At 39.0% G+C, this 72,089-nt stretch overlaps 1 protein-coding gene and 3 non-coding genes across 8 annotated transcripts; all 4 read right to left on the reverse strand.

The window, feature by feature from the left end:
* Positions 1-14,597: 14,597 nt before the first annotated feature.
* Positions 14,598-45,995, reverse strand: TMPO (thymopoietin). 5 transcript variants are annotated; one of them, XM_040234935.1, is made up of 9 exons: positions 43,088-45,995; positions 35,835-35,961; positions 33,579-33,737; positions 28,238-28,335; positions 22,038-22,157; positions 21,843-21,938; positions 21,306-21,416; positions 20,249-20,337; positions 14,598-19,487 (listed from the first exon to the last, which is right to left on the reverse strand). In XM_040234935.1, exons 1-9 carry the CDS (start codon positions 43,364-43,366, stop codon positions 19,202-19,204), a joined length of 1,365 nt encoding a protein of 454 aa, XP_040090869.1. In that variant the 5' UTR covers positions 43,367-45,995; the 3' UTR covers positions 14,598-19,201. The 5 variants fall into 5 exon arrangements, with proteins under 5 accessions (XP_040090869.1, XP_040090870.1, XP_040090871.1 ...); XM_040234936.1 differs by lacking the exon at positions 22,038-22,157; XM_040234937.1 differs by lacking the exons at positions 21,843-21,938; positions 22,038-22,157.
* On the reverse strand, positions 39,084-39,155 carry TRNAY-AUA. Its single transcript has one exon. It is a non-coding gene; the product is annotated as a tRNA-Tyr (tRNA).
* A 6,935-nt stretch (positions 45,996-52,930) lies between the features above and the next one.
* On the reverse strand, positions 52,931-53,002 carry TRNAW-CCA. Its single transcript has one exon. It is a non-coding gene; the product is annotated as a tRNA-Trp (tRNA).
* A 621-nt stretch (positions 53,003-53,623) lies between these two features.
* Positions 53,624-53,695, reverse strand: TRNAD-GUC. Its single transcript has one exon. It is a non-coding gene; the product is annotated as a tRNA-Asp (tRNA).
* Positions 53,696-72,089: the final 18,394 nt, after the last annotated feature.

A 72,089-nucleotide genomic window follows, 5' to 3' on the forward strand; every position in this document is an offset into this window, starting at 1 on the left:
ACCATTATCTTCATTACCTCCACTGTAGTTTAGTGAAGGTGAAAGGATCTTCCTCACCCAGGGAGCGAACCCAGGTCTCCCACATTGCAAGTAGACGCTTTAACCTCTGCACCATCAGGGAAGCCCTTAAATACAAGAATCCAAGTACTGACATCAAAGATTTCAAGGGAGGAAAGGAAGCCAGGTTGAAAGAAGAAGGGAGAGGAGGCGGGTGGGGGTGGGGGGCAGGCGAAAGGAGTGGCCTTACAGACGTCTCCTGCCACCTAGAGATACCCAGGCATTATGGGACTTTTCCCTGGGCCTCCGGAGAAGGGAGGACTGGAACTTGGCCCTACCAGAAATCAGACCAGACCAGAACCAGAATTCGAGTTCTCTGCCAAGAGGAGGTGATCAGTCTCCAATCTTCAGTTCAGGCTGAGGGCCCTTTGACCAGATTCCGGCTTCCAGGACCGGGGGACTAGAAAAACAGGGAAGGATAGGAAGAGTTAAGGAAAGGAGAGAGAGGGGAGGGGAGAGAGGTTAATAAAGTCTTTTGTTCCTTACTGGTCGGGGCACTCTGGCCAGTTGTCCGTGTCAGGAGGAGACCAGGGACAAAAGGGTCCCAGTTGTGGCCGCTGGGTCTGGTTCATTGGCAGGCAAGTTGGCCCCTGAGTATCCCGAGTGGTCAGGATGTCAGTCTCAGAGAATAGTCCCACCAGAGTTGCCATTTGTTGCAGGAAGAGGGACCCCTTCCAGGGCCCAAAACTGGGCTCTTGTCTAACACTCGGAAATGAATTGTCTGAGGAGACACATGTGCTGACAAAGCAAGAGATTTTATTGGGAAAGGGCACCGGAGTGGAGAGCAGTAGGGTAAGGGTTTGGCCCCAGGTAAATAGCAGGGAGGGAACACAGCTCCACCCATCAACAGAAAATTGGATTAAAAAACTGTAGTTGGGACTTCCCTGGTGGTCCAGTGGCTAAGACTCCAGGCTCCCAATTCAGGGGCCCCAAGTTCAATCCCTGGTCAGGGAACTAGATCCCACATGCTGCAACTAAGACCTGGTGCAGTCAAATGAAGGAGAAAAAAAAAAAAAAACTGTAGTAAAGGTGCAGCCTTGTGCTTCCTTCTTTAATTGTAACTATTTTTAAATTTTGAAATAATTTCAAATTTACAGCAAAGATGAAAGAATAGTAAAAGGGTGTACTTCATCTAGAGTTACCAGTTTTTAACATTTTGCCACAATTGATTTAATAGATTCTTTTCTGTCCATCCATCCATCTATCTTTATAATTGGAACCATTTGGGAGTAAGCTGCAGACTTATACTTTTACCTAAATACTTGAGTGCATTTCTCAAGAAGCATTATTTTCTTACACAATTCCAGTAAGATGATCAAAGTCAGGAAATTTAACTGTGATAATATAATCTACAATCCCCATTCAAAATCTGCCAATTATCCCAATTATGTCCTTTAGTAATGGCTTTTTTTTGGGTCCACATCCAATCCAGGATGACACATTGCATTTAGGGGTCATGTCTCTTTAGTTCCCTTTACTTTGTAAGTTTCTGGGTCTTTCTTCATCTTTCATGACATGGACAATTTTAAAGAGTACAGTTCAGATATTTTGTAAGATTTCCCTCTTTGATGTTTCCTCATGATTAAAGTTGTGCATTTAGGGAAGGAAGTATAGCTGATTGTAATGTTGTGATAGTTACAGGTGAACAGCAAAGGACTCAGCCATATATATGCATGTATCCATTCTCCCTCAACTCCCCGCACTCCCATCCAGGCTCCCACGTAACACTGAGCTGAGCTCCATGTGCTATACAGTAGGTCCTTGTTGGTTATCCACTTTGAACGTAGCAGTGTGTGCATGTTGATCCCTAACTATCCCTTCTCATTCCCCACCCCCCCCACCCCCCGGCAACCATAAATTCATTCTCTAAGTCTATGAGTCTTTCTGTTTTGTAAATAACGTTCATTTGTATAATTTCTTTAGATTCTGCATATGAGATGTCATATGATATTTCTCCTTCTCTGTCTGACTTACTTCACTCATATGACAATCTCTAGGTCCACCCATGTTGCTGCAAATGACATTATTTCATTCTTTTTAATGGCTGGGTAATATTCCATTGTATATATACACCACCTCTTCTTTATCCATTTCTCTGTCGATGGACATTTAGGTTGCTTTCATGTCTTGGCTATTGTAAACACTGCTGAGTGAACATTGGGATGCATGTATCCTTTTAGACCAAATTTTTCCTCTGAGTACATGCCCAGGAGTGGGACTGAAGGGTCACACAGTAGCTCTGGAACTTTCCAGGTGGCACTAGTGGTAAAGGACACACCTACCAATGTGTTCTAGGAGATGTAAGAGATGCAGGTTCAATCCCTGGGTGAGGAAGATCCCCTTGAGAAGTAAATGGCAACCCACTTCAGTATTCTTGCTGGAGGATCTCATGGACAGATAAGCCTGGCAGGCTACAGTCCATGGGGTCTCAAAGAGTCGAATGTGCCTGAAGTGACTTAGTACGCACACACAGTAGCTCTTTTAGTTATTTAAGGAACTCCATAGTGGCTGTGCCAATTTGCATCCCCACCAACAGTGCAGGAAGGTTCCCTTCTCTTGAGAGGAGTTACTTGTGAGACTGTGTCAATACCCTGTTTCTGAAATATCTCATACCGACTCATTTTCACATCCATTGATGATTCCTGCCTGAGTCAAAGACTACTACAATAGTTAAAAATGGTAATTTTTAAAGTTCTTTTCCCTTCTACACTTTTTAGTTGACTATTCTACTCTAAGAATGAGCTTCCCCTTTTAAAAAAATTTATTTCCTATTGATATAGACTCTGGATTCTGGGTTATAATACATTATGGTTATTTTGATGTGCAAATTATCCTAGTGAGAGCCCCTTTAGGCTGACTGCTTGTTCTTTTAAAATGTCCCATCACTTTATCGCACACATCCTTACTTTCCAAGATAAGATATTCTGGCTCTTTTTTTTTTTTCCCACATTTTTCAATCTTTGAATCAGTAATTTCTCCATGAATCCCTGGTTCCTTTTACTGAGTAATAGTATTTAGGAACCTAGTCCTTTCTTAAGGAAGGGCTTACATTATTGAACCTAAAATGATTTGGACACTCTTAATTGCAGAAGTGAATTAGGTCCCATTTGCTCTGGCTGAGAAAGCATTTACCTCCTTTACATTCCTGTAAGATCCTAAATTCTACAAGGATCTGTTTTGATTATCAGTGGGTTCTCAGCACATACAGTGCCAGAGATGCTTAAGAAAGTATTCCATAAACATTTGCTGACCGGTTTACATGCTGCCAAGAGGAATCTATTTGAGATATAGTTCCAGGTTTAAGTTCAAGGATCACTAATGTGCTTACATTTTTTGCATTCATTTGTTATGGCCACTTATGCTACAGATTGGTAGCTTAAAATAGACTTACGTGTCCTTCTGTTTACCTTGATGTTTTGTATTATATTAGAAACCTTTAGGAGTCAACAGTTGAGCCAAAATTTTTCAGTGTCCCTTTTTCAAGACTGTCCTGTCTTCATGATTTTCTAAATAAGTAGGCCATGGTTTTCCATAAATGTCAATTCTTTTTATGAAGACTGAGACGGTACTATAAAGTCTGAGGTGTTAATTCATAATGAATAGTTGAGTATTTTATGCTTGTTTCCTCTGATAAAACTGAGGTCATAGTCATTCAGGAAAAAGGAACACCACTAGTTATTTTAACAAAGCATCTGTTTACTATCAGATTTGGGTAAACAGGCACAAAGAAAACGTTGAAGTCACACAAATAACTACAGAAAGCAGTTACTGCCATTAATGCTGGAGGAACTGATTTCAGACGCAACAGCGGTGAGCAGTAGCTGGAAGTGAGACCTTAGTTCCCTGACCAGAAGTCTAATTGCTAGACCAGAGGCCAGCAGCTAGGGCTTAAAGCCCCAGTCCTTGCCTACCTTGACAAGAAAGAATTCTGACAAGGAGGCAGAAGGTAAAGAGAAAAGTAAAATGTTTATTGGAAAAGCAGTGTAGGAATTCCCTGGTGGTTCAGTGGCTAAGACTCTGTGCTCCCACTGCAGGGGGCCTGGGTTTGATCCCTGGTCAGGGAACTAGATCCTGCATGCTGCAGCTAAGAGTTCACACACCACAACTAAAGATCCTGTGTGCTGTAATGAAGACCAGGCGCAGCCAAACAAAGATTTTAAAATGATATGTTTTTAAGAGAAAGTAAAGCAGAGTACATACAGGAAAACACATGGGCAAACTCAGTGAGAGTCTTGAGAATTGTGCCTTTGGGAAGTTAAAATATTTTATAAAGCAGTAGTATTCCTGTCTTTGTCTTCCCTCTGGCCAGTCGTCTTGTTTTTCACCCCCCTCAACCCACCTCAGCTAATTTATCTCAGGACCTTCCCCTAGGTGCACAAGTACCCCCTCAGCCAAGATGGATTTCAATGCAAAGGCATCTGAAAAAAGCAAGACTTATTATGGCTTGTCATCCCCTGACCTTTAACCCCCAAGGAGCCTTTCTGCGCCTGTGTAGTGTCTCCCTTGCCCCAAGGAGGGAGAATGTGAGATCTCTTGATCCGTTTACTTAGATAAAGTTTAGCCCCTCTCTGTTCCTGCCATAACTTTTATCTTCAAGTGTCCTCAGGAGACAGAGCCTGGCTATTAACCCTGTTTCTGTTACTTTTATTTCAGAGAGCAAACAGGAGGCTGATTGTACCTGGAGACCACCTATCGCCTGTCTTAGGAAATGCAAACAGGAGGCTAGCTGTACATGTCTGACCTGAAGCCCATCTTTTTTCTCGTCCCAAGAAATGTAAACAGGAGGCCAGTAGTAAATGTCTAGCCTAGAGCCCATCTACCTCCTGCCTCAGAACAAATTAAAGAGGTTGGGATTATTAGGATTTAAGAGTTGCGAGAAGGGGCTCTGTGGAACCAGAACCCAAACCTGTGAGAAGGTGCTTGTCTGGCTGCTGCTGGTATCTCCCACGGGGTCTCAGGGAGGCTAATTCTAGAAATGCTAGAAAAAGCTGTTGACAGGAGTTAACTGGTGCTGCTGCTGGAGTAGGACACGGCAGCCCACTCCGGTATGCTTGCCTGAAAAATTCTATGGACCTATAGAAACCTGGTGGGTCACAGTCCCCGGCTACAGGTGCAGAGTCGGACAAAACTGAGCAGGCATGCGCGCTGTTGGAGTGACGGGAGTCAAGATGTGAAGGATTCCAACAGGAGCAACGGTGAAGTCCCTCCCCTTGATTCTAGCATCCCCTATTAGTGGAACTTAAAATAATTTTTTGCTTGTCTCAATCCGAGGCATAGAGTCATAGAGGAGTGGGTTTGGAGCCAAGAGACAGTCAATTCTATTCAGTTCAGTTGCTCAGTCGTGTCTGACTCTTTGCGACCCTGTGAACCGCAGCAGGCCAGGCCTCCCTGTCCATAACCAACTCCTGGAGTCTATCCAAACCCATGTCCATCGAGTCGGTGATGCCATCCAACCATCTCATCCTCTGTCGTCCCCTTCTCCTCCTGCCCTCAATCTTCCCCAGCATCAGGGTCTTTTCAAATGAGTCAGCTCTTCGCACCAGCTGGCCAAGGATTGGAGTTTCAGCTTCAACATCAGTCCTTCCAATGAACACCCGGGACTGATCTCCTTTAGGATGGACTGATTGGATCTCCTTTCAGTCCAAGGGGCTCTTGAGAGTCTCCTTCAACACCACAGTTCAAAAGCATCAATTCTTTCGCGTTCAACTTTCTTCACAGTCCAACTCTCATATCCATACATGACCACTGGAAAAACCATAGCCTTGACTAGATGGACCTTTGTTGGCAAAGTATTGTCTCTACTTTTTAATATGCTGTCTAGGTTGGTCATAACTTTCCTTTCAAGGAGTAAGCATCTTTTAATTTCATGGCTGCAGTCACCATCTGCAGTGATTTTGGAGCCACCAAAAATAAAGTCTGACACTGTTTCCCCATCTATTTCCCATGAAGTGATGGGACCGGATGCCATGATCTTCGTTTTCTGAATGTTGAGCTTTAAGACAACTTTTTCACTCTCCTCTTTCACTTTCATCAAGAGGCTCTTTGTTCTTCTTCACTTTCTGCCATAAGGGTGGTGTCATCTGCATATCTGAGGTGATTGATATTTCTCCCGGCAATCTTGATTCCAGCTTGTGCTTCCTCCAGTCCAGCGTTTCTCATGATGTACTCTGCATATAAGTTAAATAAGCAGGGTGACAATATACAGCCTTGACGTACTCCTTTCCTATTTGGAACCAGTCTGTTGTTCCATGTCCAGTTCTAACTGTTGCTTCCTGACCTGCATACAAGTTTCTCAAGAGGCAGGTCAGATGGTCTGGTATTCCCATCTCTTTCAGAATTCTCCACAGTTTATTGTGATACACACAGTCAAAGGCTTTGGCATAGTCAATAAAGCAGAAATAGCTGTTTTTCTGGAACTCTCTTGCTTTTTCCATCATCTAGCGGATGTTGGCAATTTGATGTCTGGTTCCTCTGCCTTTTCTAAAACCAGCTTGAACATCAGGGAGTTCACGGTTCACGTATTGCTGAAGTCTGGCTTGGAGAATTTTGAGCATTACTTTACTAGCATGTGAGATGAGTGCAATTCTGTGGTAGTTTGAGCATTCTTTTGCATTGCCTTTCTTTGGAATTGGAATGGAAACTGACATTTTCCAGTCCCGTGGCCACTGCTGAGTTTTCCAAATTTTCTAGCATATTGAGTGCAGCACTTTTACAGTGTCATCTTTCAGGATTTGAAATAGCTCAACCAGAATTCCATCACCTCCACTAGCTTTGTTTGTAGTGATGCCCACTTGACTTCACATTCCAGGATGTCTGGCTCTAGGTGAGTGATCACACCACTGTGATTATCTGGGTCATGAAGATCTTTTCTGTACAGTTCTTCTGTGTATTCTTGCCACCTCTTCTTAATATCTTCTGCTTCTGTTAGGTCCAGACAATTTCTGTCCTTTATTGAGCCCATCTTTGCATGAAAGTTTCCCTTGGTATCTCTAATTTTCTTGAAGAGATCTCTATTGTTTTCCTCTATTTCTTTGCATTGATCGCTGAGGAAGGCTTTCTTATCTCTCCTTGCTATTCTTTGGAACTCTGCATTAAAATGGGATATCTTTCCTTTTCTCCTTTGCTTTTCGCTTACTTTCTTTTCACAGCTATTTGTAAGGCCTCCCCAGACAGCCATTTTGCTTTTTTACATTTCTTTTACTTGGGGATAGTCTTGATTCCTGTCTCCTGTACAATGTCACGAACCTCCATCCATAGTTCATCAGGCACTATGTCAGATCTAGTCCCTTAAATATACTTCTCACTTCCACTGTATAGTCATAAGGGATTTGATTTAGGTCATACCTGAATGGTCTAGTGGTCTTCTCCACTTTCTTCAAGTCTGAATTTGGCAATAAGGAGTTCATGATCCGAGCCACAGTCAGCTCCTGGTCTTGTTTTCGCTGACTGTATAGAGCTTCTCCATCTTTGGCTGCAAAGAATATAATCAACCTGATTTCAGTGTCAACCATCTGGTGATGTCCATGTGTGGAGTCTTTTCTTGTGTTGCTGGAAGAGGGTGTTTGCTATGACTGGTGTGTTCTCTTGGCAGAACTCTATTAGCCTTTGCCCTGCTTCATTCTGTACTGCAAGGCCAAATTTGCCTGTTACTTTGCTAAACAGCAATTATAGAAGCTCTGTTTGAAAGCACTGTAATATAGGGACTTCCCTGGTGGTCCATTGGTTAAGATTTTGCTTCCAATGCAGGGGGTGTGGGTTCGATCCCTGGTCAGGGAGCTAAGATCAATCCCACATGCCTCGTAGCCAAAAAACCAAAACACAGAACAGAAGAAATGTAACAAATTCAATAAAGACTTTACAAATGTTCCACATCAAAAAAGAAAAATCTTAAAAAAAAAAGAAAGCAGTCTAATATACTGATAAGTACAAACTCTAAAATACTATAGTCAGAACATTTAAAGGCCCATGTGATTGATTTGTTGCATATATAAATTCAGTTCTTTATGTTCAGCTTTTGTTAAGTATGCAGTTATTTCAAAAAATAATGTTAAAATATAGAGCTGTCTTATTGTGGAGATACATATAAATAAGCTGAATAACTCAGATTACAAATTTGAAGCAGAATTCTAATTCAGTCTCTGTTTTGAGAAATCATACAGTTAGTAAATGCAGTTTGATTTTTTTCTTGACAGAAACCTAGTAAATGTGTCAATCTGCTTTTTAAGGCACTGAAAGGTCAGAATATCAGAATACCTACCCCTGAAAATCAAGGGGTAGCCAGGAAACGGTTATATACAAATCAATTGACAGCCAAAAGGAGGGACAAATAGTAGATAATAAGGGGGAAAAAAAGAATAAAACCACCCAAAACTAAAAATATACAGCTGGCTCCAGCCCTGTGTAAAATTAAAGAACTTTACATGGTACCTGGTTACATATATCTTTGTTTATTAGACACACACACACACACACACACACACACACACACACACACAGGACAAAAGGGGGTGTAGAGAAGAGAAAGAGAGTGAGACTCCCTTAGCTATCAAGACATATTGTCCTGACAATGTCCATCTATTAAAAATCACAAATCCATGTAGCCTTTGTTTCAGTCACTTCACTTCTAGGAATTTTTCTCTCATTTGTAACACACGCAAAATAACACACATACAAAATGATTCATTGGGGCGTTATTTACAAGACAATGGTGTGGAAACAATGCACTAAATATACCAGTATGATTAAAAAAGAAATTATGGTGCAGACACACATGGAATACTTGGTAACTGTGGAAGGATAGATAGGTAGATAGACAAAACTGGAACCTTTTCATTGATGTATGAAGATTTGCAAAATACTGTTAAATGAAAAAGTATATAAAGAACATAGTACCCTCTGTGTAAAAGGGGGTAATGTCTTTTTGTGTCTATGTAACATCTCTGAAAAGATATACACACAAAACTTAACATTGGTTGCCTGTGACGTGGAGAACTGAAGAGCTGGAGTTTAAAAGTTTAAATATATAAAAAATAGTGTGAACCATTTATGTAGACTCTTTCAAATCTTTAATTTTAAAAAAAGGAAACAAAATTATTACTGGCATGTTTCTGGATATTTCAGATTTTACTATGTGGAAGTTGGTAACATAAAGGGTTCCTGTTGAGTTGTGCTATCAATACAAAGTAAATTGTCCTAAACTGATTATCCTAAACCTTGACAGTCAAGCTGTATTGGAAATAAACTCAAATTAAGGCCACTTATTTCCTATTTACTAATTTTCTATTATTCTACCTTCATGCTCATTTTCGTGTAGTGATATGAACAAAAGGACTGAAACGTAATTGCATTTTCCATCCATTATACAATAGTATCAACTCAACATTTAGGAAAGTGAGAGTACCTGGTAAAACTCTCTGGTAGTAGGAATTATTACAGTGAGTTTCACAGCGACATCTAGTGCCCCCTTTTGGTACAACTGTTTAGAGTCTGGGATATTTACCATTTACTGAACACTTACTTTGGGTACAGTTCAAGATATTATTGTATATTAACTAATTAATCTGTGAAAACAAATCTAGATAATAGAACAGACATAGCCTTGGCCTGAAAGAGAACATAACCAATTGTTACAGAAGAAATGACATCTCAGACACTTTTTCCTGCCAAGCAAGTATGTGTGTGGTCAGTCCTGTCAGACTCTTGTGACCCCATGGACTGTAGCCCACCAGGCTCCTCTGTCCATGGCATTTTCCAGGCAAAAATAATGGAAAATTCTTGCCATTTCCTTCTCCAGGGTAGGATTTATTTCTGAGATAGCTTGTGGCCATAAGACTAGGCATTATTTATAAAGTCCTGAAGTAAACAGTCTAAGGAAAATCTGCCTACCAATACTTATTATGGATTTTTTGGGGGCAGGGTGGGGCTTTTCTGGTGGCTCAGAGAGTAAAGTGAATTTTTTCAATTACATTGCAAAATGTTATTTTGGGGGATTCTCTAAATATTTGCGACCTCAATATTTTGGGGGATTCTGTACGTTATAGCTGGATTAGAACTCACTACTGTAGTTGACCGCAGTATAAAGTTACATTTGGTTGCTCTAAAATTTTACTATAAAATTTACATAGTTTATAGTAAGAAAAATTGGGAAATTTTGAGTTCATCTGTAAGTTTTAATTCAGAGCTGCCGAACTCAAGATATAATCATATAAAATGGTAGAGAAGGGACCTCTGTACACAAAACAGAAACTGTTTGTCTAATATTGTGACATTAGAAGTCACCTGAGTGAAAATATCAGATATTCTTGACTAATAAAGAAGTAATGTAATAGGCGAAGACACAATAGGTGTTTAAAATAGGGATGCACCCAGAATATATAAAGAATTGCTTCAACTCAGAAGACAACCCCCCAAATGGGCAAAAAATTGAAATAAACAGTTCATAAAAGACAGTATACAAATGCCCAATCAGAACATGAGATGTTCAACCTAGTCACCAGAGTAATAGAAATTAAACCCGCAGCTAGATATTGCTGCTACTAAGTCGCTTCAGTTGTGTCCAACTCTGTGCGACCCCACAGACAGCAGCCCACCAGGCTCCCCCATCCCTTGGATTCTTCAGGCAAGAACAGTGGAGTGAGTTGCCATTTCCTTCTCAATGCATGAAAGTGCAAAGTGAAAGTGAAGTCGCTCAGTCGTGTCTGATTCTTAGCGACCCCATGGACTGCAGCCTTCCAGGCTCCTCTGTCCATGGGATTTTCCAGGCAAGAGGACTGGAGTGAGGTGCCATTGCCTTCTCCAGCTAGATATTGCTACATACCTACTATGCCTGTGGACAAAGAATGCTGCCTACCATATCAGCAAAGGATTTGTAATCAAGCTGTCAGCCAGTATGGCTGCCCTCACTGTGAGCCCTGAGGGACCTCAAGACGGAGACAAACAGGCTGCCCTGTTAGCCACTGCAGTCACCCCTAACAGTGCACCCTAAGGGGATTCAGGATGGGAAAGAACAGGAGGATACTGGCCCTGGATATTTAAGGTGCATTCCAAAGGAATGATTTCAATAAGCCTATACTCATTTGGCAACAAAAGTCCGTCTAGTCACAGCTATGGTTTTTCCTGTAGTCATGTATGGATGTGAGTTGGACCATAAAGCTGAGCACCAAAGAACTGATGCTTTTGAACTGTGCTGTTGGTGAAGTCCCTTGGATTGCAAAGAGATCCAACCAGTCAATCCTAAAGGAAATCAGTCCTGAATATTCATTGGAAGGACTGATGCTGAAGCTGAAACTCCAATCCTTTGGCCACCTGATGATGAGGGGGACTGAAGGCAGAAGGGATGACAGAGAATGAGATGGTTGAATGACATCACTGACTTGATGGACATGAGTTTGAGCAAGCTCTGTGAGTTAGTGATGGACAGGGAAGCCTGGTGTGCTGCAGTCCATGGGGTCACAAAAGTTCGGACACACTGAGTTACTGAACAGTTAGTCATCTGCATCTTCTACTACATAGAAAAACACTAAATTCTAACTTGAGATGTCAGATTTTCTATAATTAACAAAGTCTTTTGATCCTAACGACCAGGGGAATTCATCTTTCAGGTCAGTAGGATCAAAAGACTACTGTTGAAAAAGCAGAGATATTACTTTACCAACAAAGGTCCATCTAGTCAAAGCTTTGGTTTTTCCAGTAGTCATGTATGGATGTGAGAGTTGGACTATAAAGAAAGCTGAGTGCCAAAGAATTGATGCTTTTGAACTGTGGTGTTGGAGAAGACTCTTGAGAGTCCCTTGGACTACAAGGAGATCCAACCAGTCCATTGTAAAGATCAGTCCTGGGTGTTCATTGGAAGGACTGATGCTGAAGCTCCAATACTTTGGCAACCTGATGTGAAGTGCGAGGATGAGATGGTTGGATGGCATCACCGACTCGATGGACATGGGTTTGGGTAGACTCTGGGAGTTGGTGATGGACAGGGAGGCCTGGCATGCTGCAGTCCATGGGGGTCGCAGAGTCGGATATGAATGAGCAACTGAACTGAGTCTTGATGTCCTGTCTCCCTGGTTTTTGTTGCAAAAACTCCTATGAAGCCTGGCTCCCCCCTTACATCTTCAGAGCAGTCCCTTAGAGCTAAGAGGCTGTCTTCTGGGCTTAAGTCCTCAGAAAGTCTGCCAAATAAAACAGGTCACAACTTTTAGACTGTTTTTTGTATTTCTAGTCAACAAGCCAAAACAAACTGACAATACTAATGGCAGTACTTTAAGGGCTCTGAAATGTTAGTCATTTGAAGACAGTGGGACAATGTCCATAGTTTTAACATACACTTACCGTAAGACTCAGCTGTTGCATTTTCAGTATTTGTCCAAGAGAAACAAAAATATGTGTCCAGCATTCACCTGTAGGTGAATTACCTACCTTACCTATTAACATCTGTGCAGCAAAATAAATTATTTATGGGATATTTTGAGCCAAAAGGATGCTTATAAAATCAAGAGAACAAATGAAAATCACAAAGATGGAGGTAGATATTAAAATTTTTTTTAAAATGGGGAAGCATCACTGTCAAGAGCATTAGTGGGTCTGTGTCCCTTCCTTTTTATTCATTTTTAAAGAGGATTAAAATATTTTCTTTCTTTGAAAAACTCAGAAATGGTTTTCTGTTTATGGGATTGTCAGTTGGGTTTTCAGTCAGTTGTTTTTTGCTGAGGAGTGACACTCTCAGACCTACAGGTCCATGTTGTTCCTTTACAGAGACTTTCAAAGGCTCTGTCTTGCCCTGGTCACAGGATGGGCATGTTGATCATTAGCTGCTGTGCTGTTGCTCAGTCGGGTCAAACTCTTTGTGACCCAATGGAGCCTGCCAGGCTCTTCTGTCCATGCGGACCCTCTAGGCAAGAATACTGGAGTGGATTGCTGTGCCCCCTCCTGGCTATCTTCTGAACTTACGTCTCTTGCACTGCAGGCGGATTCTTTACCACCTGAGCCACCAGGGAAGCCCAAGAATGCTGGAGTGGGCAGCCTGTCCCTTTTCCAAGGGATCTTCCAGACCCAGGAATTGAACCAGGTCTCCAGCATTTCAGGCAGATTCTTTACCAGGTGAGCTACCAGGGAAACCCCATTAGTAGATATCACCAAATAGTATTCCAGCACAATTCTGTTGCAGTTTCCGGCTGCTCCATTAGCTTTTTCATTTTCAAATGCTTATTTGGGTATTTCCTTTTGTGATGAGATTTTGTTTTTTTTTTTTGTTAGTTTTTTGAGTTGTCTTTTTCTTATTGACTTGTGGGACTTTTCAAAACATTCTGATTAAGTCCTTTGTCAGATACATGTATTGGGAATATTTCCTGCCAGTCTTTACCTGTTTACTAAGTGTCTTTTGATTCAAACTTCTTAGTATGTAATCCACCTTACCAATTTGTTAGTACTTTTGGGGTCTTTAAAAAGAAATGTTTGCTAACTCAAACGTCAAGATATTCTTGTGGTTTCTATTTAGAAGCTTGATCTAGGTTTCACATTTAGGTCAATGATTCATCTCAAATTAATTCTTCTGCATAGTGTAAATTAGGGGGCAAGGTTAACCTTTTCCCTAGAATTCATTAGTGAATTCTATCATGGAGTCTTATGTGTGTGAAGTTTATAATTAGATATTCATCTTAACAGATATAGTACTATTATTTTCTTGAGTTAATTGTAGTTAGTTGCCTTTTATCAATTCTTATCTCTGGGCTCCGAAAGCTCTCTCTCCCATACTCTGCTTTGTAATGCTGAGTTTCGGACTCTGCAACTGCATTTCTACTTTGTAGACTGGTTTCCTGTTAGGCTCTGCTTATAGCAGTTGCTAGAGACTGAAAGGCTTGTCTTTCCTGCGGACTGTCTTCTTGCAGTTTCTCTCTCAACTCAGTGATGCCTCTTCTTTGTGGTGCTGCAGTTTCTTACATCAGCTGCTGAATCCAGTGTGGACTCTTCTCCCTTCAGCTGTCAGCATCCCCTCTTCAGAGGTCTGAGTTTCAGTCCCAAGGGAACCTGGCCCAAACTTCTAAGTTTGAATATTCCAACCTTTTCTCTGTTCTCTCGACCTTAGGTTTTAATAGTTACTGCAGCTGCTCTTTCCATGATACTTCAAAATTCTTGTTACTTTTTCAGTTACCTAACTTCAGAGTCAATAATTCTTTTAATTATTTTTGTTCAAGTAACTGATATCATTTTTGCCCCGATTAGAATCTGACACACTGACAAAGGGCTAGATTACAGAACAAAAGAACTTCTATAAATCATTATGAAAGATGGCCTCTTGGTACATAAGCAAACCTGTAAGAGAGACATATATATACACATATATACCCAGAGGACATTGTACAGAAATGTTTACAGTAGCATTTTTGCTAAGAGCCCAACCTTCAAACTATACCCAAATGCCCATTAAAAGTTAAGTGGATGTTATGCTACATCCACACAATGAACTATAGCAGTGACACTGATCAGTCTATCACTATATATAGTTACATGGATTAACTACAAACACAAAGTAAAGCCACTCAAAGGAGAAAATAATGTATGGTTTTATTAATAAAGCAACAACAAAAGTCCACGGCATTGTCAGCATAGTGGTTACTCTAGGTAGAGGGCTAGAAACTAGCAGAGAAATGAGGCTCTCTGGGGAACTGGTAATATGGCGTCTTGATCTATGTATGGCTGCATGGTCTCAAATTTTTAGATATAAAAGGCTTCCTTGACATACTGCCAACTCTCAAGCTACTGCCCTAGTCTCTTTGTTAGAGCTGTCTGCATGTCTGCCCCTGCCTTAACACTGAAATTATTCTCACCAGTCATCTGACTATAAATTTAGTAGGTATCATTTCTGTGCCCACATTTTACTTAGCATAACTGTTGCCCACTCTTCTTAAAACACTCTCTTCAACGACGCTGCATTCTCTTGGTCTTCCTTACTTACCATCCCTTCAATATTGATACTCATCCTTAGCTCTTTCTCACTTCCAAATCTGTATATAATCTTACATTAATATATTCCCATCATTCAGAAGTATCTATTTCCTAAGGACTTTCAACTATCTCTCGTTTCTCCTAAGATTCAGTTAGTTACCTAACTGCCAACGTATATCCATTTGGATCTATTCACACAGTATCCGAGTGCTTACTATGGGTCAAATATTGTTGTTACAATTTCTCACAGAACAGTCACTACAGTCAAACTCAAGTCTATCTTCTTTCCTGCATATTTAGTCTTTTAGAATTCTTTCAATGACTGGCCCTACCTTCTACTAGGCCAGCCAAATAAACCTGCAGGTAATTTTTTTTCTTATCTCTCTGCCCATATTTTAGTAAGCAATCAAGTCTGTTAAATTTACCTACGCAGGATAAATCTACTTCTCTCTGGAGTTCTCACTGCTACTCATTCATATTTAATTTGACATATATTTCTTGGAATGATGAGCAGATCAAACTAGATTCCAAAGAAATGTCCCCATATATACCAAAGCAATATTTTACATTGTTTTCAAATGCTAAGGAATGGCCAAATTAAATATCTATATAACCCCTTAGATTAAGATAGCTGTAGTAGCCAAACTCCAAGATGAGCCTCAATCATCTCACCTGTGTATTTACTCTTGTGTAGTCCTTTCCCCATTTGGCCTGTAAAACCAATAGAATATGACAAAAATGATGGTATCATCATTCCCAAGATTAGGTTGTATAAATGTTGTGGCTTTAATCATAGGTACACTTTCTTGGATTATTCTGGGAGAAGCTGGTTACAACATCATGAGGGCACTCAGGTAACCTATGATGTTTCTAGTCACAACTGAGGCCTGTCAACTACCCCATGAGCCTGGAAACACATTATACCTCAGCCAAACCTTCAGATTATATTCAACTACAAAAGTCATGAGGTTTGGAGCCAGAACCACACAGCCACGTTCCTGATTCTGAACACATACAAACTACAATTGTTTTAAGCTGCTAAGTTTTGAGGTTGCTTAATTGCTATTGAGCAATAGAGAACTTATTTCTTCTCCCAATCAAACCATAAGCTGACTACAATTTTTGTCATGGGAACAAATAAAACAAGTACACTTTATACTGCTTCACAATTTCAAATTATTCACTATCACAAGATCAACACGTTCAATTCTGGACAACAGAATCAGCAGTGGTATAGTATAAATACATTTGATTAAGACTGTATTTGCATAGTCAGCTTTGATTTATTCCAAATAAGCTGACCAATTTTTGGTTCTTTGGCTTACAAGGGTTAAACATTACTGTGTGTTGTGTTAGTCGCTCAGTCGTGCCCGACTCCTGGCGAGCCCATGGACTTCAATCCACCAGGTTCCTCTGTCCATGAGATTTTCCAGGCAAGGATACTGGAGTGGGTTGCCATTTCCTTCTCCAGGGGATCTTCCCAACCCAGGGATCAAACCAGGGTCTCCTGCACTGCAGGCAAATTCTTTACCGACTGAGCTACAAGGGTAGCCAAAGAACAGTTAATATAATTAACACCTAATAAACCTATGCTATTAGTTAATTGGATGGTCAAATGTTTTCCCTTTAAAAAACGAAAAGCTACTTTCCCCAAAGATATTTCTAAAACTGCATTCATCCACTTCCAAACATTTTACATGGCACAGAAGAGGCACTGAATATATATTTGTTCAAGTGGGCAGTAAAATCTTATAAGCAATTTCAAAGAGCTGTGAACATAGCATAAATGTCATGAAGTGTCAGTTCAACTAATGATTTTATACCAGAACATAACAGAACCAAACTGTTTTGGGTCTCCCCACACTAAAGATTCCACGTCTCCTCTGCTTTCTTCTTAAATCTTTGGTGGAAAGATGTTATGTGAACTCTGAACAGCCCTTGATGACTTAATTCAAAGTGACAGACTGACCACATGAATGGAAGAGAAATGAGACATCAAGAGACAATATATTGCAAAATGCTTTATGTAGAGAGTGAGAGGTATCTCCGAGAGCTTGCTTCCCTACATCATTCTGTGAGTATAATAGCTATACCCTGCTTACCTAGGAACAAGAGGACCAGATTATTACAACAACTAGAAGCAAAACATAAAGGAGTAGACTAAAATGAGAACTAAAATTCAATACACAAATCTCACATACAAAATGTTACCAGGAAACCTTACAGTTTGTGCTATTTGAAAAAGTATTTATTGCAATGACAAAACTAGAGGTTAATTACTTTTTTATTATTTAATTATATTGTAAAGTCTACATCTACAATTTTCATCAGGAAGAAATGCTTTGCATTTACATCAAGGACACATTTATTCTAGTGGAATTAAACAGACACAGACAAAAGACCAAGTACACATTAAAAAAAAAAAAAAAGACTATATGTTTTACCCGGTCCTACTTTTGCTAGTTTGGACCATATCTTTTCTACTAGAAGACTGATCTCACATACTTGTTAAGTCTGATTTATCCTCCCACATTTCTGAACATTAAATGCAGCTTCTCACAATTTCTAATTATAAACAAAAGATGGGAAACATAGTTTACAAACAAAGTAAGTAAAAGTAGACTGCTATTACTGAATAGAGGCAACGCTGAATAAAACGTACTCCCTCTGTGGCTCATCTCAAAATACTTTTACTTGGAGAGGCAAGCATTTCTCACCTAGGAGTAAGTTTCCCACTGCCTTTGCAGAGACCAGACCTGCAAATGTTTCTGGTCAACTGCAAAGTGAGTGGAAAATGACTACAAAATATCTAAAAGCTAAATGTCACACAAGGGCTGATGCAAATCAAAATTGTGTGCTGATCTAAATATACATCTTCAGCTTTTTCTTTTTAAAAAGTATCTATTTCAGATGATATTTAAAAATAACTTACATTTTTAATGTGCTTTATTGTCAATGACTGTAAAGTTGAAACAAATGATTAAGTCAAAATTTTTGCTTTACTTGATTCTACAGAAATTTCAATTACCCACTACTTTACCAAAGTTATACATGAGGTAAGTTTTAGCTAAAAAAATAAATCAACCACAAGGATAAAATTAACCATTAAAGAGTAAACAAAAATCATAATGCCCGCCTCAATTTCAGAGTTTATAAATTTATGTGTTAACCACTGTGTATCCAAGGAAAGTTTGTAATGTAGCTTAAAAGCACATCCTTTTTGCACTTTCAAATCAAATTATGTTGGGAAATACAGGGCAAAAAACCTTGGCAAAATTTGTTTTTGGTAACAGAAGATAATTTAGTAATGAATCCAAATGGAGATTAAGACTGGTGTTTAAAATTTCTAACTTCTAAACACACACACACACACACACACTTATTTATCTAAAAAGTATTTTGGTAACGAATTGGATTGACAGAATAAATGTCCTATAAATAAGAAGTACAAGTTTCCAATTATAGCTAGCCAAACGGTCTTTAAAAACATGTACAGCCAGCTAACAGTTCTCTAAAAGACACATATGTTGTACTGATAGACTCCTGCTAAAATCAACGTCATTTAAATGGGTCTTACTGAAGTAGGACATTCATGATACTAGTTATCTTTTAAAAAGTGAGTACAATAGGGTACAACAAAAACATTACTATTAAGAAAGGTTACAGAAGAGATTATCCCAGTACTTTCCCCCATAAACACCATCAAACTTTGTTGCAGTTACAAAAAGTAGAATCCCAAGTTACTTTTTCTCTTACTGAATCTCACATTTCCCGTATCTCTAGTTTTTATACAGTAGAGAGTAGTTCTTAAAATCTTTTCTGTAAGAATTCAAAGTATTTAAACGTGTAGCTTCACATTATACTGCCATGTTTTGCCCTTCTTGTTTCCCAAATACACAAAAACAATATACATTTTTCTCAAAAAAGAAATAAAGATGTCCACATTAAAAAAATAAAGCCTACAAAAAAGTTCCAGAGCTAAAAAAGGTTATTCATATGGCACGAAGTGATCTCCTACTAGTCCAAAGTTCCAAAACATTAAATGAAGTCCATTTATATATCTTGCTTGCTTTCAATGGAATACTACATTTATTGAGGTGAAATCACATTTTTTTTTGTTCTTGAGTCAACAAGTGTACACAAATGTTTTTTTGATAGTTATTAAAAATAGGAGACCAAATTGAATGTGCCACAGACATATCATTCAGTTGACTTTTTTAGAGTCATTGGATAGAAACTTATAGAATGGATTTCCTTGGTTGGTTTCCATAGCTTGATAGACCAGAAACAAAAAACCGGCCACAACAACAAAGAGCAAAATTTTTACCCACATGGGAATGGAGCGTCCCTTTTTTGTCTTTTCTGACTTGACATCTGCCAAGGGAACATACTTAGGAATATATTTAGATGAATAAGATTCCTCCATCCTGAAATCACTGAGTTCTAATGGCCGGCCAGCAGCCCCTTTGATTGGTCTGCGGCAACTAGCACTGTTGGGAGTGAAAGGAGGAAGAGAAAAATAAATATTAGATAAAGTTATGACCGAAATAATATAAAATGTCATTATCATTCCTAACTTCAAACACATTCTTTGAGGTAATAGTAAAAAACTGTCATCAGTCAACCTATTTAAAACTTCTATACATTTTTCATTTAGATTCATGTTTTATTAGAAAATAATTATTCACAGTATTATAAATAGTCACTAAATTTGCCTTTTTAAAGGTTTTTCAGAGCTAATACATTTACGAGATTAAGAGGGGAAAAAAAAAAAGATAGTTTGGTTGAGATTCCCCCATGAGGAAATAATTCAACAGATATCTAAAAGCAGTCTTTTCAATTAGTAAAGAGAAACACTCAGGAATAAAACTGATTTCCTTCTTGTTCACTTTCAGTTTAGATTTAAAAATAAGAATTAAATAATAGGCAAACTGATTTACTGACAACCCTTCAGCTTAACAAATTTAATTTTGGAATTGACTCAACTTTCAAGAATATGAACTAGTTAGTGCTTAGAAGAATTAAAGAGCTCCAAGAAAGAACATTTTACTTCTGAGAACAGAGGCACAATAATTTTGTTAAGAACTAAAATTTCTGATTATATATGAATATATATAATTATTATGTTGTATACCCTAAATTTATACAATTTTAATGTGTCAAATATACCTCAATAAAGGTGGGAACAAATAAATAAATAACAATGCCCTAATAGAATACGTTATATACTTGTTTCAGTGTATGTGAATACCTAATTCCTGTTGGTGTAGCTGCTTCAAAGGGAAACATTTCCTTAAGAATATCCCTTTCTACTCTTCTTTCCTCTGTTTTTTCTCCCACCTATTAAGAAACAAACAACCACAAGTTAAAATTTAATGTAAATGCACAATGATTAGAACATAATTTTAAACAGAAGTTACAGAGAACAGAATGCACTTAAATCTATCCAACTTTTACAGCTGCCATTTTAAAATTCATTATTGCTTAATTATCCATGCATTTCCAAAGCTCTCTTCAAATTTCCTCAATGTGAAGATATGTTTATGTTGTAATGGGGATCACACAGTCAAAAACAAAAAAATAAAATTCAACAGCTAATATGGCAGTGTTAAGCTCCCTCTGATGCTTTCCATTAGCATTAAAAGTATATTGTTTCTTCCTGTTAAATTTTGTAATAAAACAAATGATCAAATATAGAATATATAAAATTAAGATAGATCTTTTAACAAATTTTAGTATATGCTTTTAACTACAGTCAATCCAGTCTTCCTAACTTAAGAAACAAAATAATTTTTTAAACAACCCGATTGCTTTGCGAAATTACTGTTACGCCCAGATCAAAATAACCTTTGATGAAGAATCATTAAAATTATATCATGCAGTTAGTACTTTAAAGCTTAATTTTATGAGTTAATTCAAGTATTATACAAAGGCACTGTAAAGTCCCATTACCTGACCTTTCAATGAAAGACAGTATAGCTTCCCCCATAGCCCAAGTAACACCTTCAACTCAGATCCACTTTAACAGAGGACATATTAGAAGCAGCACATAAATAACCACTCCCTTGAAAAATGGAACTTAAAGAGGCACATAGTAGCAAGAGGATAGTATTAGCATGTCATACTGTATTAGTTACTTTTCACTGCCACTAAGAAAGTATGCCTTCAAGATAATATATGCACATATACAGACACACACACCCCACCCAATTAAGAAAGCATGGCTCCCTCCCACTCCAAACAACAAATATAAATATTTCTTCATTAAAAGATCAATGATAGCATCGATCTAAATTTTATTCATTTACTTCAGCTCTTGTCAATGGTTTCTTTGGTGTTCTTCTGGGTATGTCTGAGAATTCAGTGATTGGCAGAATAGGAGCTGCATGCTTGAAATTTCCAGTCACCCTATTGACAACCTGCCAAGATTCAAATTATTCAGACTCAGAATTATCCAAATAAAACAAAGACAACGTTAAAAGAAAAAAAAGATCGACTGATTTCTATAATATTTGAAACTTTCTCTTAGTAAAAATTTAGGCATAAAAACCTAAAATAACTATTCAGTGTTTCATATGTGAAGGAAGCCTTATCATTCTTTAAACATGTTAGCAAAAAAGTATCCTTACAACACTAAGGATTCTTGAACAATGAACTATATATATATATATTTAAGTGGCTATATTGAAAAATTCTAAAATTCAGAATTTATGTGGGGGAAATGAATTTAAAATATGCTTGAAAACATTTAAGTTTGAAGTCTGTCAAAATTTACCACCTCCCCAATTCTAATTAAAAGGGTAATTTACAAAAAATACCACTTGTATATTATGAAACATATTTACTAAGGTTTCGTTGCTTGAAGCCATTATAGTTTCAGCTATGGGAGTACTCTCTGAAATTATTGCACCATCTATACGAAAATGTTCTGAAGTTTCCACCTGTTAGTTTGAAAACAAAATAAAAACAATAAATATAAAATAACCACTAAGACCCTACCAATCTGAAAACCCAATTCTAGGCAGGAAGCCTTGCATCACCCTTTTCCTCGGAGTTCTTCTTGACCCTCTTGTAGATTCCCTAGTTAATGCCTGCAGAGGTCCGCCTTTTGAAGATCCACTTGTCCATTCAGTCTCAGTTACTCCAGCTTGAGAATAGCTCTATTCAAGCATCGACACGTTAAAAAGTCATATTCTAACATCAAAACCTTAATAATGATGGCCATATTAGCCCACTAAGAGTCCATTAAGTTTCTAAATGCTAGCATTTGAAAATAATGCTCTGCCTTCCAAGTATCACTAAATGTAATGACTGAACAGATATGCAGGCACCAGAAAACACTGAAAATATGGTAGAGTCCAACTAAAGGAGCTCACATATTATAATAAAAGTGAGGGTGGGGGGAACACATCAATTTATCACTGGCTCCTTTTGTGACGTGTTGTTCACTATATGGCTCCAGTATCATAGCTGCATCTCTGGCTGTCTAAACAAAAAAGCAGGCTGATCACGACTTGTAAGAACGTCATTTATTATATATAAGAAGCTAATTTCCTTTTAAAAACAAAACATACATTTTATAATTGTTAGAACAGATTAAACATTAGTCTTATTGTGTGGTTAGGACTATTTAAATAGAATCACGTGAAAAGCACTAGATTAGTGCCTCTACTTGAAGTTTTTGTTAAAATGTAGATTCTGATTCAGTAGCTCTGGAGTAAGGTTTGAGAGTCTACATTCCAAGTATCATCTTATTCAACTTTGAAACCTCTTACCAGAGGATTCTTTTAACTAGGGGATGCCCATAAATGATTAGTTATACTAGAATATGCCTAAATTGTCACTTCTGCTTTTAAGCTAATATTTTCTATAGATAACTGATGTTTTTATATCCAAGTTAGTGTCTACTGATTTTAAAGACAGAAATATATTTTACTCTTATCTTGGGACAAGAACAGTCATCCAGTAAGTAAGTTCATTTGGCTGGAAGCATTACTAGCAAACCACCACAAGGTACACACTTTGTCTCACACACCTGGTTTTGTATTTATCTCTATTTGGAACTGATTTTATAAGCTTTTCCCCTTTGACTCAAAATCTGAACCTTTGGGTTTCTTTTCCTACTACCAATAGGAAAAATCTGCTGAATGTAAACAATGTCAGTCAAAAGACAAATCTGTAAACAAATTACACACATATATAATGTGTGTGCGCGTGCTTTGTTGCTCAGTCATGTCTGACTTTATGACCCCATGGACTGTATCCTGTCAGGCTCCTCTGTCCATAGATGCTTCTTAACAGTTAAAATTTCTGGTTATCTGAGTAGCATGGAACACCAGTTTTAATCTGAGGTTCTCAATCCTGGTGGCACATATCTAGGAAGCTTTTAAAAAACACCAAATGCCCCAACCCCACCTTTGACCAATTAAGTCAGAATAGCTTCTAGACTGGCCTGGGCTTAACAAAATTTTGTAGCTCCAAAGGGATTATAATCTGTAGCCAGGGTTGTGAATAACTGGTTTAAGACAATGTAACTGACTTATTATGCATTTCAAAGTCAAGTATTTTTTTCAAACTAATTCCAACACTGCTACCTCTTTAATAAGCAATTAACTGCTCAAGGCCAATAAAAATAATAAGAGTACTTGAAAAAGACCAAATATTTTACCTATAACCATGAAGGTAAATGAGTGAAGAATCATCCTTTTCCCTTAAAACTGGTTATTTACCAAATTCCAGGACTTTCCATTTGTTTTATTCTGAATAAATAACTGAGATAATCTCATCAAAATTTTACCAAACACCTACTGAAACTATTACAGTTCATACAAAAAAAAGTTTACACTTTTAAAATTATTTATCTTTGACAGTAAAGGCCAAGTTCCATTTAAAGATTTTTAAATTTTCTTCCCTGGAAGAAATCACAAGAAACTTACTGGTTGCCTATGGGAATAGCTGGCAACAGGGAAAGGAAGGACATTCTTCAATATAAATTATTTATGCTTTCTCTGGATCAGGTTTATTAAGTTCTCTGCTTGAGGACTGTCAACCAATTTTTATTAGTTCTTGACTATCACTATCTAATTTATTTAGAATTAATCATCTTCACAGAAAACTATCTTTCACTGTGAAAGATAGTTTTCTGTGAAGATGATTAATTCTAAAAAAAGAAAATTTTTTTCTACCAGAATCCACTATAAAATAAGTGACTTTCAGAAGTATAAATAAAAACAAATTACATTCAGTATTATAACTACTTCAAGTAAGATGGACCAAATAATTACTGACTGAAAAGAAACTCATTGTTATGTAAAATTAGTAGTTAATGTGACTGCTATATGCTCTGTGGTCAAGATAAGAATTGTAATGTCATCTATGTACAGCAAGATATTCTATAGAAAGTGGTCAATTTATCATGGAGATTGTTGAGGAAGAAACAAACAAAAAATCTATCAGGTAAAAAGTTATTCAGAAGACCTTAGGTAGTTGAGGCACATGAGAATGCAGGAACTAGGTTACTAAAGGAGGCTATATAAATCCCACTCAGTAAAAACACAAGCTCTAAACAAATTTATAACTAGTTTAAGAAAAGATAATCAGGATAATTAAAATCCACCTTACTAAGAACTAATGATTTAAGTAAAACATGACCAACATGGTTACTCATATTAACATCAAAAAACAAAGCAAAAACGGCACCATATTCCTCCAGGAGGGAAAGATACTCTCACACAGTACTTGCGGGAACTGAAAATGCTTCAATTTTTACACAGGGGAATTTGCTAACATCTAGAAAAACTGCCCAGTAATTTCACTTCTAGATTTCATAAACTGACTAAAACAGGAAACACCACATGTAAAAAGGCTGTTCATTGGTTCACCTTCGCATTATTCAGAATACCACATAACTGAAAACAATCCAAATATCCACCAGAAGGAAAGCTAGTGGTTGAATAAATTACAGAAAGTCCATAGAACATGATACCATGCAGTGGTACAAAGCAATGAGGAGGACAGCTCTACTATACCCTGTTACGAAGTGACTCCCCAGGGTATGTGTTCAGATTAAGAACAGAGACAGAAACGTGCAGTGCAGGCTGTCTTTTTTATAAGGAGGCGAGTGTAAATAATAATAAAGAGATAAATGTATTATTTATCTGTATTTTAGAAAAGAAGCAAAAAATAACCAAAATTTAATAGAAATAGTAACCTGTGAATAGAAAGAACAAAGACAGAAGCCAGATTTCTGACTCTTCTTTTGCCCAAATAAAACCACATATATTCTCAGTAATTAAAAATAAACATCAAAGGAGAAAAAAATTCTTTCAAGTGACTTTAAGCATAATATTTTGATTTTATATCCTTGACATAAGAAAAACTGCCCCCAATCTGAAACTGTAATTAGCAGTTTTACTACTAGTAGAAAATAGTGTTATTTAGAAACATAAATATAGTGAAAATTACATAAGAAGCTATTAAGAACCAAGATACTCAGCATAATAGAACAGAGTCAGAAGTTTATAAGACTTAGAAAATAGCCTACATTCATAAACTTGAGAAACTCATGACCTATTTTCTCTTTCTAAAAAATAAGTATTCTTAGCTCTACTCAGGCGTCCCTGTTGGCTCAGACAGTAAAGAATCTGCCTGCAATGCAGGAGACCTGGGTTCCATCTCTGGGTTGGGAAGATTTCCTAGAGAAGGGAATGGCTACCCACTCCAGTATTCTTGCCTGGAGAATTCCACGGACAGAGGAGCCTGGCAGGCAACAGTCCATGGGACTGTAAACAGCTGGACATGACTGAGCAACTAACACTTCCACACTTTCACTAGCTTTACTCACTGAGAAAGCCCAGAACAATGACAACCCAGCACAAAAGAACTCCCTGGCATCCAGGTTGTAGGTAGGTCCCAAATAATATTTTTCACTAAAAAGATTAGGAATTCTTTGGAAAAAATGACTGACTTATAAGAGGCAGGAAATATATATGAGCCCAGAACTTCTTACTGTGCCAGAAAACAAGAAATTATCAAAGACAAATGGGGTCAATAAAAGAGAGAAACAAACTCAGTAATTCCAGCAGCTACAGATGGTATGATTTGAACATGAAAAAAATAATGACTGCAATTGATCATATATCAAATATATAAAAACCATACTAGTAAAAACATATTATTGATCACCTTTCAAAATGACTAGGGCACTTAACTTGAAAACTGGCAAATAAAAGGCATGTAAGCAGCTATCCTGGCTCTCCTACATGAATTTTATCTCCAAGTAACTAAGCAACTCACAAGGGGAAGTTCTTTATAAAGGAATTCTAGTTACATAGGTAAAAATACAAGTCACATCCCAAGTACTAGTTGTGGCTAGAGGCTACTTAATGAATAGCAGATATAACACATTTCCATCATTACAGAAAGGTCTATTACATAGCCCCACTAAAAGTCTAACTCCCAGTCTACTGGAAATACAGGGCATAAAATAATGACCCTTGAAGAAGCAGTCTGCCAAATCCACAAAGTGAGAAATTCTGTAGAGAACTAATCTAGTTTCAGCACTAAATAAATGGAGGGAGGGAAAACAGACAGAGGAAATAGCTACAGGCTTAAGACAAACCCTAAAACACCGAGTGATATGTGGAGTTTGTATGCAACCTAAATCGAGTAATTCAATCATAAAAGACACTTCTGAAACTGGAGGTGATTGTATGAAGAATGTATAGAGCCTTGAACACAGATATGAAAGAATTTTTTACACACATACAATGCCACTATCATTCCAAATAAAAATAAAATCCAGCTATTATCTTTTAGAGATAAATACTGAAATACTGATATTTTAATGCGTGAAATGAGAGGTGGTTGGAGATTTGTTTTAATACACTTCAGCAACAAACAAAACCAAAAAAACTAAAACTGCTGCAGGGTGCAGATGAAGGTAAAACTGGTAAAATGTTAACTGTTGAGGTTCTGTTAATGGTCAATTAAACTCTTTCCTCTACTTTTCTATACAATTTAAATTTTGTATAATAAAGCCATAATCTAAATCCTGCCTGCCATCTCCTAAATGTACTCTTTCCTTTCACTATCTATCCTGTCCTTTGATTTAGATGCCTCAAGTCAAACAATTACCCCTTGAACCATATTTAATACCATCCTCCCAACCTCAATCTCTTTTTATCCTGGTATTTGACAAATCAATGCATTCTTGTTAGCACTAAACCATCTTGCCTACATTAACTGGACCAAAGTTCTCCATGTCTGTCTATTTCAGTGCTCTTCACCCGATCTTCCTAGTTTCTCTTGCTTTGTTATTTCCTTATTCTTCAGTGTGCCCCTGCAGCTCTTCCCTGGCAATAATAGATAAAAGGACAAAATATTTATTCCAGTCTTTGTTCAGTATTAATCTTCTTTCATTCAAAGTTCTATACATTGTCCATACAGTCACTAAGCTTGTTGCTAACAAACAGTTCCGATATTCAACCTAATTACATCAAACTAAGAGAAACAGGGCTTAGGAAATCAATAACACTTCCACTGAGGATGTGTGACTTAAAAAATGACAAAGGAAGAATGAAAAAGATAAACAGTCAATGAGACAGAAAAATGATAAGGAAAAGAACTCTAGGGATAGATCAATCCTTGATTAGTTAATACTTTGTAAACTGAATTCATTTATATCTGTGCTTAATTTTCCCTTAGTTTCTACATTTTCCTTTTGGAAAACTGCACCTTGCCTCCCCTATAAAATGATGAATTTTCATCTAGAATAAGGAAAGAAAACAGTATGGTCTTAGGACCAGACTAGCTTCAGAACTAAGGGGAAAGCCACAGAATATAAGACAAAAATAAAAGCAAAATCAAAGACCTAGAAACAGACACAAATATGAAACCATTACCCTGCCTTTTATCATATCAGAATTGCTCAGGGGTTTCCACCTTTTAAAAGTATTGGCATTTCTCTTAAAAAAGCAACATGACTGGCTCTGAACCATGCTTAGCACAGAATCAAACACAAATGAGACATTTACTAAACACAGCTTTTGCAGTAAACACAAGATACACTACTGACAGAACACACAAAGTTTAGACTTCCAGAGTCATTTAATGAACACTTTATTATTGAATGTGCTGGATTCTGGGTATCAACTATTAACTACAGGCTGGGACATAGGCAAGTTAAGTTTTGTAGCAGATTACTTACACCTGAATACAGTGATCATAAAGCTAGAAATACCTGATTGTGCTCAACTCTTCTTTGCTTGAGTGTTACCGGAGTCTTTGCTCTGCCTTTCAGTGGTTCTCTCTTCTCAAGCTTGAGCTCTATTTTAGAGTCTGGAAATAACATTGGAGAAACCATTACTCTCTGAAGTATACCATAAACTGTGTCATCCTAACATTACTTGGAACCCTGGTTTTTAGTTTCACTGATACGTAAAACAAGTCTATTGGTATTATCTCAATAGACCCAAACCGGTTAACTGCAATATCTGTCTTTAAAAACTTTTCTTTCTCATCCTTACTTTATTCCATTTTTATGTCATCCACTCCATAATATGATCACCACTTCTTCCTATTTACTCTTTTTTTCCCCCTGGGACTAACAGTCTGAAACAATGTAAAATTCCAGAGGCTTTTCACTGAAAACAATTTAGAAGTGAGAAAAGGACATTAAAAAACGCATAGTTACCATTTGTTTTGATACAGTGCATTATTACTATACAAAGGTTTTTAAATTAAAATTTAGAATGTGGAAGGGAAGGTGCTATAAAGAATTTGAAGAATGAGAAAAACTTGTATGGTATCAAGCTGCTAACACAGTATTCTTGCCTGGAAAATCCCATGGACAGAGGAGCCTGGTAGGCTACAAGTCCATGGGGTCACAAAGAGTTGGACACTTTGCGAGTAACTTTTTTTTCCCCAAGGAGGTATCTTGTTCACAGAAAAGTACAACAATCACAAGTCATTTCTCCTTCTTTCCATAATAAAGTAACATTTCTTTGAAGAGAAGCTAGTGTATATATTACTAAGCATATCACCATGATGGTTATTACCATAAGAATTCAAATACACGTATCTTTTTATTTGGTTCAAAATCCCATTCTCCTAGTCTTGATTTTATCACCATTTGAGGGGCTAGATTTTTCAAGAGACTGATAAAAATTTTAGGTAGCTTCCATACTTTTGTGGCCATTTATCAGTGTAAGAAAATTAATGTTGTCACTTCTATTAACAAAAAATTAATTACTTTATCAGAGACAGAAATGGAGTCAATTCTTAAGACAAAAGCTTAGTTTCCATGAAGTCAATGGTTTCACTAAAAAAATAGTCAAGATAATTATGTGCCTTGCTAACTATTTAGACTAGTACTAGTCACTCCAGTCTACTTCAAGTTTCCCAAAAATAGTGATTTTTCCTTTTTACCATGTCAGTTCAGATACTTCCATCTTTATTTAGGATTAAGGTATCAACTCCATCCCCCACTTCCTAGTAATTCTATTAATGGCTCTATTATCTGTGGGACAATCCTTAACAAAGTCTTTTGTCCGTTAACTCAGAATCTTAAGAATTAGAAAGCACAAAGTAAAGAACCCAACAGTAGTTAGCAAAAATTTGGTTACACAAATCAGTTATCTGGTTACAGACTAATCTCTCTTACAAACTTAAATTTCAATAGCTGATAAAAAACATGATCTTCATGAACTATACTTCAATTAAAAAAACAAAACAAAACAAAACAAAACCCATGGTCCTCAAATAGGAAAAAAAAACAATCTGAATATTTTCAGCTATACCATTGGAATGTCAAGTGAGTTTCTATGAGGAAATGGAAAAGGCATGTTCATCCACAAATATCTAACTTGTTGCAACTCCAAGAATAAAACACACATACAACATGTTTGTGGAGACCACACAAAACTGTTCCAATTTAACAACTTTATTGAATTTGCAGAAGCATTCTACAGTTACACATTAAAAAAAATCACAGAGTACTTAGTAGGTACATGTATACATGTACATTTCAAAAGACAAATAACAAAATTACTCCCAGTAAGCTGCAAAGATGGACAGGTTAGTCTAAGAATATAGTAATAGCTCTAAGTCCCAAGAGACTGCATTTTGCTTATACTTTATCTACTATTTTCCATAAAAATACAAAGAAATTCAATAATCAAGTGCTTCTACAATTAAGACTCTGATCTTACAATCATAGAAATGAAAACAAAGAATATACTGCTTTATATTGACACATAGAAACTGGTATACAGTATGATTTCTTATAACTGAAAAAAAAGCTAATAAATTTGCTTTGAAAATTTAGCTTAGATTAAGCCAAATCATCCATGAATTACTATACACCTTAGGAGTGTAAGTTCCATCTTTCTTAATTCACCTGTCTATAGTTTTACAGTTATGGTGAGACTGCAGTATCCCAGAATACTATTGGTCTAGAGCAGTATTTCTCAAAGTGTGGTCTACCAACTGTTTGCTACCAGTCCAGGCATTTGCACTAGAATGTAAATCAGCACACTGTCCTTCTCAATAAAATTTTACCTCAAAAATAAACCCTGTCATTGGTCTAGATTCAAATTCTGGTACATGCTTATCTTATCTGTGGATAAGTAACAGTTCGTAGACTGGCACTTTGAGTTGCACTGATTTGGAATATTATGAACAATACTGTAGACATCAGCAAAAACAACACAAGTGAGAAGAGAAAATATGTAGATAAGTTCTGGAAAGCAAAGAGATATTTAGTAATATTTAAACCATGAAGACTCAACTTATAATCTAGTTAATGGAATTTTCTTAAAGAGCTATAAGAAAACCTTAAAATCTTAAAATAGGAACAACAACTATTTGAGAAAAAAAAAATATGATCTAGAAAAGCTTTAAATTGTTAGTCTCAGGCTTTCTATATATCCAACTTTAAAAAAAAGGCAGTTATATGAAGGCAATTACCTTTATAGTGCAATTTAACTGGTAGAAGTTTGACAGTTTTGCATAAAAGTATTTCAAATTCCTAGAAAAGCTGCCAAGTTCCCCATATTAAAGATTACATAGATGTCTTTATTATTAATTTTACTAGTGTTTATTTCCACGCTTTTTAGTTACTTTGAGTACTTCTCTTCCAAATAATGTTCCACCGTTAAAGGGCGCAACAGCCAGCTTATTCTTAGAAGCTGGATTCATTTTGCAATCCTTTAGCCAGAGATGTCGGCGGCCTAAAGTGGAAGATCCCATGGTATGGGCAGCCATCTTTACCTCATCAAAGGCAGCTTCACAAAGGAATGAGGCTGCATCATATGCTCTGCTAAGCAATCCAAGTGCCTGGTGCGTGCAACTAGGATCTGAGCTAAGAATTTGTGCAGCCTGACTCACGTCTGCCTGCAGAGCCCGAACTACAAAGGCAGTGTGGGTTGCAACCTGCAATGCTGATGCTGCAGCTTCATAGGTTCTACAAAGTGCTAAGTCCAACTCTTTATCACAGGACTCAGTAGAAGCTGCCCGAATACCCGCTGGTGGAGTGGCATGAGAAATAAACTCTAGGATTTCATCATCTACTTTTGGAACTGATAATATCCGTGTTGCCTCTCTAGAAGAAACTGGATACTTGCATGCCAATGAAGGCAGCTGCCTATCAATTTGCTGCCACTCCTCTTCAATTACTTTTAAAATAGATTCATGGAAGGGGAAAGATAGTTCGGGGGCATCTATTTTATCATGCTGTGATTGCTTAGACATTTCTATGCCTAAAGTAGTGAGCGAGTGAGAAACAACAGCTTTTGCAAAAGACATCAGTTCAGATCCAGGTGTATTTTGAAATGTTACAAAGGAACCTGAATCCTTTTCCTCTACTGACTTTTCACTGAATCTCGGTAATTTTCGTGGAGGAGATGACGGTTCAGTTTCTTGAACATTAGATGGACCAATTCTCTTCCATGTATTTTCTACATTGAGAAGGGGTGTAGAGTTAGAAGTCCCTGGCAAACTACCTCCTCCACCCTGGACCAATAGAGAATTGACATAATCTCTGATTGCCCTAGCAAGTGGTGGAGAAATTACTTGTGATTGCTCAGACTCTTCTAGTGCTTTTCTTTCACTGGAGAGAACTGACTGATCTGAACCATGGGACCTCTTGGTACATACTGGCTGAATTCCACTTTTCTCTCCAAAGTAAATATTTTCTACTGTGTCTTTATAGCAAGTACTGGTGGTTTCTTTAATCAGTGAAGGAGAAGCTGCAGCAGAGACCAACATGGCAGCGAGTTCATGCTGAGGAGATGACGAAGAACTTTTCTCTAAACATCTATCATGGCTAGACTTGGAGGAAACAAACCTCCCTCCAGAGGCTAACTTTTGGTCCCTGTCAGGCAAGGTTGTGGCAATAAGAGGTTCCCTAGGTAGGTCTCCCTTAGAAGAATGTACTTTCTTAGCTGCCTGTTGTTCTGTCCTGCCCAGAGGAGGACGGGTGGAGATTTCAGGAAAAGAAATAGCCTGAAAAAATCCACCAGAGGCAGTAGTTGGAAGTTCAGAAAAAGGAACAAAATCCCTAGTGGACTTCGCTTTCTTGTGTTCTTTCTTCTTTCCTGTAGAGGCAAAAGAGGCAGGAAGTTTAAGCATTACTTGTGTTTAATCTGATTCTACTCTTTGCCTCTTTGCTAACATAGTGGTGTTGAAGGAAAAGACTATATTTCATACTCAGAACAACCAATCTGACAGATTGTGCCCTGACAGGCAATGCTTATAGAGATATAAGCAATTTGAGTCATTAAATAGTCATGAGTTAACAAACAAGTCATATGAATTAAAAATTTATAAGTGTCAAGTTGTCATATTTTAAAAGGCTATTTCACATACTACTTGAAAAATATTTATATACCACGGCCAATTTTCCTTAAAATAGCCCACAAAAAATATGTCAAATTTACTAATAGTTGTCTTGAAATCAGATCTTCTAGCAAAAATTACAAATTTAAATGCATATCAATAGAGAACAGAGAAAACATGCCATATGTAAATACTACTGCTATATGAGAAATAAACCAGACATATGTAACAAATCAAGAAAAGATTTTAGTAATATAACACAGAATAAAGAAAAACAAGTGGCAAGATCTAGCATGATACCACACTGATTTTTTTAAAAGTACAAAACAATACCACAGGCAGATGTATATGAAAAAGTATTTAAAAATAGGCTGCAAAAATAAGGATCAAATTAATGATAGTGTTTGCTTCTGTGGAGATGTTACTCGGAAAGGAGTAAGCGGGGAAACTGTCTCTACTTGTAACACTTTTTCCTCTTAGAAAGATGAGACTTGCAGCAAAAAGGATAAGGATACCTGGCAATTTTATGTGACAAAAATTAGACATCTGTACTTTTCTGTATCTTAGAATTCTCAACAACAGGTATTAAATCAAATTACTTGGAGGACTAATGATAGGAACAAAATCTACATATATCTTGGTAATATTATCTAAAATTTTACGTTCTTCATGTTTATCCTATCTGATGAATCTGAAAAATTTTTACTTTTTTGATTATATAGTTTATTAACATCACAAAATTTTACCTTCTTCATTGTCACTGTATCTGTCAGAGTCATTACTTCCATTCTGTCTTGTGTTTTCCACTGAAGAAGAAATTGTTGGCAGAGGAGTAGAAGATCTAGATTCTGTTCCTTGTTCCCTCAGTTTCAACAGCTTTTTCTCATATAGTTTCCTGGTTGTTCCTGCATTAAGGCAGAACTTGCTTTATTACTTATATTGTCTTGATTTAAGATTCAGCTCAGACATTATCTTTAGAAACATTAAAATGTTACTTTTCACTGTTTCTTCTTCTAAACTTAAGTGCTTAAAATATTTTCTAAAACAGGTTTTTTTCCTGAGATTTTAATACATGATTACAACAATGTGTTTTTCTTTTTAGTAGCATAGGACACACAATAGATTGATTTAGCTCTTAAGGACATCCTACTACTGAAGAGCCACATATGACTGAGTACCTTTGACTGAAAAGTTTTGAACTCTGTGTAGTTTTTCTAGTACTACGTAGTGAGTGTTGTCACTTTAGTCGTGTCTGACTTTCTGTGACGCCATGGACTGCAGCCCACCAGGCTCCTCCGTCCCTGGGATTCTCCAGGCGAGAGTGCTGGAGTGGCTGCCACTTCCTCCTCAGGGCCTTCCCGACCCGGGGACTGAACCCACATCTCCTGTGTCTCCCGCACTGGCAGGCGGGCTCTTTACCACCAGCGCCACCACAGTGTTTGCCTTTGTAGAAAAATGTTTATAAATAGACTGTACTCTAAATTATTATGATTTAAACCCCACAATTCTAAGAGATTAATATGCCTATAAAAGGCCATTCAGTTATGGAAAAAGCCCTGTAAGTCAGATTTTTAAAAATTCAATATATTTGACACACAACACAGTAAACTTAAGATGATAAATCATAAATATACTGCTGCAGTAAAAATAACCTTTTATGGAAAATGTGTCATAAACAGAAATTACACACCAATTAGACAGCAAAATAAAATTGATTATAAATAATTTAGTTAAACATCAATGACAACTTAAAACCAAAAATAGTTTTACACTAATGTATGTCTTTCCCTGATTTCTGTAAGAGGAATAAAATGATAAACATGTTTTCTAGAAACAATGTGCATCTCAGAATGCTATGTATAAGGGGAAACAGAGAGCTGTACTTAATGTTTCAGTTATATAAGATAAATAAGTTCTAGAAATCTAAGTATGGCTTGGGCTATAGTTAACAATACTGTATCACATCCTTGAAATTTGCTAAGAAGGTAGATCCTTGCTCTCACCACACATACAAGAAAACCATATGAAGTGACAGGTAAGTTAATTAGCTTGATGACGGCGATCATTTCACAATGACAGTAAAAAAGCAAGTTGTATACCATATATGTACAACACCTGTCAATTATACCTCAATAAAGCTGGGAAAAAAAACCAAACAACTGGCATATCAACATGTAATTTAATATGCTTGATACACAATACACAGGTTCCAGCATCTCCTTTTATAATTTTAAATGAAAAATATAAAAAGTGTATTCATTGTCTGTTTCTAATTATATTAATAGGCTTACTATCATCCATTTGGAAGCAGTACATTAATTCTTATTTGCAACTACACCTATAGATAAAAACTCATAAATCTACAGAATTCAAAATTTTATATAACTTAGAAGATCAAATAGAACTTTCTCATCTTTAGTTTATTGCCAACACCCTCCAAAATTAAGGCATATCAACCTTGCAAACTTAATGACTTAACAATAACCAAATGATGAAAATCCAGGGTATTTACTTTCAAGTTTTCTCTTTTCAGTTTGTTCTTTAGGGTATCCTTCTTGAATTACAGTTAAGACTTTTTAAATCGCATTTTTAATGGTAACTAAAAGGGGGTACTATGCTGGGAACTGAATAACTTGAGTTATATTAACAAGTCTGTCAGTAACTTACTGATTTGGATTAATCTGGCCAGCTATGTTACCTCAGATTTTCCTCAACTGTTATATAAGACCCATTATGTCTCACCAAGCAATATGATATGGGCACAAAATGAAACAATCGCAACAGAGTCATCTTGAGGATTATACAGGTAAGATTATATAGTTCAGTTATCTAATTATGTTTCCCCCCATCTATATTTATATTTAGGGAAACTGAAGTCCTGGTCATAAAAATAATTAATGACAGACAGGCCCTTAGAACAAAAACTCTACCTGCTAGACAAGAGGGGAAAACAATTTGGGGGACTGCTTCATAAAAAGATCCTTGAAACTTAATCAGCTTACCCACAATAGGACCAGGGTTCACTCCGTATTTCACAAGCTGATCCAGAAGATCTTCATTAGAGAGCTCTGTTACATCTAGATCATCTTTATCTTCTGGTCTGGGTTTATCAGTTTTCTTTGTGGCCTTCTGTAAACAAAGTCCAGTTATCAATTTCTAATTAAAATTTCCAAATTATGAAATTTTCATTTACTATATAACACTGCATATAATAAACATGCAAATTTATCTTCAGGCTAACTTATACTACAGTAGGGCTTAGCAATTTGATTAATTCAAAAGCAACTCATTATTCAAAAGTATTTTGTAAGTTCAATTATAATTATACAAACCTAACAAGGCAAGCAAGTAACTCAAATTTTAGTTATTACTGTTAAAACAGTCAATTTTGGTTAACTTATCTAAGAAGAGGTGATGGCACCAAAAATTTCAAAGAGCAAGTCAGGGTCTGAATATTTTCATTCAGATATTCGTAAATAACAATTTACTACTGACTTTTCAATAATTCTTGACAGTTTAAATCAGCAAACTTTACTACAACTTTACCATAAAGATTTAATCATGTTATGCATAAAAATGATTGCTTTCAAACAAGCATACTGGAATTTAAGAAGCCCAAACGGATATTCTTTTTGTATATAGTGACTTTAGTAGCCAGTTTTTTGACACATGAAGGAAATCAGACTTTTATGAATACCTATCACCTCTGTTACGGCTTTGTTGCCACACAATCTACATGACCAATTCACTAAGACTAGCTGAAAAATGTGGAACAAATGCAGAGAAAAAAATTTAAAGGTGGTTTTAAAAATAAGGAATAGCATTATTTACTGGAAAAACTATATCAACTTCCAAGGTTAAACAGGGGAAGGAAGTGAAAGTCTGGTTACCTTTTAGGGTTGTGGCAAATAGCTTCACAAATGGCTCAGTAATCCCAGAAAGCATCAGAGTACTGAATATAAATGGTAGTTTAAATAATGGCCACAAATATCAAAGTCAATGTAGGCCCAGATTACTATTTAAGGCACAAGAGTCAATACTGCATCCTAGAAATATTTTATGCAAAATGGTGAAAATCACAAAGTTGTATGGGCTGTTTACTTTCCAATAATGCGGAAGGGAAAGAAAAGCCAGGCAAATAATGTAGTAGAATTTGTTTTCAATCAAATAAAAATGTGAAATAACTTTATATAAAGAGCATTAAGTTATGACCAACCTAGACAACATATTGGAAAGCAGAGACATTACTTTGTCAACAAAGGTCTGTCTAGTCAAGGTTGTGGGTTTTTCTAGTAGTCATGTATGGATGTGAGAGTTGGACTATAAACTAAAGCTGAGCGCCGGAGAATTGATGCTTTTGAACTGTGGTGTTGGAGAAGACTCTTGGGAGTCCCTTGGACTGCAAGGAGGTCCAACCAGTCCATTCTAAAGGAGATCAGTCATGGGTGTTCATTGGAAGGACTGATGTTGAAGCTGAAACTCCAATACTTTGGCCACCTCATGCGAAGAGCCGACTCATTTGAAAAGACCCTGATGCTGGGAAAGATTGAGGACAGGAGGAGAAGGGGACGACAGAGGATGAGATGGCTGGATGGCATCACCGACTCAATGGACATGAGTTTGGGTAAACTCCAGGAGTTGGTGATGGACAGGGAGGCCTGGCGCGCTGCAGTTCATGGGGTCGAAAAAAGTTGGACACGACTGAGCGACTGAACTGAACTGAAAGAGCATAAAAAGAACAATGTCATCAACACAAGAGAAACTGTCAACACAATTTTTTAAGTGTCAGGAAAAATTAGCAAGGGTACTTTTAGGAGGCTTTAAAATTGTACTTATCTAGGATCATCAAGCTCAAATCTCAAGCAACCTACACCTGGTATCAAAATAGCTTCCTAGAGTCACTAAGAGTTCTAGATATCAAATCCTTGAATTCTTTACAAAAGGCTTTAAAAAAAAAAAGACCTAATCCTGTCACCTACTTAATTTTCCAAATAGATTGGGAAGAAAAACTCCATTGTGTAACATAAATACTTTAGGTATAGATCACTTGTAGAAAAAAATTCCTCCAACCAGAAGGATGTTCAAATTCTCTTAACATCTATGAATTTCAATGTCTGGACGCAGCCTGAGGTTTTCAAGAACTCTATCTTTGGTGCTCATCACATTCAATACTTAGTTTCTATTAGTTATCTGCACATATGCTTTACCTTTTCCAGATGATAAACTCCTTCAGTCTGGTCTGTTAGCAAAATCTCAGAACTTTTGGAAGAGTTGCCCCTATTAAAAAAAATCTTACTCCATTCTGAGTTCTAATCATGGGCCTGAGAATCTTTATTCTAATGTGTAGTTCAGATAATTTTGGATGCAGCATTTAAGAGGATAACACAAAACAGGAGTACTGTCATATTGTAACCCAAGCATCTGAAATTAAAAAGGGTGCCTGACATAGGAAAAGGTACCTGAGAGATGTTTCGTTGAATGAATGAATCAAAGTGCCATCCAATGAAGGGGAAATTAGCCACTTATTAAAAAAAAAATCAATTTCTTATTAAGAAAGAACAAAGCCTTAGCAAACCCAAGCAGGAAACCAGCTCCTTACATTTTCTTAAAACAGTGAAAAACTACAGCTGTACAAAGAAATTTTGAGTAAGAGGCCAATAAACTGGCATAAGTTAAGTCAAATAGTGCAGGTGTTCATATCACGGCACCTAAGCTTTACTTTTAATGAAAAAAAAAAAGAAAAAAGTCCCAGAAAAGTAATGCCATTCTATGAAATGTCAGATTTAATGAGAATATAAAAATTGGGAGTATACATATTTACCAAGTAGTGTAGTATACATGTTTATCAAACCAGCAGTTTCAACCAGGAAGAAGGAATCATTACCTGCACCGATTTCTGCCTCCAACGAGCTTTGTTCCTTTAAGTAAATATGTAATCTGTTTCCTTTGGTCAAAAATATCAAGTACCAATTAGGTGCCAGGCACCACTCTCTAGTTTCTTCCCAACTACCAGACGATCTCTAACTTTTTTTTCAACTTTAAAATCCAAAAGTTCTATGGTATCACCTAATGAGCCACTCATTTAAATCTCTACCATTACCAGCAAAGATGCTGAAAAGTGAAAATGAAGTCGCTCAGTCGTGTCCAACCCTTTGCGACCCCATGGACTGCAGCCTACCACGCTCCTCTCTTCATGGGATTTTCCAGGCAAGAGTACTCGAGTGGGTTGCCATTTCCTTCTCCAGAGGATCTTCCCGAGGCAGGGATCGAACCTGGGTCTCCCGCATTATAGGCAGACACTTAACCGTCTGAGCCACCCGGGAAGTATTAATATAACATTATTACTAAAAAACAGATTCTACTGAGCATTTATATACCAAATTGTGTTCTAAGTGCCTTACGTATTAACTTGAAAGAAACTGAAAGTCATTCAGTTGAGTCCGACTCTTTGCGACCCCATGGACTCTCTAGTAATCCCTGGAATTCTCCAGGCCAGAATACTGGAGTGGGTAGCCTTTCCCTTCTCCAGAGGATCTTCACAACCCAGGGATCAAACCTAGGTCTCCTGCATTGTAGGTGGATTTTTTTACTGTCTGAGCCACAAGGGAAGCCCAACTTACTGAATCCTAAATATCCTACGCAATAGATACTTCCACTTTACAAGAAAGGAAACTGAAGCCCAAAGTTGTTTAGCTAACTCAAGCAATCTGCATACTAAGTTATATGGTAACACCTGAGCAGACTTTGTATACATCACTTTCACAAACTTATCTCATCCAATTCTGAATGTATTATGGTAAAACTGTATTGCTCTGGCATTAAAGGCAACAACATTCAGAAATCCCATGTTGTAACAGCTATCATGTGCTGTAGTTGCTGAGTACTACATGCCTTCACAAATGCAAGCTCATGTAATCCTCAATCTAAATAGTTATTAGATTACTCCTATTTCAGATGAAAATTGAGCATCTGATAGGCACTGTTCTTTGTTTGAGATCGTCTGAATAAGGGCAGACCTGGGATTTGAATCTGTAATTCTGAATCAGAAGCCTGTACCCTTAACACCTCACTGTAGGTGGTCCATTTATGATTTAACATTTACTATATAACATACTCCTCACTGTTCTGCTCCATGTCATTAAGTATTTGTTAAGAATTCATAATTCAACAGATTAGACTATTCAGAAATGCCATGCTCTCCTGGATCCTGAATAGCTACAATGTTTTACACCCTGAAACTGAAAGGCAGACCATCACCTCTGTAAATGTTTATTTTTGTCAAAAATATCAGTAATTCCATCACCACAAAATACTGGTTATCATCAAGATGGATGACACAGAAAACTTAGAAAAAAGAAAACTAAAAACAAAAACGAAATTCTGAACATGTAAACATTCTGTCCTATCACACCAAGTGAACCTGCTCATGGCAGTGGCTGAAATGAAACAACTCCTTTAATTAAACATATTCCACATAAACCCATATTAAAATCGAAGGTATACACTATGTCCTTGGCCAAATCCACATTAATGTTTGTTTTAAAATGTTAAAAAATTCACCACTAAATTTGGCTTTCTCCTAAGTTATAAATATTCTTTTAAGAAATGTGACTCTAAGGACTTCCCCAGTGGGTCAAGGAGTTAAGACTCTGCCTTCCAATTCAGGGGCTACCAGCTGGATCCCTGGTTGGGGAACTCAGGTCTCACATGCTGCAGGGTGGGGCCAAAAATTAAAAAAAATACAAACAAAAAACACCTGACTCTATACTATTACACATAGGGCTAAAAATGACTGGAACGTAAACACTGTATATACAAGAGGAATAACTGTATAAAAAAGGAGAATAATTTCATATACCGATTGTAAATAGCATACAGTATTCTTATAAATTCAATATATGTTTTTCCTATGCCTAATAAAAAAATCAACCAGACCCCTCCGTTAAAATAGAACTCATTTTTTACTTAATGTGCTTTAAAACAGAAAATGATGTTGCTAACCAACTACCACTGTTAACCTTCTCAAGTTGTTGATACCATTGAGTCAAACCCAGGGTACACATTTCTGAGTTTTAAATGCACGAGGTAGAGAAAACTTACAGCTATGTCTATGATACAGTTGTTCTCTATAACGACTGAAACAGTAATTGAGATACACAGTACTGGACAAAGGTTCTTTTAAAAAGTTACTTTATTTCACTCGGTTTATCTGCATGTGTGTGTGTGCTCAGCCGCTTCTGACTCTCTTCGACCTTATGGACTGTGCAGCCTGCCTGGCAGCCTGTCCATGGGATTCTTCAGGCAAGAATACTGGAGTTGGTTGCCATTTCCTCCTCCAGGGGCATCTTCCCCACCCAAGGACAGAATCTTAGTCTCCAGTGTTGCCTGCACTGGCAGGCGGATTCTTTACCACTGAGCTTACCTGGGAAGTCTATTTATTTGCACTGTGCTGACTAATTTGGATAAAGTTGGTAATTTACTGAGCTAATCCAAGAAATTAATTACAGTGGTTGGTAGGTCTACAGGAAACAAACTCTTGTAGTTAAGAGCCCATCATAGGAACTCAACAATGTTGGATAACTGAGATGAAATTAAAAATTTTTACATTCAGGTCTTCTTATGCCCCAAACACAGGTGACATTGGGACATACTCTCTTCTAAAGTTGGAGAAAAAACATCAAAACTGAGATGGTTGTTTCTGTTGACAACACATCATCATCAGAATAAGAGGAAATAATCCTATCACACATATACAACCAAATACTTCCACGATTCAAGAATGATACATTTGCACAGAAGACCAACATAGGAGTCTATATAAGGTTAAGAAAAAAAAGTGCTGATTTAAATGGAAAATATTTCATTTTTCAACCAAATGTTTACTAAAATATTACTTTTGTTTTCTGAGGGGCTGGGGAAAAACAGGTAAGGGATATTCTTTATTTCAAAAATAAATTTCTTCTTATGAAATACAGTGGCTTTTTTCAAATCCACAAAAATAAGTCATCAGAAACAATGTTGAGATTGAATTTTATGTATCAAACCAATATTTATTTGGCACTACCATATGCAAAATACTGATTTAAGACATAAGATTTTCAATTTCTCTAAAGCCCAGGCTTAAAATTTAATTAAATCTACATGTGTCAATTATATCTTTCCTTCATTTCCATATAGGTAGTCCAGAAAACACACTGGTTTTAAAACTAAAGTTAAAATAACTTTGAAAGAAGCAGTCCTTAATCAGTACCAACAACTCCAAACTCCACTTTTAATGTTTTACAAAGCACTATACTTTACACCAATCAGTTTTAACCATATCCTATCATGATTTGAAGTGACAACCAGGCTTATTAATACTAACAAAACAGCACATAAAAACCCACCGAACAAAACCCAAACTATTCTCAAACAAAATGCGCATTTGCTGGAGCCAATCTGAATTCGGGATTAAATATTTCAAACTGCAACACCAACAAAGCAGAATGTCACGAAATAAACATTTCTCCTAATTCCAAAGGCTCTCCTTTCTTCATGTAAATACACCAAAACAACCAACCTTCCCAAACCATTAGTACCTAGAATTTTCAAATATTTGAGCGTCTCTGATAGTCTTTCAAAGATACATTTTTCAAAGTTCGCTGAATTTAGAGTAATGCTGCCCCGCCAAAAAACAGTCTGGTGCTAGAAAGGAGTAACCCCAACAGGAAAAACACAGGCCGTTCAAAAAGCCCTCCTTATGCAAAGAAACATAAAAAGGCGGGAATTTCTTTATTTAAAATTTTGGTTAGATATCAGCATGTCACAAATTGCCCTCCAGGGAGCGCTCTGAGATCCGCTCACCAGTCATTTCGGTTAATAAAGCGGGAAAACGCTCGAGCGTAACCTGTAGCCGTTTCGAGCTAACCCTTCTCAGGGCTTTTCAAAAAGGGCTGGGAAGTCCCGGTCTCACTACCCGCTCCCGACGGCCGGGGGTGCAGGGACACCGACCCGTCCGCGCGCAACCCGAGGGCAAAGCTAACTTCACAGCCCACGACACACCACGGCCAAGACGCGCGCCCCGCGGCCCCAACTTCGGGGCTCTCCGCTCCGGCCCCTCCCCTCTCAGAGCCCGAGGCCAAGAGGCCGAGTCGGGCGTCCGCAGACCCAGAGGCCAGCCCCCCTGGGCGGGTGGGGTGCCTATCCCGCCGCCGAGGCCCGAGGGGGCGCCCACTGCTCAACGCCCGCCTTTGTGGCCCCGGCCGGGCGTCCTTACCCTGCCGACGGCGGCGCGGCTGCGGCCCGCGACGGCGGCCCCGGAGCCGAGAACCGGGGTAGGCTCGCGCTCCTCGTCGCTGGAGAAGTCCGGGGGCCCCTTGCTGTTGGCGCTGGTGGCGAGCGGCGGCCGGTTGCGCGCCGTGAGGTGCTGCAGGTAGAGCTGCACATACACATCTTTGCGCTGCTCCCCGGCCGGGAGCGTCACATTGTTGGCGACCAACTCACTCTTCAACTTCTCTTTCGTCAGGACCGAGGGGTCTTCCAGGAACTCCGGCATCTCGGCGGCGAATCCCCTTCCCCGCAGCCCTCACACCCTCCGCTCACGCCGGCGCGCTCGCTCCTCGCCCGCGGTGGGGGGGGGGGGGGCCGCGTTCCCGCCTCCGAGCCTCACGGCTCCCGGCCGGGACTGGCGCCTCGAAGCCCAGCGGAAACCCGCGCACACAAAGCCAAGCCAAAGGCGGACACAAAAGCCCCTGCAGGCCAAGTGCGGCCCAGTGCGGCCAAGCCAGGAGTCCGCACCAACCCCAGCCCACACACCACGGCCAGGGGAGAGGATTCTCTTCGCCCACGCCCCAAGAAGGCGCGCCGCCATTGGCCTGCGGCCGGAGGAAGCGCGGCGGTGATTGGCGGGACGCCTCGCGCGGGTTCCATTAGCCGCGGCGCCCTACGAGAGGTGGTGGTGGAAACGCAGTTTAAAAGCCGCTCGGGCGGGAGCCCTTGAGTCTGGCCCATTTCTGTTTCCTTTTTCCCTACCCTTAGACGGCGGTAAGGGACAAGTCGCACTGCTTTTTGTGCTCCGTTTCCTCTCCCCCTGCTGGAGAAGATGTTTTTCTCTCCGGGGTCAGTCGCCGCTAACGGGCCGAATTTCAGGGCAGCTGCGAGGACCTGGGGGCTGGGCCTGTCTCAATCCCGGGACCTTGGTTCAACGAAGAAGAGCCGCAGCCTTTCCTCCCCAAACGCTAGCCCTGAAGGGAAAGAAAAGAAGCGAGGGGTGCTCGTGGACGCTTATCTTCCTCGATTTGATTTACTAGGGGGGAGAGCGGGAGTTCAATCCCTGTCTGCTTGCGAACGCTTCTTTTGTTCCTGAAATTTAGGAAAAACCAGAGCTCGACTACAGGGCACTTTAACCTGCCGTTGAATTTGTGACTAAATTGTATTGCCAAATACTGCACTTGCCTCTTAACCTAAAGAAGGTTGGGGCATTCCTAAAGAATTTCATTTAGCTTTTTGGGCTCAACTGCATTTTTGTTGAGAGCTGTCTATGGGTTGGAGCCCTCCACCCGTGAGTATCTTAAACCATAACTTAAACCTAAATGCTTAATAATGCAGCGAAATGAAATGATTTAGAAATGCCTTAATAGGCAATTTAAGATTACTGAGATAGGTGCATTCTAGATTTTAATCTTAGGGGAAGCCTAGTGATTTTATAATTAGGCCGGAAACACTAATCAGAGCCATATTAAGGATCCAAGTAAAACCTGGTGGAGTCTCAGAAATTTGTTAAAAATGTCTTCTTGAAAACAAATACCATTGATAACAAATACATGTCTACCTTACCAATTTATATATGTTTCAAGAAGAGAAAGGTGATCTTAGAATTAGGTTGTCTTAATCATTTCCCAAATTCTGACCTCCAGACTATGCTTTATAAGCTCCTCTAAAAAGAAAATTTATCTGATTTCTTCATGGTTAAGTTCTTGTAAATTTAAAGAACCTTCACCAAAAATGTTTCCTATGAATCAAGCTATTTTACTTTGTTGAAATGGAGACATTATTTCTAACCTAGAGACAATTTTACTAATTATTTTCTAAAAATTTTTAAAATTTACATATATTTGAGCAATATTAAGATCAGGAATGCAAATTCAAAATTGTTTTTTAATTAGCAAGGTGTTTCGAAGATTTTTAGATCGCAGTGTAAAATTTACCTCAACCCCTACCACCAGCTTCGTTGAGTACAGAAACAAGTGTCTTATCTTCAGAGGGTGAACTGAGCTGACAGGCAAACGACCATGATTTTGCAGTGACTGGTAACCCCACAAACGTACTCAGTGAGTGTGGGATGAGACTACAGTCTGCGGTGTGCCTTCCCACAGTTCAGTTATTTCTTTCCGTAGAGTCTTTAAAATGTGCCGAGCAAAGGTCCTGAGTATAATCTCTGCAAGGCCACAGTTAATGGGTTTATTCTACCCTACTTAAATTAGCAGATTATCCTGTTAAGTGTTTACCTTACTAGTTGAAGGGTTTGGCTCTTGGCCTGACTGTACTTACAGGTTTTAAAAGGTAGGTTTTGTTTTGAAAGGGTCAGAGTTACCAGGGCTAGATTTGATCTGAGGAGGGTAGATCATAGAAGGATCTCCAGGCTCTGGTATCTAGTGGATCCTGACGTGCTTTCTCAGAGGAGGCGGCATCACTGACTGACACATGAAAATAAAAACCTACGTAAACTATGCAAATACAATGATGGAATCAGAGGGCCATATGGGAAAGCTAGCAGGATGCTACTCTGCTTTTTTTCCATAGGGCCTTTGTACTAGAAAATTTCCAGGCAGTTTAATCCTCCCTTTTACCACAAGCCAAAAAAAAAAAAAAAAAATCACCTGTTGAATCTGAAAGTTGTCTTATTTTTTTGATTACTATACAATATTACTAATTTCAAGTGTACAACATAGTGATTCTATATTTTTATACATTAAGAAATGATCACTGTACAAAGTTGGTAAAATATTTTTTACTGTTAACTTATGTGCACATTACATCCTCCATGATTTATCTTATAGTTGGGAGTTTGTACCTCTTAATTGCCTTCCCCTCTGGCAACCACCAGTTCTCTGTATCTGAGAGTCTGTTTCTCTTTTGTTTACTCCTTTGTTTTGTTTTTCAGATTCCACATAAAAGTGAAATATATGGTATTTGTTTTTGTCTAACATTTTACTTAGCATAATACCTCCCAGGTCCATCCATGTTGCTATAAATGGCAAGATTTCATTCTTTTTTATGGCTAAGTATTCCTGTGAGAGAGAGAGTGTGTGTTTGTGTGTGAATGTGTGTCTGTATCAATGTATATCACATTTTCTTTATCCATTCATCTCTGGATGGACACTTGGTTTGCTTACGTATCTTCCGTGTTGTGAATGATGCTGCAGTAAACATAGGGGTGCTTTTTTCCCCCATTGTTTTCAGGTAGTGGAATTGCTAGATCATATGGTAGTTCTATTTTTAATTTTTTGTGGAACCTGCATACTGTTTCCGTGGTGGCTGCATCTATTTACATTCCTATCAATAGTGCATGAGGATTCCCTTTAATCACGTCCTCACCAATACTTTTCTTTTTGATAATAGCCATTTTGACAGGTGTGAGGTGTTATCTCACTGTGGTTTTGATTTGTATTTCTCTTAACGATTAGTGATGTGTATGTGCTCAGTTGCAACCGACTCTTTTGTGACCCCATGGACTGTAGCCCACCAGGCTCCTCTGTCCATGGAATTTTCCAGGTAAGAATACTGGAGTGGGTTCTCATTTCCTAGTCCAGCGTATTTTCCCCACTCAGGGACCGAACCTGCATCTCTTTCGGCTCCTGCATTGGCAGGAGAATGCTCTACCACTGAGCCACCTGAGAAGCCCCAGTGATTGGTGATACTGAACACATTTTCACGTGTATGTTGGCCATCTGTATGTCTTCTGAAAGTTCTTTTTTTAAAAAAAACTATTTTAATTGTAGGCTAATTACTTTACAATAGTGTAGTGGTTTTTGCCAAACAGTGACATGAATCAGTCACAGGTGCACATGTGTTCATCCAGCAACCCCCTTCCACCTCCCTCCATCCCATCCCCCAGGGTCATCCCAGTGTACCAGCCCTGAGCACCCTGTCTCATGCATCAAACCTGAAAGTTCTTTTAAATAGACAATACTTTACCCTATGTTGTGTTAGTCACTCAGTCGTGTCCGACTCCTTGCAACCCCGTGGACTGTGGACCACCAGGCTCCTCTGGCCATGAAATTCTCCAGGCAAGAATACTGGAATGGGTTGCCATTTCCTTCTCCATCTATACCCTATAGGCCAACATTAAAGATATAATTCAGAAAGAACTGCATTCTAGGTGCCTGAAATCAATGTTCTCTGAGCGAAACATAATTTTCATTCCCTTTCATTAATTATCTCTCCTTTTCTCATCACTGGGTACTATCAACAGGAGGTTATTTGCAGATTCTACATTTCTCCAGAAATGTGGTTGATGTCATAAGGTGTCAGACTACCTTTCTACATCATCCCCAAAGCCGTGAGTTATGAAATTCAGACTTGGAATTAGCCTAGATGCATCCAGGTATATCCCCAGCACTACTGTTTTTATTTTTTATTTTTATTTTTTTTTAGCACTACTGTTTTTAGTGACTAAGGTAATTTTGCTTTTTTAACTATACTGTAGAGCTCTGAAGTAGGGTGCTATCAATAGGTTATTTATTTATTTTTCTCATACTCTGTGTACCTTAAGGCCAAGACGTTGGGCTACAGAGTTTGGCCCCTTTGTTCCTAATGACTTGTTACAAACTATTTCTCCTCTTTCCTCCTTCAAAAACATTTGAAGTTCATATCATCTGGCCAAATACCCCTTTATCATCTTTACAGCTAAAATTAGACCTCAGAAATTAGACCATTGCTCCTTGCTCTAGGTTTTGTCTGCATTCTGTGTGAATTCAACATGACCCATGTAACACCAACACTGAGCCTCTTAGGTCTTTGACCTCTTCATCTCCAATGACTTGTTCCTCTACTCCATCTCATCCATCCACTCCAGTGATACGACTCTGAACCCTGTCATCAATAACTCAATAAATCTCAATTTCAAGTATCCCAATGGTCAATAAGTAGCCCCTTTTACTCAGCTCATTTGTCATATTCTCGCTGACTTCCAATTCATTAACCCCAATACTTAAAAAAAAAAGTCTATTTTTCCTGCTTCTGCCATCATTTAATCATTCCAACTCAACTGATTGAGATTCCCTGATCAATCCTTAACAATCACTCTTTGGCAAACATTTTCAACTCTCTCACTCCAGTGTCTCTTGCTTGGAGGAACTTGGAGCCTTGCTTGGACTGAACCTCTTTGGAACAAACTTTCTCATTACTTGCACCCAAGATTGCTGGAAAAAAAAAATCATACCCCAGCTGGTTTTAATTCATGACCTCAGACCTCACAGGAGCACTTAACACTCTCTGTATATTAACCATTCATACTTTCACCTCTCTCCTCAAATTATTCACATCCCTTCCTCCAACTTGTCCCAATTTTTAGCTAGCTGGTGATCTTGCCTCATAATTGAGAACATAAAAACCATCTGTGGGGAATGCCTCAACTTCAGACAGTCAAGTCTGCGCACATTTTCTTTTGCATCTTTCTTGTTTAAATTGAAGTGGTGTCCTATCAGAGTGAATTCTATCAGTTGTACTGTGGGTCTTGGCCTTCTCTCCTCAAGGACTTGATGCTTTCAGTCATCTCCTGTGAAATTTCTGAATTTAAAAAAGAGACTCGATTTTTTACCTTGTGTTACACTCATCCAATGTAAAAGAATTTTTAATGATCTTTTATGTCAAAACAGGTAGTAGGTTTAAAAAAAATTTTTTTTTTTTTTTAATGTTACAGCTCTGATACCCAAAGCTTTGGGAAACAATGGAAAGATATTTCTATGTGAATCCACAGACTTAATGCAATTACTTTGTCAGAAAACTCTTACAAAATTTTTTTTTTTTCCTAAAACAATTGGAAACACTTCATTTCCCTTTCTGGAGTTCTTAATGTTATTAATATACAGGTGACTTTTTTATTTTTCATTACCCTGTTTTGTATAGGACTTGGTTGTGAATTTAAGGATGTCACCTGAAACAGAGTAGATGATGAAATACTACATGACATTTATCTAAGAATATGAGAAAATGTTTATAACACAGCTGTAAATAAAATACGAAAAGAAAAAGAGACCCATATTAGAGTAAGATCTCAGTTTTATGAAGAACTGAGATGTGTATGGATATATGTATATTTAAATGGACTAAATGAGTATAGACCAGAATGTTCATAGTCGTATCTTCTAGGATGGGAACAGATGATTTTTCTTATGTTTTTCTCTGTTTCTACAGTGAACACATATAATTTCATAATAACTATTTTTGTATTTTGTAATCATAACTACTTATGATTTATAAGCATAGCTACTTTGAATTAGTATGAGAAATTGGGAAATCACTTGTCTTATCAGAATTCACAACCTGTTTTTTAGTTTTCATTTCCAAAGGCTCCATTTTATCAGTTCCTCCAAGTACATCAGTCCTAAGTAACTGATTAAAAATAATTCAAAAGGGAAAGCTATCTTATTAAATGGGTGAAACAAATGCTCAGAGCATTCTGTACTGGGGATAAATCCGTTTGTAAGAATACATGATAGACTGGAAAGTTGTTAATGAAATAGAACAAAATCACAGAGCCATTAAGTGTCAGAATTTGAGAATTCAAATATCAATTTATGTATTCCAGATCCTTTTTCCTTATATCATTCCTATATAATGATTGTAGAAGTTTAAATGACATGTTGGATTTTGGGTTATTTCACAGTGACATCAAGTTAGTAAAATGGGCCATTGTGAAAGAGTACAAATGTTCGGCCTTGGGAAAGAAGCTAAAACATGTAAAGTGACTATTTTAGAGTTATAGAATTATTACTAATGCTGCTAAGTTGCTTCAGTCGTGTTCGACTCTGTGCGACCCCACCCCATAGACGGCAGCCCACCAGGCTCCCCCGTCCCTGGGATTCTCCAGGCAAGAACACTGGAGTGGGTTGCCATTTCCTTCTCCAGTTAGTTACTTTTTGTGACCCCGTGGACTGTAGCCCACCAGGCTGCTCTGTCCATGGGATTCTTCAGGCAAGAATATTGGAGTGGGTTGCTATTTCCTTCTCCAGGGGATCTTCCCAACCCAGGGATCGAACCCAGGTCTCCCGCATTGCAGGCAGACGCTGATACAAATATTAATGAAGGGGTTTCCAAAGAGTCAGACATGACTTAGCAACTAAACAACAATATATATTAGTGAACTTTACAACATCGAAGGCACTTTTATGTATTTTATTTTTTAAAATATTTTTTTGTTTCTGACTGTGCTGGTTTTTGTTGTTGCTTGGGCTACTCTCTAGTTGCAGTGCACAGGCTTTTCATTGTGGTGGCTTCTTTGTTGCAGAGCACAGGTTCTAGGGTGTGTGGGCATCAGCATCTGTGGCACGTGGGCTCAGTAGTTGCGGTTTCCTGGCTCTATGGCAAAAAGGCTCAGTAGTTGTGGCCACAGGCCTAGTTGCTCCTCGGCAGGTAGGATATTCCTGGATGAGGGATCAAACTTACCTCTCCTGCATTGATGGGCAGGTTCTTTACCACTGAGCCACCAAGGAAGCCCTGTGTATTTTATCTTATGTGACTCTCTTTACTCTGTGAGGTAAGTGGGGCCTCCAGTCCAGCCTTGCTCTTTAGGCCCGTGATTCTCACATTTTAGCTTGCATCAGAATCACCTGGAAGGCCTGGTTAAAACTCAGGTTGGTAGGCCCACCCACAGAGTTTTCTGAGTCTATGAGTCTGCAGTGGGGCCTGAAATTTTACATTTTTAATTTGTTTCCAGGATGCTGGTCCAGCAACAGCAGTTTTAGGCTATTTTTCACGTTCTTTGTAAAGCCATAGCTGACCTTGTCACATTCTAAAATAATAGCTCTGCATTGCTTGCAGAATAAAATCTAAATTAGTTAGAATAGCACAAAAGGTCCTGGGTGATCTGACTCCTGTTTACCTTTATAGCTTTACTTCTCTCTTCCTCTCCAGCAATAATGAATAACTATTAATAGTAGTTCTCCAAAGAAGTTGTATTAGTTTGCTGGGACTGCCAAATAAAATGATTTACAAGGTAATACAAACTGCTCTGTCTGCCTCACAAGAGTATAATTTTGTACAAATGAGGTACCATCCTTAGTCCCAGCTAAGATTAAGTGTCTTGTTATGCTGCATATGCAAAGTTGCCAGGGGAAAAAAATGACCATTACTTCCATTATGGGCTGAATTGTGTTCCCTGATTTCATTCATATATTGAAGCCCTAATCCCTTGGTACCTCAAAATGTGGCTGTATTTCCGAGGTAAGTCCTTTTAAGAAGTGATTCAGTTAAATGAAGCCATGAATGGGCCCTAATTCGATCTGATTGGTGTCCTGAAAGAGGAAACTTGGACACATACAGAGATACTAGGGATGTATGTGTATGCAGGAAAGACCATATGAAGACATAGCAAGAAAGTGGTCATCTATGAGCAAAGGACAGGCTTCAGAAGAAACCAGCTGTGCTGTCACTTTGATCTTGGACTTCTAGCCTTCAGAACTGTCAGAAAATAAATTTCTGTTGTTTAAAAGCTACCCAGTCTGCAGTATTTTGCTGTGGCAGCCCCAGGAAGCTAATACATATAAACCTCAACTTTTACAGTTGGAAGACGTCAGATCCCAGGGGTATTAAGTGACAGTGCTTGACTCTTGGAAGGCATTCACATATGTCCACTGGATGGAATGCCTTAAAGTCACACAGAAGCGTTCATCATTTTTCAAGGTCTTCCTCTATGAAGACTTTCTGAACTACCTAATGGCCATATTTTAGCACCCTCACACCACTCTGTTCATGCCACTCACGCCAATATATTATGGTGTTTGGGTACTTAAGGTATCTTTTTTTCTGCTGCTCAAAAAAACACTTTTACTGGGTGTAATCTTTTCCTCAGTGTTCACTGCAGTATCAGTGGTCCATAAACATCTGTTGAAATGTATGATCTAATCTCAATCCAACCAAAAAAGAAAGCAAAGAACCACACAAAAACATGATGTCCAATGCTAGAATAGGCTGAAGTGTAAGAAATTAGTATTTGCCATATTCAAAATACTGAGCAAGAAAACTCAGGGACTTGCATGGAATATACCCAATTAAAAAACTCCAAAACTAATAATTTCTCATAGTCTTGCCATTCACTTTTTGTACAACAAATATTTGACACATGCCTTTAAGGCACTATTCAGTACTAAGAGTCCTGGAACTTACAAAGGTGAATGAGTAAGCTTTTCTTCCTGCTATGAGACTAATAGTTGAAAGTGGTACCTAATTTATTACTACTTGCATTAGTTGGTGAAAAAAATAAAAGATGCATTGGTATCACTTAGGGCCAACGGCTTCTAGGCAGTTTTTTCAATAGTTTGTTTCAACTTTTAATAGAAGATAGTGAAGACTGGGATCAAGAGTCATTCACCAGGTTCAGGGTCTTGGGTTAGTCACTATTCCGTGTGCCACAGTTTCACCTGTAAGAGTGTACAGCATGCACATGTTGATGTAAACTATTGCACAGTGTTAGAAATTGTACCTTGTTGGACTTGCTTTCCGAAAGCAAACAGGTCAAAATTGTTTTTGGAAAAACAGCTTGTACGGTTTATGTACTGTACGTACCTTGTTACGGACCACCATCAACTAATATGCCCACTAATGCACAACAGTAACAGCCACACCACTATGCATTATGAATGTTCAATGACAGAGAATTCACAAGGCTCAACAGTGAAAAAAAAAAAAAAGACCAAAACCACCACCTTTAAGGTGATCCTTGTCTTTTGGCAGACTAAGGTGATCTTTGTCTTTCTGCAGACTAAGGATTACTGGGATAACATTTGAACAAGGAAGATTTAATCCTGCAATGAAAGGCATTTCCAGAAAATGGCGGGAACACATCTAGCTTGAATACATCTAGTTCATAGAAACCAGAAGGCCTAAAAGTAAAAGGCCATGACCCCGACGTGATTCGAACACGCAGCCTTCTGATCTGGAGTCAGACGCGCTACCGTTGCGCCACGAGGTCCTGCTGGGCTGTGGCTCGTGCAGTTTCTTAGGACTCCGGCAAAATGGCGTCTCTTCCGGGAGCGCCTCGCCTTTCCTTCCATTCTTTCCTTGCTTCTCCATCGGAGACTGATTCCTTTAGCTGCAAGATTTTCCTCATAGCTAGCCCTCTACCTAGGCTAGGATGGGGTTAACAGACGCGGGATAATGGAGTTTCTCGTTTAGTGGAGTCTCCGGGGTAAAAGGAAACCGGTCCTTCCCCTTCTGTAAGCGGTTTCCGTTCCAATCCGCCTGGTTAGGGGCGGAGCCTCGGCCCTCTCTACCCTCTCCAGTTTCTGTAGGCCGAGTTCGTGACCTCCATTTGGAATTTGGCGGGGCGTTACTGCGCAGGCGTTTGCCAGTCAGCTTGTTGCTGGAAGCCAGCAGCGGGCGTTCTCCAAACATTTACTTACTTCTTAATCCTTCTGAAAACAGTATAAAGCGTTTACTTTCAGTGTTGGCTTTTACTTCACGGTGAGCTTAAAAGTTATTATTTTGAAAAGACGCACTTACAGAAAATAACAGCATGTTGTATTTGTTAGCTGTGTCGGGCAGTTGAAATACGGGAAATATTTGTGGTGGTTAGCAAAAAGGAGCTACCAACCTCCCCGTCGGGGAATTGAACCCCGGTCTCCCGCGTGACAGGCGGGGATACTAACCACTATACTAACGAGGAGCTGCTTCCTAGATTCCTCACAAGTGTGCCTTTAAAGTAATATTTCTCTCTCTTCTGCCAACCACCTGCAAATGTGAACACCCCCAACAGTCGGTCTATTGCTGTTCACATCTGTTCTGGGCGCCTTGGACTCTCTTCTCAGCGAAAAGAGTAAATGAATTAGAATAAATGAAACAAAATGAGCCTCAAGTTTTAGTGATGGTGAATTGTTGAACATAGTTTGCCGGAATTTTTCATGCTTTCCAGATGATTTAGGTTTCTGGTGGGAGGTTTTTGTTTTGATAATTTAGGTTTTTAGTCACCAAGAATACGTGAGTTGAAGCAGAGGTTTGTTGTTTTTTTTTTTTTAATTTTATTGGCGTATAGTTGATTTATAATGTTTTAGGAAGCAGAGCTTTACTTCCACAAATTTATATTTTCTTTCTTTAGTCGACGTTCAAGAATATCATATGGTTGCCAGATGTCCCGGGCAGTCAGAGTTGCTCTATTGTCCAGTGCCTCTTCAAACAGTTTGTGAGCTTTTGAGACACAAAAGGACTCACGTAGGCCAAAGGAAATTGTATTCTCTTTTTCTTGTATTTAGGTCTTTTTCCTGAGGCATCTACAGTTTAATCGGAAATGACAAATACTTACATGGTTAAATAATAATACACTTAAATAATTCAAAACCAAGGATGTGCCATTGATTAAACATAGGGTTAGGAAAGTACACTAACATTAATTTGTATTATCCTGAGCCTTTTCTTAAACAGGACCAACCCCATTCTCAGGGGAATCAAGAGGGCTTCACCTGCAAACTTCTGATGGTAACTCTAAATAAGCGAAAATATAGTTACAAACCGACATGATTAAAAGTTTTTATTATAGACCTTAAATTTATGTCTCTTAAGACACAGTCCTTGTACTGTGAATTAGTATATTTTTATAGAGCACAAGTTGCATGGTGTTTTCCATCTGATGAAAGTGATTTTGGATTTAAACATTAAAAAAAAAAAGATAATTTCTGAAACCTGTTTTGGCGCTTTTTTCTTTCTTTCACTCTGAAATACACCCAAAGCTTCAATAAAACTCAGTGTCCCCGGGCCTCCTCCTACTTCTGACCCTCCAATAACTCTTGCAAAGTCCAAAGGGCCCTGTGATAACTATGATGATGTCCTTTTCTGGTTAAGATTGAAGGGACTTGCCTCAGATCTCTCAGTTGGAGGGCTGCAGGGCAATGGGAAACCAGGTCTCCAGAACTGTTTGCACTGGGAGCCTGGTGGGCTGCGGTCTATGGGGTCGCAGAGAGTCTGACACGACTGAAGTGACTTAGCAGCAGCAGCAGCCACCCTTAATCTTTGTCCCTTCGGAAAAGACACAGTCCTCTCCACCTCAGCTAAAGCTATGCCAGGAGCCACCCATGTGTTGTACTGCTCCTCTCTTATCCTCCCTAGGGACAGGAAGAAGCGGCCTGAGTCAGCAGAGGTCGTGGAGCAGGGAACTCCACACCTGCTGTCCATCTTCCTAAAATGGAAAGGAAGAGAGAGGGTAACTAACCTGAACAGGGTAAGGGAGCTCAGAGGTTTCTCAGTGTCAGCATTGGGAGAAAGTAAAGGTTAAAATGGGACTGACTGTACAGAGGCCACAGAACTCTCTTTGGAGGTAAACAGTGTGATGGCAATTGAAGTTACTGAAAATTTTGAATATTGCTTTCCTAAACTGTTTGGATAGCTTCCCAAACTGTTCACATTTATTTTATCTTCCCAACAAGCCCCGTGAGGTCACAGGGCGAGTGTTTTATTCCAATAAGAGAATCTTGTGTAGTTATACAGGTAGGAAGTGGTGAGAGGCCAGGAATCACTCAAACCTTGACTGCAAATGTTGTGCAGATTTTACCCTGCTGCACAGTTCCACATATATGTATATTAACAAAGAAATATGAGTCATGGAGAGAAAAGCTTCTATCACTTTGTATGTCACACTTATTCCTATACTAATATTTATTAATCTCTATTCCTTAGCAGACACTGCAGCTATTCATTCAGTATTGAGCCTCCAGTATCCCCGACATTGCTTTAGATGCACAAGGTTTTAATTAATAAGAACAGGTTTGTTCTTGTGGAGCTTATATTCTAACAGAAGGAGGACAGACCAAAAATGATGATGATCATAAATATATATGTTAGATGGTGACAAGAGTGCAAATAGAAAAAAATGGCACTGTAAATGGGTTTGGAGAGTGGCAAGTTAAATAGAATGGTCAAAGTAAGCCTCATTTTAAGAAGATGACATTTGAACAGACTTGAGGGAAGTAAGAGGTGTAGTTACATAACTATCTGGGAAGCCTGTGGGACCTTAAAGTTCATTGTAGACTTTGGCTTTTATTCTGAGGAGAAATAGGGAGCTATTATGGGGCTCTGAACAGAGAAATGACATGGTCTGGTTTATGTGTTTTTTTTTTTAACTTATTTAACTTAAAAAATTAATACTTGGTTGCACCAGGTCTTAGTTGTGGCACATGGGATATTTACTTGCAGCATGCAGGATCTAGTTCCCTGATCAGGGATTGAACCTGGGTCCCTGTACTGGGAGCACAGAATCTTAGCCACTGGACCACCAGGGAAGTTTCTAGTTTATGTTTTAAAGGGTTCTTAGGTCCTCAGTTGCGAGTAGACGATCATGGACAAGAGAAGCAGCAAGGAGAACAAGAGGTCTATTGCAGTAGTGATAGTGGTTCATGCTGGGGTGGGAGTGGTCAGGAATGTGAAAAGAGCTGATATAATTTAGAGGTAGAGCCAATAGAATCTCCTGGTAAAGTTACTGTGAGGTGTGAGAGTGAAAGAGGAATCAAAGACACTTTTAAATTTTTGGCCTGATGAAAGAATAGAGTTACCATCAGTTGAAGTCAAGAAGAATAACACTCAACTTCAGAGCACACATCCATATGGAGAGTCCAATGTCAGGAGCACAGCTGGTAATAAGGCAGGCCATCATCTGGAATTCCATCATCTGGAATAGCTCAACTGGAATTCCATCACCTCCACTAGTTTTGTTCGTAGTGATGCTTTCTAAGGCCCACTTGACTTCACATTCCAGGATGTCTGGCTCTAGGTGAGTGATCACACCATTGTGATTATCTTGGTCATGAAGAATTTTTTAAAAATTTTATTTATTTTATTTATGAAGATTTTTTTTGTACAGTTCTTCTGTGTATTCTTGCCACCTTGGACACTCTGTGGCCATGGCCATCGTTCCTTGAATTCTGCAACATGGTAACTCTGCCAGTGCAGCGGTATTTTGGGGGAGAAGAAGCATTTTAGTTTGGGATGTGTTAAGACTGAGACATACAGAAGGCAGTTAAATGTAATTGTTGAATATTCGTTGTACCGGTCATTGTACCAGCCCAGTGTGGAGGGGCAGGAGGTATGGTGATGAACAAAGACAGACCCTGACCTCACGGAGCTTCCATTTTAATAGTGGAGACACAGAATAACTACAATGACAACAACAATAAAAATGTAAAATTAGAACTGTGACAGTTTTTAAGAAGAAGATGCAGAAGAAAGAGCTTTCTTGGTAGGTGGAACTGGATGTGCAGAGGTTATAGGAACTGAGGAAATGTGGTGAGCATAGGGGTTGAAAGAAGGCTGACGTGACCAGGGAGCATGAGGAAGGTCACAGAAGAGACAAGGCTGAAAGGCCAGTGGAAGTGAGACAAAGTCTCTCAGGCTGTGTTAAGAACTTTGCCCTCTGATTCATTCAATTAAGTTCAGTTGCTCAGTCATGTCCAACTCTTTGCAATCCCATGGACGCCAGGCCTCCCTGTCCATCACTAACTCCCGGAGTTTACTCAAACTCATGTCCATTGTGTTGGTGATGCCATCCAACCATCTCATCCTCTGTCCTCCCCTTCTCCTCCCGCCTTCAATCTTTCCCAGCATCAGGGTCTTTTCAAATGATCAGTTCTTCCCATCAGGTGGCCAAAGTATTGGAGTTTCAGCTTCAGCATTAGTCCTTCCAATGAATATTCAGGAATGATTTCCCTTAGGATGGACTGGTTGGATCTCCTTGCAGTCCAAAGGACTCTCAAGAGTCTTCTCCAACACCACAGTCAAAAGCATCAGTTCTTCAGTGCTCAGCTTTCTTTATAGTCCAACTCTTACATCCATACATAACTACTGGAAAAACCATAGCTTTGACTAGATAGACCTTTGTTGGGAAAGTAACGTCTCTGCTTTTTAATATGCTGTTGAGGTTGGTCATAACTTTCCTTCCAAAGAGCAAGCATCTTTTAATTTCATGGCTGCAGTCACCATATGCAGTGATTTTGGAGCCCCCAAAAATAAAAGTCTGACAGTTTTCACTGTTTCCCCATCTATTTGCCATGAAGTGATGAGACCGGATGCCATAATCTTAGTTTTCTGAATGCTGAGTTTTAAGTCAACTTTTCACTCTCCTCTTTCACTTTCATCAAGAGGCTTTTTAGTTCTTCTTCACTTCCTGCCATTAGGGTGGTGTCATCTGTGTATCTGAGGTTATTGATATTTCTCCTGGAAATCTTGATTCCAGCTTGTGCTTCATCCAGCCTGGCATTTCGCATGATGTACTGTGCATATAAGTTAAATAAGCAGCATGACAACATACAATCTTGATTTACTCCTTTTCCTATTTGGAACCAGTCTGTTGTTCCATATCTAGTTCTAACTGTTGCTTCTTGACCTGCATACACATTTTTCAGGAGGCAGGTAAGGTGATCTGGTATTCCCATCTCTTGAAGAATTTTCCACAGTTCATTGTGATCCATAGAGTCAAAGGCCTTGGGTAGTCAATAAAGCAAAAGTAGATGTTTTTCTGATTCATTACTATTTAGTTATTATTTTTAGGATCTATTGAGGTATAATTTACAAACAGAACAATTCAATTTTTAGGCAGACCATTCTGTGAATTTTCACTACAATCAAGTTATGGGCAATTTCCATCACTTTCATCAGAAAGTCACCTTATGGCCCTTTACAGTCAGTCCTCTGCCTCCAGTCCCAGGCACCATGGATCAGATTTTCATTTCTACAGAATGTCATATTAATGGACCTGTGCAGCTTGTAGCCTTTTGAATATAGCTTCTTTCACTTGGCATTGTACTTTTGAGAGTCATCTATGTTGTGTGTATCAGTAGTATTTTTTAAATTGATGATTAGTGTTCTATTGTATGGATGTTTGTTTATACACTCACTAGTTAATGGACATTTGCATTTTTTCTAGTTTTTGACTAGTATCAAAATAGCTATTACAGACATTAGTGTACAGGTTTTTGTGTGGACATGCATATTCATTTCTCTTGGGTCAATACCTAGATGGGACTGCTGAGTCTTAGGGTTTTACCTTCACAAGAACTGTTTTCCTAAGTGGCTGTAACATTTTGCATTTCTATCAACAATGTATTAGAGTTCTTATTGTCTTATATCTTTGCCAGCACTTGCTATTGTATTTTTTATTTGAGCCTTTCTAATAGACGTGTTCCTAGAGAAGGAAATGGCAACCTACTCCAGTATTCTTGCCTGGAGAATCCCATGGACATAGGGACCTGCCAGGCTGCAGCCCATGGGGTCACAAAGAATCAGACAGAACTGAGTGACTAACAACAACAACAAGAGATGTATAGTGGGATCTCACTGTAGTTAATTTTTTTGTGATGCTGATGTTAATTTTTTTTTAATTGAAGTATAGTTGATTTGCAATGTTGTATTAGTTTCTGGTATCCAGCAAAGTAATTCAGTTATACATATATATACACATAATATCTATTTTCTTTTTCACATTCTTTTCCATTATGTTAATACAGGATATTGAATATTGTTGTTTGTGCTATACAATAGGACCTTGTTGTTTATCCATTCTATATATAATAGTTTGCATCTGCTAGACTCAAGTTCCTAATGCAACCCTCCCCGACCCTCTGTTCACTATAGTTTTAATGTGCCTTTCCCTCTTAATTAATGGTGCTTAGCATATTTTCATGGATTTATTTGTGTATCCAAGTCTTTGGCCATTTGAGAATTGGGTTGTTTTATTATAGAATTGTTGAAAGGTTTTTGTACATTCTGATTACTAGTCTTTTTATCAGATATATTGTATCTGATATATGTCTTGAGAAATAGCAACATATACGTGTGATATATATGGGTGTCAGTGTCTTGTATTTTTATTCTCTTTAATAACTTTTTTTTTTTCATAGCATGCATAACCTGGTTTCTCATGTCTCTTCCCTTTTTTCTCTATTATGCTCACTTTCTCAACCCAACTTTTGGGCATAATGTAAATAAGAACTTGGGCTAACTCACTGCTCAACCTTTCTTCTTCCCTACCCTCCTTACCACAATTAAAGAAGAGTCTAAATTGCTTCTGAGTAGCTTCTGGATTCAATAATCGTTCATTCACAGAAAAATTATTTTTATATGTTAAATCACTGAGCTTCCCATGCAAATATGAGAATTAACCCTCCCTAAACATTAAAATTCAAAGTTAATGTTTATGGTTTGGGTCTGGAAAACAGACCTAGATGGGTACATGTTTAGATTATTAAGGGGAAAAAAAAGCACACTTCACTTTTTCCTGGCCTGATTTATTTAACAAATAACCCAAAGTTAAAACTGAGAGACAAAAGCGTGCCCCCTGTAGTTCAATCAGCCTTTTCCTTCTCATTAAAAACACACCCATGGGGATGTCCCTGATGGTTCAGTGACTAAGGGTCACTCCCAGGGTTTGATCCCTGGTTGGGGAACTAAGATCCCATAGGTCTCAACATGAGTTTGCATGCTGCAACTAAGATGCAGCACAGTGAAATAAATAAAAATATATATTAAAAGGCACAACCGACCCTTATTGCTTTATTCTTTGTGCCAGGCATGGAGCTAGGCACTAGGGACAACAATATGGATAAGACTCACATCCAACCTTGAGGAACTCAGATCATGCGGGAGGTAGACCCTTTGAATGATACAGTTATAATACAGTTTGTTAAGTGCTCTGGTGGAGGCATAGGCCAGGCTCATTGAGAACCTGGTAAGTGTTCAGTTCAGTCACTCAGTCGCTCAGTTGTGTCCAGCTCTACGACCCCATGGACTGCAGCACACCAGGCCTCCTTGTCCATCACCAACTTCCAGAGTTTACTCAAACTCATGTCCATTGAGTCAGTGATGCCATCCAACCATCTCATCCTCTGTCCTCCCCTTCTCCTCTTGCCTTCAATCTTTCCCAGCCTCAGGGTCTTTTCAAATGAGTCAGCTCTTCGCATCAGGTGGGCAGAGTACTGGAGTTTCAGCTTCAGCATCAGTCCTTCCAATGAACATCCAGGGCTGATCTCCTTTAGAATGGACTAGGTGGGTCTCCTTGCAGTCCAAGGGACTCTCAAGAGTTTCTCCAACACTACAGTCAAAAGCATCAATTCTTTGGCGCTCAGCTTTCTTTAGAGTCCAACTCTCACATCCATACATGACCACTGGAAAAACAATAGCCTTGACTAGATGGACCTTTGTTGGCAAAGTAATGTCTCTGCTTTTAATATGCTGTCTAGGTTGGTCATAACTTTCCTTCCAAGGAGTAAGCATCTTTTTATTTCATAGCTGCAGTCACTATCTGCAGTGATTTAGGAGCCCCCAAAAAATAAAGTCTGACACTGTTTCCACTGTTTCCCCATCTACTTGCCATGAAGTGATGGGACCGGATGCCATGATCTTAGTTTTCTGAATGCTGAGTTTTAAGTCAACTTTTCACTCTCCTCTTTAACTTTCATCAAGAGGTTCTTTAGTTCTTCTTCACTTTCTGCCATAAGAGTGGTATCATCTGCATATCTGAGGTTATTGATATTTCTCCCAGCAATCTTGATTCCAGCTTGTGCTTCATCCAGCCTGGCATTTCTCATGATGTACCCTGCATAGAAGTTAAATAAGTAGGGTGACAATATACAGCCTTGACGTACTCCTTTTCCTATTTGGAACCAGTCTGTTGTTCCATGTCCAGTTCGAACTGTTGCTTCCTGACCTGCATACAGATTTCTCAAGAGGCAGGTCAGGTGATCTGGTATTCCCATCTCTTTTAGAATTTTCCACAGTTTATTATGATCTACACAATCAAAGGCTTTGGCATAGTCAAAAAGCATAATTAGATGTTTTTCTGGAACTCTCTGGGAGAAGGCAATGGCACCCCACTCCAGTACTCTTGCCTGGAAACTCCCATGGACGGAGGAGCCTGGTGGGCTGCAGTACATGGGGTCGCTAAGAGTCCGACACGGCTGAGCGACTTCACTTTGACTTTTCATTTTCATGCATTGGAGAAGGAAATGGCAACCCACTCCAGTGTTCTTGTCTGGAGAATCCCAGGGACGGAGGAGCCTGGTAGGCTGCCATCTATGGGGTCTCAGAGAGTCGGACATGACTGAAGCGACTTAGCAGCAGTAGCAGCAGCTGGAACTCTCTTGCTTTTTTTGATGATCCAGCGGATGTTGGCAATTTGATCTCTGGTTCCTCTGCCTTTTCTAAAACCAGCTTGAACATCTGGAAGTTCTCGGTTCACGTACTATTGAAGCCTGGCTTGGAGGATTTTGAGCATTACTTTACTAGCGTGTGAGATGAGTGCAGTTGTGCGGTAGTTTGAGCATTCTTTGGCATTGCCTTTCTTTCAGATTGGAATGAAACTGACCTTTTCCAGTCCTGTGGCTACTGCTGAGTTTTCCAAATTTGCTGGCATAATCAGTGCAGCACTTTCACAGCATGATCTTTTAGGACTTGAAATAGCTCAATTGGAATTCCATCACCTCCACTAACTTTGTTCGTAGGGATGCTTCTTAAGGCCTGATAAGTGTAGGCTCTGCTTTAAGTGCTTTACATCTGTTAACCATTTAATCCTATTATAATTCTTTGAGTTTGGTACAATAATTCTTCCCTTTTACAGATGAGGAAACAGATATAGGAAGGCTACGGTTACACAGGTAGAAAGTGATGGAAGTATGTGCAAAATAGTACAGAATCACAGCGAAGGAAGGAGTACCTCTGCCTCAGGTACCTGGAAAAAAGCTAGCTGGGTGTGCAAAGGATGATGAACTTTGAAAGAAAAGGAGGAATGTTTTCCAGCACTTCTTCAAGGCAGAAACACTAAGTGCTAAAGTACAGAAATTGTGAAGGAGTTTGGGGTTTTATACGTATATACATATACATGCATGCTCAGTTGTGTCCGACTCTTTTGCAACCCCATAGACTGTAGCCCTCCAGACTCCGCCGTCCTTGGAATTTTTCAGGCAAGAACACTGGAGTGGGTTGCCATTTCCTTCTCCAGGGGATCTTCCTGAACAAGGGATTGAACCTGTGTGTCTTGTATCTCCTGCATTAGCAGGCAGATTCTTTACCACTTGTGGCACCTGGAAAGAGAGGGGCTGCTACTTTTGGGTTGCAGGAGGCAGGGACCATCTTCATCTCTCATTTTTGTGCACAGTTGGGGATGGTAAGAAATCACAGACTCTGAGAGACTGGCAGGAACCTTAGATCGTTTGTTCCCTTTCACTTCTACAGACATGGAGACAGAGGTCCAGAGAACTCCAGGACTGAGAACCGCACTTTTCCCCTCTGCTCCTACCCCCCCCCCCCCCATTTTTCCCCCTTGCTGTACTAATGCTAGGGAATCTGAGGACTGAGTGATTAGGTGTAAAAGTAGGGGTGGGGAGTGGTTGTTCCAGGGCATTGGATCTTCATCACCTCCCTGGTGGTTATCTGCCCAGACTGGTCTCTGCTTCCTTTCCCATCTCTGAGGAAGATATCTGCTAGCCCTGGCCCCAAGACCCAAGGTCACTGAGCTTGCTGTTTCCGACTTTTTCCCAGGCTGACTGGGCACCTGCTGACCTGCTGGTTAGTAGCTGTGCAGACTGATCTGTCTGACCTTAAGGGATGTACTAGCTCCACCCGCAGGACCATGGGTCTTGGTGACCCACTCTCTCCCTTGGCCCTTTGGACTCATCCTCAGACCACTGGGAAGGACACGTTCGTTATTTGGGGTGGGATGAAATAGTTTCTGTTTCTTTGCTTTAGTCTTTACCTGTTTCCTCTTCTAAATGCAAAGCAACAGAAAAATTCTTGCCTCGTATGCACAACTTGGGTTTGACATTCAAGGTGCTATCTCAGGGAAAAAGCTGCAGCCCTTCTTACATTCCTTATTCTTCTGTGATTCACTCATGAGATTAGTAAGGTTATGTTATCAGAATTTATTGATAGAAATGAAGTTGATGATATAATAAAAGAGAAGAAAGCCAGCACAAAATTACATGGAGTACTATTTTTCTATGCATTTCAAATATTGAAAAGAGTTTGGAAAGAATAGGTGAAAATGTTCAAAGTAACTGTATCCAAGTTAGAGTATGTTGTTGATCTCTTTTTTTCTTTTCTGTATTTTCTAAATTTTCTACTATGTACGTGTATTATTCATGAACGCAGAAAAACAAGAAATATTTTGGGCGGGGAGTGGGCCGGTAGTCACTAATAAGAGGCAAAGCAGAAGGCTCAAACACACACGTGGTGATAGTCTTTCTTAGAACTCGGGTGAGTAATCCATTCTCTGATTGTCCTTGTCAGTCCAAGATTTCATTATTTTGCAGCGTTAGTTGTTTATATGTAGTTCCTTGAGGGAGGTGGGTGGATGAGGAAGCAGATTTCCACGCCAGTAAAACAGGCATGCGGCTTTTTTTCTTCGTCCCTTTGTCTCCTGGCCGCTGTGTTCCCAGCCTTTTGTTGTTTTCTGCGAGGACTTTGATTCAGAATTTAAAGAAAAACAAGTGCCAGCCCTCCGCGCGCCCTCTGGTGTCCCAGTGAGGTATAGCCAGACAGTAACCTGGGAAGATCACGGCCATTTCACGCGGCGCTCTCCCTAGAGACGGTGCGGCAGACGAGATGTGTGGGATCTCAGCGGAAGGACTCGCACGCCAACAAGCTTGGCAGGCTTAGTCTTTAAAACCATAGGTGTGGAAAGTGATTTTTGAAAAACAAAGTCGGTTCCCTACTTTCTTCAATTTAAGTCTGAATTTGGCAATAAGGTAAAAAAAAAAAAAAGAAAAAGAAAAACAAAGTCGGCATCTAAGTCGGTATTTTTAAAAAACCGATAACGTAAATTCTCAAAGCATTCCGCGCAGGCGTTTGGTGTCTAAAACGAAGAAAGTCCCATTTTGTTGTGTTGTGTTAGATGCTCAGTCGTGTCCGACTTTTTGCGACCCCATGGACTGTAGCCCACCAGGCTTCTCTGTCCATGGGATTCTCCAGGCTAGAATGCTGCAGTGGGTAGCCATTTCCTTCTCCAGGGGGTCTTCCCAACCCAGGGATCGAATACTGGTGTCCCGCGTTAAGAGAGTCACATTTTGTCTACAATTAAAACATAAAAATGAAACATAAATTCAGTACTTTGAATTGAGTGCAAATAAATTCAATGAAAGGGGTCTGCATACTTGGGTCTGAATACTGCTGATAATGGTTTCTGCCACTTTAATCTTTGTCAGTGTAATGTGAAAGTTGATATTGAAGGTTCTTTTTGTCTATAATTTAGTTCTTTGTATGGCATTTTCATCAAATTACATGTTTTTTTCAAAGTATATTTCCACTAAAAAGCGACCAACCAAAAAAAAGCCACCAAAAATCAACCAACCAATCAATATAGACAATATTTTTAAGTGTGTAAGGATCCAGTAGTCATGTATGGATGTGAGAGTTGGACTGTGAAGAAGGCTGAGCGCTGAAGAATTGATGCTTTTGAACTGTGGTGTTGGAGAAGACTCTTGAGAGTCCCTTGGACTGCAAGGAGATCCAACCAGTCCATTCTGAAGGAGATCAACCTGGGGATTTCTTTGGAAGGAATGATGCTAAAGCTGAAACTCCAGTACTTTGGCCACCTCATGCGAAGAGTTGACTCATTGGAGAAGACTGGGATGTTGGGAGGGATTGGGAGCAGGAGGAGAAGGGGACAACCGAGGATGAGATGGCTGGATGGCATCACTGACTCGATGGATGTGAGTCTGAGTGAACTGTGGGAGATGGTCATGGACAGGGAGGCCTGGCGTTCTGCGATTCATGGGGTCGCAAAGAGTCGGACACTACTGAGTGACTGAACTGAACTGAACTGAACTGAACTGAAGGATTGATAAGTTTGTATGTGTATGTGCTGAGTCGCTCAGTCATATCTGACTCTCTGTGACACCATGTACTGTAGCTCACCAGGCCCCTCTGTCCATGGGAATTTTCCAGGCAAGAATACGGAGAGCAGGTTGCCACTTCCTACTCCAGAGGATCTTCCTGACCCAGAGGTTGAACCTGAGTCCTCCCTCGTTTTGGCCCTTCCTGAATTCTTCCAGGTTAGTTTTGCTTCAAGACATATTATGGGCTGGCATCTCCTCCCTGCTTTTGGCCCTGAATTCTCCCCATTAGTTTTCAGCAGCAGCACCCTATTTCTTATTGGGACCTACCATTGTGAGACAACTCTAGCAAGAGGTTATTACCGAGCCTGGCCAAGGCAGGTGGCTTTGGTCAACATTTAATGTAACATTTTCATGATCGTCACTGCATGGTTGCAGCTCTGGGCATTATGGCCACTTTCAGGGTTGGAGCCTGAGAAGAGGCAACTCCAGCAAACTCCCCTTTTGAAGTTTTCCCTTAAGAAAGCCTCTCCAGAAGCACTCTGGCCATTGTTTCCCAGTGTTTCTCATCCCTGTTGGGTTACATTCTGGAAAACTATCTGGCAAAAATGGTTAGTGATTACAGTATTGATTTTTTTTTTAAACTTTAAATTTTGTATTTGAGTGTAACTGATTAAAAATGTGATATAAAAAAAGGTGGACCGCAAAGGGACTCAGCCATACATATACGATATTGGTTTTTAGTATTCTAGTGTTCTGAGCTGTTTTTACTAACTGAAATCTGTTAGTTTATTACTGCTTTTCCTTAATTTAGCAGTATGTTTTATTTAATCTGTTTTATGTCTGGAGATTTTTGCTTGGAAAATTACATACTGCATTGAAACTTCAAATCACACAAAGGTGCATGTTTTGAAAGCCTTGTGACTAAATCCTTCATTTCAAGTTCTTTCAAGGCATCTCTTTACTGACTTAATTCCAGTTTTCCTCATAATTAAAGAAGTTGAGTGTCTTTTCATTCATACTTTCTCCAGAACTAGTTTGGATCCTACTTTTCTTACAGAGTTTCCTGGTGGAGTTAGTTTAGAACAGCAACTGAGATGATGGTGAACCCTCATTATCTCACGATTACTAATAGTGACCATATTTCCCAGTTTGCTTGGAACTGTCCTTGTTTGTTCCCATTTGTCCCAGTACATTTTATTAATAGTGTGTCATTTGCTTTCAAAAATGTCTTGATTTGGGTGAAAAATTATACGGTTATCTATTACTTGAAATATACATCAAAATGCCACAGCTGCCATTCTTCTCCAGAATTTCAGTCAGTAGGTGCAGGGTTATCATGAAGACTGAAGTTTGGTCGATTTCATTCAATATTGTATCCCCAGAACAGTGCCTAATACAGAGTAAGCGCTTAATAATTATGATGAATCAACATATAAACTTAGTGCTTGGAGCTTGGCCCATTGCCACCTGAGCACCTGGACTCTGTTAGCAAGGAACATGGAGGAATGATTTTGGGGTGTAAACTCATGGTGCCTGCCAAAACATGCCTTTTAGATTTTGATAGATATTGTCAAATTGTTCTCTACAGGGATGGAGCCAGTTTACACTCCCACCAGCAATATGTGAGAGCATCTGTTTCTCTAACCTCCATCCTCATGATGGTATCAAAATCTGTATCTGCCAATCTGGTAGTTTTAATTTGTATTTCCCTTATTATGGAGAAGGTTGAGTTTATTTTCATATATTTAAAAGCCATGTGGAATTTCTTTCCTGGGAAGTGTCTGTTCATATCCTTTGCCCATTTTCAACTGCATTAGTGATCTTTTTTCTTATCGATTTGTAGGAAGGCAAATAGTTGTCCCAGTTTTTCATGTCTTTTGAGTTTGTTTTTGGCGTTTTTGTTTTCTTGGGCAGAATTTAAAAAGATGTATTTTAGACTTAGCTTGTCTTTTATAGTTTCTGTGTTTTATATCATGTTCACCAAGGCTTTCCCTACTTCCAGATTGGAAAATAATGCTCCTGTATTTTCATCTTGTACTTTAAGGTTTTCATTTTTTTTTTTTTTTGACATGTAAATCTTGATCCACCTGGAGTTTATTTTGATGTGAGATTTGAGGTATTCCAAAAGAGTTCCCAGATCCAATTTCAGTGTGTGTGTGTGTGTGTGTGTGTGTGTGTGTGTATGTGTAGAGACTTCCCACATCAACAAGCAATTCTTGGATGCCAGCTGGTTGTCTGAGAATTCAACTCAATTCTGACACTATCTACCTGCAGATGGAACCAGATTCCACGGGTAAAGGGCTCAGGCCCACAAGGTGCAAGCCCAAGTTGTTACCTGTGCTTCTGATCAACCTATTATAAATTGGAGGTTCCTGTGACTCCCTCTTCAGGTTTAATTAATTTGCTAGAGTGGCTCACAGAACTCAGGAAAATCCATTTACTTACTAGATTACCAGTTTAGTATGAGGAATATTGGAGAAGGCAATGGCACCCCACTCCAGTACTCTTGCCTGGAAAATCCCATGGACGGAGGAGCCTGGTGGGCTGCAGTCCATGGGGTCACGAAGAGTCGGACACGACTGAAGCGACTTAGCAGCAGCAGCAGCATGAGGAATATTAAATGATACAAATCAACAGCCAGATGAAGAGATCAGTAGGGCTAGGTATGGGGAAAGGGCCTGTAGCTTCTATGCCCTCTCCAGGGGTGCCTCTCTCCATAATCTCCACCTGTTCATCAACCCTGAAGCTCTTTGAACCCTGGCTTTCTGTGTTTTTCTGAAGGCTTCATTACATAGACACGACTGATTAGATCATTGACCATTGTTGATTGATTCAGTCTCCAGCCAGTAGCTCTTCCCTGGAGGCTGAGGGGTGGGACTAAAAGCTCCAACCCTTTAATCACATGGTTGGATTTCCTGACAACCAGCCCCCATTCTTGGGTGGAATTCAGAAACCACCTTCCCTGACCCCTTTTCCAGAACTGAGGACAAGAGATCAAATATCCCACTGCTCTTACTGCTCAGGAAATTCCAAGGGTTTGGGAAGCTGTGAGCCAGGAATTGTGGATGAAGACCAAATGTATTTGGGAAGTATACTTGAGAAAAGTATAAATCATATATGAGAAATGTATAAATATATATGAGTGTATAAATATGAGAAATGTACAAATCATAACATCACAGGTATGAATCCAATCTAATCCTGTTTATTGAATATTCTACCTTTTTCTCAAAAATGGAAACTCTGAAGTTTTCCTGGATTTTAGGGTTTCCATTTCCTAAAGGAATTGATGCTTTTGAACTGTGGTGCTGGAGAAGACCCTTGAAAGTCCCTTCGACAGAAAGAGATCAAACCATTCAATCCTAAAGGAAATCAACCCTGAATGTTCACTGGAAAGACTCATGCTGAACCTGTCAGTACTTTGGCCACCTGATGCAAAGAGCTGACTCGTTGGAAAAGACCCTGATGCTGGGAAAGATTGAGGGCAGGAGCAGAAGGGGATGACAGAGGATGAGATGATTGGATGGCATCACCGACTCAATGGACATGAGTTTGAGTAAACTCCGGGTGATAGCGGAGGACAGGGAAGCCTGGTGAGCTGCAGTCCATGGGGTTGCAATGAGTCAGACACGAGTGAGTGACTGAACAACAACAATTTCCTACAACCAATACTTTTAACATTTTAGTAAATTTTAGGAAAAGGCATTTAAGGGCAAAGCAGTCAGGATGAAAATTTAATTTTTAACTTCATGTCTTTACACCTGTTCATTTTATAATAATGCTACTTTTGTTAAGCACTTATGTAGCAAGTATAATATACACAGAAGGTTGTATAAAACATATATGGAGAGTTTAAAGAATAATGACAAAATGATACTTGCATTACCTGGGTTAAGAAATGAAACATTGCAGTGACTTGAAATTCCCTGTGTGTGTTCTTCTTTGATCATATTTTCCATCCTCCTCCTCAGCAGATAACCATTAGTCTGATTTTTTATGGTTACTTTCCCATTGATTTGCTTTATATGTTTACCACCTGTATGTATCGTTAGGTAATATATTGTTCAGATTTTTGACAGCTGATTGGCAAGTGCAGTCATTGTGGCAGGGTCTCAGAAGATAAACTGAACAGATCTCCAGGTCAAGTTTGGTTTCAGCAACTGAGAGAACCCAAGCGCTCCTTCTGGAAAGCCAGGGGTCAGATCCAGAGTCAGTTCTGGGAACCACAGGATATGCCACAGTTGGACCATCTGGTGGAGTTTTAAGTAGTTTAGTTCAGGTAACAGACATCTGCAGGAACATAGTCAGGCGATGGACATCTTCTCTCTCTCATACTTTCCTACCTGTATGGCCCCTCTCCTGCTCTCTAGAGCAATGGTCCCCAACCTTTTTTGGTACTCATGACCAGTTTTGTAGGGGGGCAAGTATGGTTTTGTGATGATTTAAACACATTACACTTATTGTGCACTTTATTTCTGTTGTTAATACAGTGTGATACATAATGAAATAATTATACAACTCATCATAATAAAGGATCAGTGGGAGCCGCTGATCTGACAGGAGGTGGAGCTCAGGTGGTAATACTAGTGATAGGGAGCGGCTGTAAATACAGATGATGCTTAGCCCACCCTGCAGCCTGGTTCCTAACAGGCCACAGGCTGGTAGCAGTCCATGGCTGGGGGATTGGGGACCCCTGCTCTAGAGGATATCAAAACTGACCCCTTCTGTAAGGTGAAGGGAATCTCCTCAGCTCATCCAAACATCAGACCATGGTTGGTGTGTTCATCTTCTACTGCCATGTAACAAATTCCCATAAATGTAGCAGCCTGAAACAGCACACATTTATCATCTCATGGTTTCCATAGACCAGGAACTCAGCATGTTTTAGCTGGCTCCTCTGCTCAGGATATGGTAAGGCTGAAATCGAGGTGTGGATTGACTGTATCCTTATCTGGAGGCTTGGTTGGGGTAAGCTCTATCTCCACACACCCTCAGATTGTTTAGTTCAGTTCAGTTCGGTTCAGTCACTCAGTCATGTCCGACTCTTTGCGACCCCATGAATCACAGCACACCAGGCCTCCCTGTCCATCACCATCTCCTGGAGTTCACTCAGACTCATGTCCATCAAGTCGGTGGTGCCATCCAGCCGTCTCATCCTCTGTCGTCCCCTTCTCCTCCTGCTCCAAATCCCTCCCAGCATCAGATTGTTAGCAGAATTCATTTCCTTGCAGCTGTAGAACTAAAATCCCCATTGGCTTGCTGGCTGTCACTGGGGACTGCTCTCAGCTCTTAGAGGTGGCCCTCAGGTCCTTCACCAGTTGGGATTAAAGCCATGGCTTGCAGATGGAGTCCTATGAAGCACTGCTTCCAGTGGCTTCTCCCCTGATCTTCACACCCTAAACTCTGGTTGTGTAAACCTCTGATTCCCTCTATTAATTGTTTCTATTTGTGTATCTTAGAGTGGCTTCTGTTTTCTTGCCCAAATTCTGATACAGTTGTTTTGCAACTAATAAGGAAAGAGGGCTGTCAAGTAGACAATCAACATTGTTGGCCATGTTTCTGATATAAGCATACCACATATACCACTGAAGACTTGATTAGTTGACAGTGAGTAGGCAAATCAGATTAAAAGTGTTTTGAATGTCTCAAAATCATGTAACATCATTTAAGGTGCAGTGATCAATCCATCAGTAAAACAGGGGTAGAAGATAAGGATTATATTTTATAAGAATGAAATATCTGACCAGAATCAGCAAAGTTTCAGAGTTTGGCTTTAGGAATAAAGTTAAGACAATGGAGTAAGAGTTTGATTAAATTCACAGCTGGAATCAGGTATATCACATTAATATTAATAGCAAAAAAGTCAAGAAAGAAAATACTTCCAAAGGGGAAAATAGGACATTTGAAGTTTGGGGGGGGGATTTCTACTTTTGAAAGAAATGGTTCTTAGTTGGTGAAAAAGTCAGTAGACCTCTCTACATAGCTGAGGAGGGTAGCTAGTCCTGCTACTTTTGATGAATTATTTGAAGACTCATCCAATTAGAAAAAAGCTGTGTGCATTTAAAATAAATCATTAATGATAAAATTGATTGGGGCTTGTGAAAAACCAAGCAAACAGGTATGGTAGTTCCTTTTGAAATATTTGTTCTGAAGTTCTGAAGGAATTGTGCCAAGTTGAGTTTTTAGTCCCATGTAACTGAACTTACTCTAGCCAGTTGCAGTAGGAACATAACTTTAATTAAAGTCTGATTGATA

Source organism: Oryx dammah, unplaced genomic scaffold (genome assembly GCF_014754425.2).
Source record: "Oryx dammah isolate SB20612 unplaced genomic scaffold, SCBI_Odam_1.1 HiC_scaffold_29, whole genome shotgun sequence".
Lineage (NCBI taxonomy): Eukaryota > Metazoa > Chordata > Mammalia > Artiodactyla > Bovidae > Oryx > Oryx dammah.

What these genes read in the sequence shown, in the direction of transcription:
- TMPO (XM_040234934.1), bottom strand. Translation starts at nt 43,366, where the DNA reads ATGCCGGAGTTCCTGGAAGACCCCTCGGTCCTGACGAAAGAGAAGTTG. An exon ending in GAACCCTGGTCCTATTGTGG is followed by an intron (nt 33,738 to 35,834) that starts GTAAGCTGATTA and finishes GCCTTAATGCAG; the next exon opens with GAACAACCAGGAAACTATAT. An exon ending in ATACAGTGACAATGAAGAAG is followed by an intron (nt 32,592 to 33,578) that starts GTAAAATTTTGT and finishes TTGCCTCTACAG; the next exon opens with GAAAGAAGAAAGAACACAAG.